Below are 72,089 nucleotides of genomic sequence, written 5' to 3'. Positions count from 1 at the left end.
GAGAAAGGAGGAAACAAAGAATATTTGCGAGCTTATTTTAAGGGAAGAAACTACTCCAAGTAACAATTAGCGTTTGACAGCTTGTTTTCTATTGGAGAAATAGATCGCAAGTTTAAAAATCATGAAAATAATGGATAATCCTATTTCTGAACTCACACATCTCCCAGGATGCTTGTAAGACTAACAGGAGGGAATATTTGTGATGCATAATCATTATTCACAGACCCAATCATTACAGAGAAATATTTCTGAAAAATGGATGGAAAAAGGGCTTAGCACATTGCCTCTGGCAACAATACTTATTAGGGGAGAGGTAGATGAGAAAGTATAATATAATATATCCAAAACCTTTTAGCATACAAAAGAACGACAGGAATTTATTTTTGGTTATAGATCCAAATACATCCTAATTTTTAAAATTGCTGTTGTAAATATCATTCTGTTATCTCTCCAGTGATATTCCTTTAAACTAGCTAAAAACTCAAATGTCAGCTAATAAATATAAATAAGGAATAATTGTTAGAAAATACATAATTTGGTTCCTGTACAGATGATCACCTAGGTCAGATAGATTCTTTGTTTACAGTCACTGCTCGCTGTCAGCAACAGGAAGGATTCTCACGCTATACAAACACGTGCGATTCACAGATAATACCGTTTTCTTGGCTGAAGCCCATTTTCCGAATGGGCATTTTCAAAGTAGTTGTTTTGTTTTGTTTTTTAGGGAAGACTAACAAGAACAGTCTCCATATAACTTCATTATCTACTAAAGGAGAAAATCCCACTTTGTCCATAGAAATCGTTATTTTATTTCATTCCTAACGAGGGTCACTGCTCTCAATTTAAAGGACATAAAGAAATAAAATGCAGGAAGTTTTCAAAACTGTTGTTAATAAAAAAGCTGAAGCAATGTTTGTAAAGTCATTTCCTAAGCCAGCACTTAATAAAACATGAACAACCATGCGGACTAACAATTTGGTGAGGAAATATTTCTTAAAGTAGCTGGAATAATACATTTGAGGTCCTAGTAATTTGATTCCAGACAGTAAAGTGACCGAGACGAATTTGGAGATCCGATAAAGGAGAAACCAGACCCCATGTTATTGCTGTCAGAGAGTCAGTTTCTATCAGGCTCTGGACAAAAGTCGGTTAACAAATAGTTAAATCAAATTGCTGAAGAAAGTGTTTATTACACATACTTGGTGTTTCTAATGAGCAGTAAAGTACTAGCTGTGATTGTCAAGGGCGACCAGACTAGCATCTTCGCCCTGATGAAGGGCTGAACCATCTTTATGTAGACTAAATTGGCTAAAAAAGTACCTATACATGAAGCCAAAACTGTTTGTGAGAAAAAGCTCTGGGTCAATTCTAGTGCTTGAATAAATAGAGTTCCCAATGACACTCATAGCAGTGATGAACTTCACCTGAAAAAAGAAAAAGCTTTCTTTGTTAAATATATGTTCATTTGTAAAAAAAAAATACATGCCCATTTTACAAAACTTGGAATAAATATATATATGTATATGTTGTGTATGTGTGTTTGTATGTTTGTGTATATGAAAGTAAATTTGCCCCACAACCCACAACCCAGAAATAACCAGCATTATCTTTCTGGGGAATTTCCCTCCTGTTAACAACATTATGAATGAGGCTAATGTCCATGACAATATTTCGTCTTGTTTTTCCTAATACTGTCATAAGCATTACCCCAGGCAATTAGAAATTCTTCCAAATAGCCGTTGAAGTTGTATGATACACGATCATACGGATTGACCGCATTTTGCTGTTCCATCGTGTATTGGATAGCTTTCCCTCATTCTTTCTATAAGGAATGATTTCACAAGAAACATCTTGGTAAATAATTTCTGTTCTAAATTTGAAAATATATTCTTGTATTGAATCTTATAAGTAAATTTTCTAAGTCAAATTATATTGAAAAGTTTGAGGCTTTTGATACATATTGATTTTTTTTCCAGAATAAATAAATAAATAAAAGGAGCAGTTTCTCCTGCCCCCAGAAGTTTATGAGAATGCCTGTTTTGGTGAGCCTCCATCAACACTGGGCATTCTCAATAAGAAAGAGATGGTTTACCTGCTACCAGGACAAAATCACCTATTGGCTGTCACCTTACAAAACGTAGTCTCTGTAGGATGTTAGTGTTGATAGGACTTCATAGACACAGACCCATGGGGATGAGCAAGCTGCAAAATGCATCCCAGATAAGTCAGTGACCGACACCGGAGGCTGAAGTCACCTTCTTGGCTCTCCAGGCGCGGAGAAGTAGGGCGGCTACCACCCACAGCCACTCTGCATACTGAGCTGCTCTTTCCAAAACACTTGGCCAACAGGTTCAAAAACTTCTGGAGGCATCTCCCGAGAAACAAAAGTATGACCATATTATCAATATAAAGAAGCATGCTGCTTCTTAAGGTTTTTCATAATTTCTAAGGATAAAATAAAGCTCAATAAACACTAGTGCGATGTGGATGGGAAGTTGACTGAGGGGCTCTCAGGATATCTCATGGAGAGAAGACAGGGCAGACAGAGAAGACAGGGCAGAGGGGCCTGAGAAGCTGCCGCTCTTGGTCTTGACCACTCACAATGGGGCCAGCAACTCCGTCCTCTGCTTCTCTCTGCACATGTGCCCCATCTGCTCGTCTCTGCTTCTCAGTGGCAGGAAATGGCGGAAAATGAGCAGGTGATCCCAAGTCAAAGGGACCTTTTGTTCATGTGCTTCCAAGCATCTGATTATATGTTTTAGAGTTCCAGTTCTCAGAAGAGAAGATGAACCGTCCAGTCCTTCCTTCTTTGACTGGCAGGTTTCAATGTCGGCCTATTCAGCCTACACTGGCAGCGGTCACACTAGCATGGACCTGGACACATGGCCCTCCCCTCCCAGAGGCTGTTGTTGGGGACAATCTACCTGAAAATGTGTTTTTGAAAAGGGGAATCTATCCTCCAGGAGATGTGGCCAGAAAGCAGGCACATATGGTTTAATGTGTACATGGGTCGAATTCCAGTGTAAAATGGGGTGCCTCGTAATTTTGGGATTAGAAATTGTTCTGCCAGGAATCTAGACAGTCACCCTCTGAATCTTAAAGTGATATTATAACAAGGGCTCTAAAACACCTCTAGAAACCAAGTGGTATTCAAATTAAATGTCAATTTAAATTATTTAAATTAAATGTTAATTAAAATTAAATGCTAATTAAAATTCAGGGATCTTTACATATTTAGTAGTCTGGCCTGTAAACACCTCCTTTCTAAAATACCGAAAACTGATTATTTGACTAATAAATGCTGCATATAATTTTGAAATTTTCTTAGCCATGGTCTCAATTAAGAAAAACGATGGGGTGATAAGAAATAACAGAAAAGTTGTGACTAAATCTTTTCTGTTTTTATGTAGGATATTTGACGCAAACGATTGTCATTATTAAGAATAAAGCTGGCCTAAAATTTGAGGAAAAAATTGGCGTATAATTTTGGAGAAGGGGTACATAGTGACAATTTGTGTCTACCTTTGGAAAATATGTCTCAGGATTTCGATAAAATACCTTCATGAGAGGTGGGATTAGTCCTTCAGATTAGGAAGTAATAGTTTTCCAACAAAGGCCATTTTCTGAGGTCTTTTCAGTAATGTAATTTAATCATGGGCTAAAATGAGGTTGGTGGACCCAGGAAGGTTCTGAGACCTTTAACCAAATTTCAAAGCCCGCTAAATTCAAGAGACAAATCACCTTGTCATGGAGGCTCTGTAACTCCTTTCACTGAAAACTTACTATGTCCAACTCACCAGATTTTTAAACTATAATTGTTCATAATGTGTGGTAGAACCAGGGCCTTCCATTCAGATCTCTAATTATTTAAAAAGTGCTTATAAAATATTTTACAGATTTAGAATTGTCAATGGCATATAAATGGTTATCTGTGCCAGAAATAACTGGTCGAGCCTAATTAACAATTTTGCCTAAGAGTCATTCTATGTTTACCAATAACAATTCAAACACAAGTTTTTCTCACAATGCGTTTGCTACATACACTCATGTCAGGAAATCAGCCTTGAATGTGCTCTCACAGCCTTGTAAACTATCCTGGGTGGAGCAATTTAGAATGTATAATTCATTAACATTCTTCCAATCTTGTATTTTGTTTGGAATTATTTACTGGTCAGAAAATAAACGCCTGACGTAGAGTAGGCAGTCAGGTAAGTATTGGTTGACTAAAAGAATGACCACAGATGTCTTTGAGATTTATTGGTCTTCAAGGCAAGTCCTTCAAGAGAGATATCAATGGCATTTGTCACCCCAAAACCAGAAGCATCTGGAGATAAGGCTGTCCTCCAAAGACAGAGGCAGAATGCTGTGAGACAGCAGGGGAAAGGCAGAGGGGCGGAAGCAGCCCTTTCTCTTCCGCCGGTTCAGGGACTAGGCAGTAATTTCCACGTATCTGCTGTGTGTAAAAACACACGGAGATGCCCTGTTTCCAACAGTTCTCACCAGGAACACTAGACTTACAAGTATAGAACACTGAAGAGACCATGGGTTTGAAAACAATCTACTAAACCCGGTTGCATATTTTCTTAACATTATCTATAAACTTTTTGTTATTGACTCTTGAAAAAATATCCTAGTCTCAAATTCACTACTTTCATTTTTTTAAGAGGACCCAAATCAGGAAATCTAAAATACATAGTTCATTTATAAGTTGTCAGTATGCTCTGTAATCAACTGTGTCAAGAAGCAACAGGGGCTTCTGCCTCGCTTGGTTTTCTGACAACCACTGTACAAACAGCCACCACGAAATCTTTGACATTCTCATAATGTCACTTAGAATACTTTTTCTTTGAACATGACAGCTTGTCCCTAATGTGTCAGCACGCATGTATTGAAGTTAGTTGCCTTTGGCCAGAGACGAGCATAACATGCAGCTGCCTGGTGATTTTCCACAGACAGTTACTTGAAATTGTTTAAGATGCTACAAGCTCATTGAGAATTTAATAAACTTCCTAAGGCAGAGGAGTATACTACCGAGAATCCTCTTTATTCTTGACATGAAAAACGCTGCCTTCAATCAATATCGGGCCTGTCTCTCATTCTCTCTTTTATTCATTTCCTTCCTACCACTTTATAGAAAACTTCTTCCTGAAGTTATTTGAATATAATAGAGACATCAACTCTAAAGATCAAAGTCAGCTGATGCCTATACAATAGTAGAACAAACGGAAAATTCATTGTTTCAGTTGATCGTACTTTTAAGGCAAAATGTTAATTTATATAAGGTAATTTGCTTGATATTATATTTATTTGTGATGGTGATTATTACTACTAATGATAATGACTAACATTCATGGAACTTTTGCTGTGTCAGCCTACGATTTTAGACCTGGGACTGTTAATTCTCTCCACCATTCTTGGATTCACTTGGTCATGGAAACGTGGCATCTAACCTGCTTGTTTAAGAGATCTCCAGGTAGTAAGAGGGTTGCTTCTCTTCAAGTTGGTGTTTCATTCAATTCAACAGATATTTATTGAGTTTTCCTAATTATGGTATGTGCCAGGGATGACAGAAGTGAAAGAGAGCCCTTGGCCTCAAGGAACTATCCATCTCACGAGGGAGAAACCATTGAAATAGGGATGAACATGTCTTGTTATAGAGGAGACTATGTCACCTCGCCCAGCCTGTGGGTATCAGGAAAGGCTTTCTAGAAGAAGCAGTGATTCATCTAACTGTCACCAGATGGAAGCATGATTTAATAAAGAGGGGAAGTGAGTGTTCCAAGTAAAGGAGGAAGCTTGATCAAAGACATGGAGATACAACAGACGGTGACTCCTCTCTCAGAGAAATGGCAGGTCCTGGGTATATGGTGGTGATGGTGCTCAGGGCAAGCTGCCCCAGGAAGCACCACTCTGGTATGCGGATTATTTCGAGCTGAAGACAATAAGGACTCAGAGAGCTCAAGAAAAATATTTGAGTTTCCCCTCCCAAACTGCCTAAAAAATTTAAAACCAAAAAATCTGTTTTAGGAAGGGGTTATTATCATGACTGTTATAAAAGATAATTTAGGATAGAGGTTACAATAGAAAAGGCACCAACAAGCCCATCTTATCGGGAGTTCTGTCTCTCTGGCCACATTCTTTGTATGGCCCTGCGAGGAGTTGTCAGACAATCATTTACAAGGGAAGTCTCCATTTGTAAAGATATCTCCCTCTCTGTATTGAGAAAAAGGGGGGGGGTGAGTTCATTTCTAGTAACTTATCAATGTGGAAGATGAGGCCTTGGGGCTGTATAATAAACCTTACTCTTGTTTACTGTGCTTTAGTGGTAATCTCCTGTAACTGACTCCCCCCACCCCCAAATCCTCCTTTGTCATTGGCTGAAAATGATATTTAAGACGAGAATTTCTGCTATTGTGTTGAGAAACGCAGTGTCCCTGCTTTCTCCCATGTATACATGTTATTAAACTTGGTATTATTTTCTCCTGCTAACCTGTCTTGTTGATTATTTGGCCAGCCAGAAGAACCTTAAGGGAAAGGGCAGAGGGAGATTCTCCCTCTTCCCCCGACAGTGGGACCTGCCGCCAGAGGAGGGGGCTTGTGGGTGGAGGATGGGGGTGGGCTGGAGAGGCATGCAACCACTTACAGACCAAACGCAGGGTGGCGGTGTGCTCAGAGCTGCATTTTAGAAAGACCAGTCCAGCTTTCCGACCTTTAAGGAAAGTAAAAAGTAAACTTTTTAAAAACAAGATGAAAAGAGGACAATATAATTAAATTGAGAGGAAATTACCAAAAAAAAAAGAGAGAGAGATCACCAACAGCTTAATAAGACCCATCATCTAAATTAAGTGAGAATGGGAGGCTGTGTAATCTTCTGGCCCCATGTTTGCAATGGGAATGCAATGGGAATACAGTGGGAATACAGGCCTAACCTGGATCCCAGGAAGCGGAAAGTGTGCCTGTCTTCTGGAATCCAACCTGCTTCTCCTCACTGAGGGTTCAGAAGCCTGGGCCTGGGTGTGAAACAGAAGATTTACGGAAATCAAATATGCCTTAGTTTCTTCAAATATGCCTTAGGTATGCGGGTGATAGTGTTACTCACCTTTAAGAGTAATTCTGGGATTCAGTGGGCTAACACGTATGAAAGAAACCCTGAGAACAATGCCTGACACAGCAAAAGTTCCATGAATGCTAGTCATTATCATTAGTAGTAATATCACTGTCACAAATAAGTATAATATCAAGCAAATTACCTTATATAAATTAACATTTTGTCTTAAAAGTACGATCAAGGTTAGCTCAAGAAAGATTCAGAAATAAGGTCATTTCCTCATGTCTCATGTTTAATATGAAGACATTAAAGAACTAAAGCCATATTCTGCAATATGCATGTCTTTGACCATCGGCAAAGCCTTCCAACCTGAGATATGAGAACAGAATATATGGAGAACCACCCACACAAATTTGCAATTACAATACCATTATTATTTAATATTAAAACATCGTTGTTATATTCATGTATATTTTGTATATTATTATATATTTCTATAAGGCTTCTGAGAAGGAAATATAATATAAAAACTCTATATTCTGCTCTGTTTCTGAAATAAATCATCTATGTCTATATCTATATATCTATCTCTACCACTGTCTCTATCTATATCTCCATCAGCACTGTTTTTAGAATTCTTCTATTGTGTAATACTTCTCAATGGATTTCATTTATCAGGAAAACTGGAAAATTTGGCCAGGATCAACTTTATTTCCAAAAGTATCCAAACCCAAAACCCATTTTCCAAGAAACCAAATCACTAAGTATTTTTGTGTGTGTGAGGAAGATCAGCCCTGAGCTAACATCTGATGCTAATCCTCTTCTTTTTTGCTGAGGAAGACTGGCCCTGGGCTAACATCCATGCCCATCTTCCTTTAGTTTATATGGGATGCTGCCACAGCATGGCTTGACAAGCAGTGCGTTCGTGCGTGCCCCGGATCCAAACCAGCCAACACCGGGCGCCCTAAGTGAGGTGCACGCACTTAACCACTGTGCAACCGGGCTGGCCCCAAATCACTAAATATTTTGATATCTAAGCATCCTTTCTCTTACGTGCCATGGCAGGGAAGCAAAATGCAAAGTATCTATCATTAAGATATTCCTTTTTGACTTCAACAATATTTTATTTCAAAAGATGCATTATTAAAAATCAATGCCTCCTGCTTAGAACTCTGTAGGGAGTGGGGGGAAGAGCTGAGAATGTCGAAATATATTTTTGAGTAACCTCTCTTGTGAGGAATAGAATAGGAGACACCCAAGTGAGTGTAAAATGATAAATAGGATTTGGCCGTGGAAAATTCACCTGATCTCAAATTTTTTGCGCTATTAGTTTCCCAGTTGAAATTAGAGAGTAGCTGAGTTAGCACTTAGTGTTCCAGATAAAATGAGGGACTTAATGGGAGAAGGGGTCTTTTGGACCTAGAAAACATTTCCGAAATTGGCAGATCGCAGTTTCACAAAATAGAAATATATTTTTCATAATAAAGTGTTCTCTATTCAAATGTTAGGGAAATTCATATTTTCTTTACCACCAAACTTTTCAGAGACTTTAATCTATTAACATATCTCATAAGCTTACAACTTAAGACATAAGCATTTTTTCCAGTTCTTACTGATCATGAAACACTTGTCACAAGGTAAGTCTATTAACTAACGAAGAAAAAAGATCACGCAGTTTAGAAAGTTTGGAGGTCTGTTGAGGGTGAGGTTTGATTTTTAAAAACATAAGAGGAAACCAAACATAGGAAATTTAATAATGATAGATTAGGAAATATTATGATATTTTTAAAATGTTCTGGATGCTGTTTTTGTATTTTCCACGTGAGACATTTTTGTAAGCCCTGTCAATTCCGTTTCAGGCGGAGAGGGAAGTTCTTGCAACCCCAGATTGAAAACTCTCCTTGTAAAATTTAGATTCGCAAAAGTCAGAGAAAGCCTGTATTTCATCTTTTGCTTCGTTTGTAGGAAGATATAAATCAAAGCAAGATGAAGAAAGAAAACCAGGCACCTCGAGTCACACATTCTACACTGACATCCCTGACCCGAGAGCGTGTTCAGCAGGTCATGTAAATGACACAGCCTTACCAAATGTGCGGTGTTGCCATGTCTGTTTTCACCTTGTTTTCTTATTGAAATTATTTAGGAAATAATGTAGGGAAATTGTTAGGTTTTTAGGGAATTTTTTGCTATCATTGGCTACTAACAGGAAATGAGAAAACATCGTTAAATGTTCATAGCTGTTTCTATGAACAAATATCAATACTAGCTAAAGAGCCATTCTCCCTTAACTATAGATTTTTCCACAGGAAGACACTTTCCCTGTTCCAATTCAAGGCGTTACAGCCATACACAGTTGTTCTTTAATTCAGTCTGCTAGAACTGCTGTGAGGTTGTTAATCTTCACTTAACCTATTTGTGAAATGAGCAAAGTGTAAATTCAACTCAATTCAATTCAATTAATATTTATAGAGAACCCATAGGGTGCACAGCCGTGCACAAAGAACTGTAAGGTCAGACGATGAATCAGATGCAGACTCTTTGACAAGCTTTACATCGCTCATCTCTAGAGAACATTTACCCCGGCTTAGAACAATATGAACAATCACAATTAGGGTCATGTCAGAAAAGAACACCAGTGCTTAAAATCAGGGTGGAATGACCTCAAACCATCTCCATGGAGTGGGATCCACGGCAGGGGAGCTCTGTCTCTATCCTACTGTGTCGGCTACATCGGGGCATGCGCCCAGTAGAAGGTGATGCAGACTGCGATGGGAAAGACGTTCTGGAGGCTTCCCAACTTGTGTCATGTGATGTGAAATCAAACAATTCCTTTGAATCTTGAAGGTCTTTAGTCTTTAAAGTGACCTATTAAAATACAAGCAGTCAGGTTAGTCTAGGAAAATAATAGCAGCCACACAGCTCTTGTACCTCCCCATTTCTCCCTGTAAAATGAGAGAAGAATTAAAATACCAACCTCATATCCATGGACGACAGCTATAACAAAACTCAGTGTCAAGTTTTCCACACAAACCCCAAAATATAAGCAGATGAGGAAAAGCATCAATAGAAAAACTTGCATGAGTTAGCACCAGTGTAGAGAAAGCAGAGGGAAGTAATGGGGCACCTGATGGAGATCCCCAAATTTCCAATCCTGGAAGCCATGGAGAGTCAATCTGAGAACAAGAGCTGGAAATGGGGGGAGTTTTCAAACTCCAGCGGAAGCTGCGTCCACAATATCCAAGTAAAGTCTGAAGAGGCTGGAGCAGTCTGGGTCCTATAGAGTCTTAAAACTGGATATCCTGGTTTGGGTTCCAAGGTATTACGAGCTTGGAAGTTATCATGGTGTCCTTAGATGAAACACTGGAAAAATTAAAAATCAAGGACTTTTTTATGGACTCATCAGAGAACTGAGGTCTCAGAGCAAACCAACAGACCTCCTCCAACAACAAGTAATCAGAGACCAAGAGAGGCATCTGTGCTTGGCATTAAGGAGAAATAAAGGAACATTGGTACAGGAATGGAAAGATAAACTTGGCGAAGGTAGGAGAAAGAGGCCAACAAATGAATCTGGTTCATTTAAAAGTTGTTAACCTTATTAGAGTGGTATTTTGCAATTAACTCTGTATTAGTCAAGGTTCTCCAGAGAAACAGAACCAATAGGATATAGATGATAGATAGATGGATAGATAGATAGATACATAGATAGATAGATAGATAGATAGATAGATAGATAGATAGATAGATAGATAGATGATAGATAGATAGATAGATAGATAGATAGATAGATAGATAGATAGATAGATTATAGATGGATATATAGATAATAGATAGATAATAGATGGATGGATAGATAGATAGATAGATAGATAGATAGATAGATAGATAGACAGATAGATAGATATATAGACAGATAGATGATAGATAGATAGATAAAGAGGAGATTTATTATAGGAATTGGCTCACGCGGTTATGGAGGCCAGGAAGTCCCACGATCTGCCGTCCGAAAGCTGGAAAACCAGGAGAGCCAGTGGTGTAATTCAGTCGGAATCCAAAAATCTGAGAATGGGGGGCTGATGGTGCATGTCTCAATCTGAGACATGCACCATCAGCCCCAGAACCAGGAGCACCAATGTCTGGGGGCAGAAGATGGGTGTCCCAGTTCAAGAAGATACAGTGAATTCATCCTTCCTCTGCCTCTTAGTTTGATTCAGACCCTCAACCGATTGGATGATGTCTATGGGCACATGGGAGGATGATCTTTTCTACTCAGTCTCTGGATTAGAATGGTAACCTCTTCCAGAAACGCTCTCACAAACACACCCAGAAATGATTTTACCAGCTCCCTGGGCATCCTCGAACAGCCAGAAACTTTCTGCTGCCTATTCTTACATGTCCCACTCTCATGCCATCAGGACTCAACTTACCCTTGTTTGTGAGTTCATCTCCCCTTCCAGTGAGCACTTCCAAGCCACATCACCTTCTTTCTCCTTGTTCCTTCACCATCTAACCTGGTGCCTGACAAAAAGACAAGGGTCAAAAGATGTTTGTTGAATGCATGAACGAATTCAGTTAAATCTGCTACTTTATAGGTGACTTTTCTAGCATTCTACGAGAATATAATTCTGTCCCCCCTCATTTCCCCATCTTCGTCTTCCTAAATCACATCTCGCCATGTTTCTCTGCTCCTCGAAACTCCAGCAGAATCAAGCCAATTACCTTAGCAGATCACTCAAGAACCTATATCTTTTGGCTTTCATCTACTTTGCTAAACTTATCTCTGATATTTTGTACCAGTTTTTCCTTATTTTCAGTCTTCTTTCACAGCTCCTTTCTTTCTTCATCCTGGCTTCTGCTTACAACGTACATCTACCTACCTGCACCTTATCTGAATCCCATTCCTGGCTCAGAGTCTAGCTCAGTATTGCCCTCCTGATATTCTTGCTTCATTTTCCACTCACCAACTGGATAATTTTTCTCTATGCCTTCTTTCCTAATTGTAAATTCCCTGATTATAGCCTTCATCTTATTCTTCATTAGGTCTCAGATATTGTTCACTGCCCTGCACATAGCAGTCCTTTTGTAATTTTACACTAACTCCCAAAGAAAGGCAGACTCAAAATTGTAGTGGATCTTAATTTTTGTTTGGTCATGAACCCGTACAGATTCAATGAAAGTTACAATCCCTCTCCTGAGAAACAATAACACATACATACACACACACAGTAATTTCCATACAGTTACGGGATGGTCACACTTGTCCTCAACTCTGGGTAGATGTTACCTTTGGGTAGATCCACAGGTCCCCATTTAACTAGTAAAGGAGCAGCCAAGGGTGCAGCCATCCAGGGAAGACCCTATTCTGCCTTCAGTCAGAAGACGGCTCGGGCCCCTAAGCTACACAAGAGGAACCCTTCCTACTTGCAGAGCCACCACCTGACATGCAGAATGCAATATATTGGCACTGGATGGGGAGGAAAGTTTTTGCACTAACTTCTCATCTATCTCCCTCTCTCTCACATCATCAATCACCCAATCAAAGCTACCGAGCAGAGGACGGAAGAGATAACAGCTAAAATATGAGAGCACATTAGATTTCTCCAGATAGGTGGCATTTTTTTCGACTTCCATTATTTTCCCATTTTATCTCATTTTTAAAAAATCAATAATTTTATTTTAGAGACCCAGAAAATTCTAGTATATGTTGCTTAATCACAGGAGCTGTGTGGTATAATTCCTGGATGCAGCATCAGAAAAGAGCCACTCCGGTCCTCGCCTTGGCTTTTGCACCAGCTGAATGGACCAAGCGATTCCTGGAGGCTTCTGAGACACAGCTTCTTCATTTGTAAAAATAAGCAGTCTATTCTGTCTCAAAAATTTGGAGAATGAAATGAAATGTCATAGGGAAATGTTTTAGGTTAAGTGTTACACAAAACGTAAATGCTGAAACTAGACACCCTCACAGAGAAAGTAAACTAAATATACCCACTTCCATCACAACACGTCTATAGGCAGTCACGCGGACAAGTGGTTCAAGATGATGAATTGAGAGGACATCCCTTTCAGGAAAAGTGCCCCGTCACATGTGACAGAAGCCATTCATTCGGGGGAAACTACTTCAGCACCCACTATGTGCCGGGCATTATTCTTGGCTCTGGTACTCAGCAGGGGACACATCGAGCGAGGTCCTGCCCTCATGGTGTTTATGTTCTACTGTGAGTGGACAGGCCATGGAAAAGCACAGAGAGAGCAATCCAGATGATTTAGATGCTGCAGGTGCTATAACAGAAACAGGTGGTGCGTCTGCCTGGGTGGAGGGCAGGGCCCCTTCTGGTGGGATGTCGGGAAGTCCCCTGAGGAATGACCCGGAGCCCTGCAGACACTGGGCAGGAAGGAGCTCCAGAAAGCATGTTCAGGCAGAGCAACCAGCACTGCCATGGCCTCGACGCCAGAACGAGCGTGGTAACAACGTCAGTGCCTACGGTTTACACAAAATGAACCAAAGTTGGTGATTCTGGGGGGGTGCGCAGGACCAAACTCATGTGGAGCTTCGTAGGCCCCTTGTAAGGATTTTGGGTTTTATTCTGAGTATAATAAGAAACGACTGGAGAATAGAAATCCGGGGATGAAGACTCTGCTGCAAAATGTTCTACTCCACAGACAAACAGGAAAAACATTCCCAGAGAATGCAATTTGACGGCCTGGTTATTGTTCGATGAGCCAGTTAATCGCTTCTATGTCATCTGAAGAACAATTCCCCCACTGAAGTCATTCTGAAATTAAGAAAAAAATAATATATAATATATATACTTAACTGTTAATTAAATATACAACTTTATACACTTAATTTTGTATATATAATTTTAATTAACATAATTTTTAGTTAAAAACATCTTTGCTTTTTAATAAACACAGGAATTTTAAGTTACCAAAGGTGTAGAAACCAGGTTATGTGATTCATATATAGAGAGAAATCTGAATGGCTGCTTCTGAATGGTTACTGGTTAACCAGTGGTTAACTGAATGGTTGTACAAAATGGAAAATGAATTGCTTTTGTTTTTTCACTTTTCTCTTTCATCTCATGCACCTGAAACATTACCCAGGTTTGCAAGAGCCTCATAATCAGGGCTTGTACAACCTTTAAAATAAAATTCTGAAAGCACAATTGTAAAAAGGTATAGATATAGATAATTTTAAAGCACATACTCAGCTCGTCTGGCCACTGTGCTCGATGACTGTGTCCAAAAATCCTCTGTTCTACTCAGAGGCCACATTTTCCAGCCTCCTTTAATTTGGTACAAGAGGAAGTGAAGGAAAATGAGATGTGGCATCTCATGTCATCTCCAACTTAAAGATGAGGAGCTCTCTGAACTGAGCTCTCTTCTTCTCTCTCTCTCCCTCCCTTCCTCTCCACCTCCCCTCTCTCCAAGAAACAAGCCCAGCATTTTCATCTCAGGGGCAAGAAGTACCATTTAGAAAATTTTCAGCATTTTTAATGCAAACCTTGATTCCGACGCTGTTTCCATAAAGCAATGGTGTTCTGTGCAATTTTCTGAAACGTTATACTTTTAAAAACCAGATTGTTTTCCAACTTGTAGAGAAAAAAAGATTGTTAATATATAATTATTTTTCAATTTTTATGTTTTCTCCCATGATATATACATTTTTTTTTTTTAGTTTTGGAAGCTGCTAACAGTTAAAAGGAAAGTGAACATTTAATTGTAATACGTAATAGGTAAAAAGCATCCTTGGTTAGTTGGTGGGACTAATCCTTCACTGTGAAGGTAATTAGCTTATGTTATCTATTTTTATTCTACCAGGAGATGTCATGGTTTTAACAATTACATTATTTGTTTTTAAAATTCAGGATATATTCATACAGTGGAGTCATGTCTCCCACAGCACCGATGTCCTCTCTTGTGAGACGCTATTGTCACCTGCCCGGGGGGCCACTCCAGAGGGCAGCTCACAACTTGGCATCATTTTTTTTTAAGAACTGGAAGAGAGAACTTTAAAAAAAAAAAGACTTTACTTTTTAGAGCAGTTTAAGGTTCACAGTACAATTGAGCAGAAAGTACAGAGATTTCCCATACACTCCCTACCCCCAGACATGTACAACCTCCTCCACTATCAACATCCTCCACCCGAGTGTACATTTTTTTTACCAAAGATCAACCCACATTGACACGTCATTATCACCCAAAGTCCACAGTTTACATTAGCGTTCACTCTTGGTGTTGTACAGTCTATGGGTTTGGACAAATGTATAATAACATGTATCCACAATTATAGTATCATACAGGGTAGTTTCACTGCCCTAAAATTCCTCTGTGCTCCACCTGTTCATCTCTCCCTCCCCAACTCCTGGCAACCACTGATCTGTTTACTGTCTCCATAGTTTTGCCTTTTCCAGAATGTCATATGTTTGGAATCACACAGGATGTAGCCTCTTCAGATTGGCTTCTTTCACTTAATAATATGCATTTAAGGTTCCTCCATGTCTCTTTATGGTTTGATGGCTCATTTCTTTTAGCACTGAATAAGATTCCATTGTCTGGATGGACCACAGTTTATTTATCCACCCTCCTACTGAAGGACATCTTGGTTTCTTCTGAGTTTTGGCAATCATGATAAAGCTGCTATAAACATCTATGTGCAGGTTTTTGTGTGGACAAAAGTTTTCAGCTCCTTTGAGTAAATGCCAAGGACCCAGGTTTCGAGATGGTATGGTAAAGACCATCTTCCTTTATCAGAACAGGAGAGCGCAAGAGCAGCATGTGACCATGACAAAAGTCAATCTCAGATGTCATGACCCATCATTTTTGCCATTATCTGTTCTTTAGAAACAAATCAATAGGTCCAGCCCACAGTGAAGGGGAGGGGATAACGCACGGCATCAGTTCCAGAAAGCAGGGTCACTGACAGACCTTTTAGAAGCAGCCTGGCAAGACAAATAAATAGAAACAAATAAATTGCAAAAATCTATCAGTCCTTGAAACTCTATGATTGAATCACTTATGATTTCTTTCTTTTCAGTGTCCATTTTATTTGTTTTTTTCAGAATTAAGTTTTAATAGGTATTAGGCATCCAAGCTCCTGGACTCTCTTGCTGACAACAATGAGGAAGCAGTCATTTTTATAGATAGATAAAACTTCTGAATGCAATTTTCAAATTCTTTTCATATATCCAGGTAATTCTTATTTCATAACCAAAAGCAACTTCAATTAATGGTACTTTCCTTCATTCAATCTAAAGAACAGTATAGTATATTTATGTCTGCAGTTATTTTTGAATTGCCAATTTCTTAAGCTTTTAACTTCATTTTAAGGCATTTAGAAGTTTTAGAAAAATGATGAACTTATTAAGATATTATTTTTCCTCTTGATTCATCCTCTAAAAGAACAATGTGAGATTTCATTACTCCTTTAATCCACTGCAATTATTGTGAGTTCACAGTCTAATTAAATTAATTTTTAAAAATCAAAACTTACTTCTTTACCTGAGGTTCATAAATAATGATGGTTCTTAAAATGCAATGAGCATATGATGAGAAAACAGGCAAATGATATTTCAGTGACTGCTATAAGTGTATCAAGCTATGAAGTTATCATGTCATAGCTTCTAAGTGCTCAAAAATAAGATGCTAGGAGGTGATAATGATGGCAATTTTGGTCTAAGTATTGATTTTGAATTTATTTCTTGCATCCCAGTTAATTATGGAATATAAGCAAGCTTAAGTCTTATTTATTCACGTAACAATATATATATAAAAAGTACTCATTACCAAATTTACTAGTGCTAAATTTCAAGAATTCAGCTTTGGAAATAAACATATTCTTATGTACTCAGTGTACAAACTAGCTTTAATTCTTTAAGAAGAATTCGGGAAAGCGAAATAGATGATTTGTTGTCTGTGTATTCTCTGTCTCTCTCTAAATGTAATTCAGATTGCTAAAAGAAATATTTAACAATATTACTGAATTGAACAAAATTGAATAAAGACAGCAGGACAAAAGAAAAGGATGAAGATCCAGGGTGGAAAGTAGCAAATATAACATGTGGCTATTGACAGAGAAAAAAAGGAGGGGGAGGAAAAGGAGAAAAAGAAGAGGAAAAAGCAAAGGAAACTAAAGAAAAGAAATAAAAGGAAAGGACAAAAATGAAAGAAAGCAAGGAAAACACAAAACTATGTTGAATAGATTTCATAGGTGGAAAATGGAGACACAACTTCTGAAAAAAATTGCTTATTTGTAGTGAAACTCAGAGAGTTGCCCACATCCATTTCCAATTTGGATGAAGGAAGAATGTTCTCTTTAGAACTGGATTGAAATAAGGCTGGAATTCCCAGATGCTTGAGTCTTTTCTTTCACTAGTAATTCTATTCTGAGGCCCTTCAGAGAGAATATCTGCATGCTAATTTTCCAGCAACAAGAGCATTCCTCTTGCCTCTTCATAAAGACCTCCATCCTTCATTTCCTGACATGAAAATACCCTAGAAGCCTAGTCGTTTGCGTTCCCTGGCCTACAGAGCAACAGCGTCTTGCTACTGAGTAGTGATTCAATGGTAACCGGGCCTCTGGCAAAATTAAAACAGGCTCACGTCTCAATGGATGCGCTGTCTTGACAGGCCATGATGCCCTCTCCCAGGCAATAGTCACAGACAAATACATTTAGTTCAAGCCTTGGAAGTATTTTTACCAGTTACAATGGTGAGGTTGAAATAGGGTCACTGATAGAACCAGCAATGTGGATTAGCATTGCTCTTATTAAAACTATTATTTTCCCCCACTATGCAAATACATTTATGGAGACTTCTTCCCCTTAATTTTAAAAATTGTGCCGTTAATTTTGTTTTGTTTTGAAAAATAATGAAATTCTGAAAAACTAAATAAAAATCACTTGTTATTGGACTACAAAATAATAACTTAATTTTAACATTTTCCTGTCAAAGTCATTTACACTTATTCTGTAATTAGATGGATGGATTATTTTACAAAAACAAAATTGTGTAATTTTTATAAACCTAATGTCCTCATTTAATATACCATGTACATACTAAATCAATATTTTATGTCTCTTCAAAGAATTTTATGCTTTCTTATGATTTCATTATTGGTGAGGAATTTAGATTATACTCCCTGCTTGGTTATTGTAAGCAACACTGCATGGAAAGGTATTTCCCATCCTCGAGTTTATAAGATTATGGACCTAATAGTCTCGATTCACAGATCCATCTTTAGCTGCCATTTCTCCAATCCTGGAAGAGATAGAAATTTGGTTACAATAGATTAAACAAAGGTTATATTTATTAACTCTTATTTAATCATCACAGCCAAGCAAACAACTTTAATCAGAAGAATAGAGCTGAAGCTCAATATTTAAACTGTGCATAAAAATACGGCATTTAATCTAATCGAGTTGGCCAACCATGAGCACACCGCATTTAATGTTTGTTCTCCAAACCTGGAATTCATTCCTTCTGTCACTCTAATTCCTGAACCCAATTTGGAAATAGTTTGCGTTATATGCTATCTCACAGCTTTTCGTGTTTGCTAACCAAATAGAAAGTGTTTGAAGACTTCGTCGTCCTGAATGTGACATTGTTAAAATGCAAAGAGGTTGAACAGTTACAGCTGCTGGTGGCATAAGGGACATGTTTCTTAAATATGACATAAAAATACACACACACACACACTCACACACAGAGAAATAGTCCTGATTCTTTCTCTACTACTTTAGGATTTTAATAATTGAGGTTAAAAAAAAGAAACAATATATCAAGTAGGCTAAACATAACATCTAGATGATCACATTGATGAGGAGTTATTTCTCATCTAATTTTTCTTGTCCAAAGCAAACACTTCCAGGTAAAGGAAATGTGTGTGTGAGCAAAAAAGAACAGAAATGAAAACAACACAGCCCCACAGAAATCTACCAAGTAAATAGTGTAAAAGGAGGCAGTGTGGTCCTCAGGATTTTTCTCTCTGGTTTTCCCATCATATTGGTAGTAATTTTTGAGTAAATCTTGTCAAATGAGAATCAACTGGAGACTCTCTCCCTGAAGCTAAGGACAGCCACTGAGCAGGTTAAAGGCAGGACTGGACGGAAGCCTCATCAGCGTGAGAAGGAAGAGGGCCTGTGGGCAGGGATTTCGATTGCTAGAAGCGGAGGAACAGTTTCTAGTTTATTCCCTTCCAAAAAGAGTTAACTTTGGCTCATGGGATGATTGATTTTCATTTTTAAACTTACTTCTTGTTCAATTTATTCATTGAACAAGCTAATACTGAGCTCCTGACTTCAGCCTGGTGCTGTTCTAGGCTCCAGGACACAGCAACCAGCAAAACAGAAACCACGAAGACCCTCACCCTCGGGAGCTCAAATTCTAGTGGGACAGACCAAGAAGAAGAAAACTCAAATAGTGCATTAGGAGTCAGCAAACGCCATGAGAAAAACACAGCAAGGAGGGGATACGGGTTGTTGGGGGTTCTGTTGGGATTTTTAAGTCAGTCTGCCAGGGAAACCCTCGCCGAGACAATTAACAGTCGAGCAAAGACTTGGAGACGGAGGGGCAGCAGCTGTGGAGATGATTAGAGCAGAGCATTTCTAGCAGAGGCCTGGCAAGGGTGGAGGTCTTAACGCAGGGAGGTTGGTGCCCTTGAAGTGCAGTGAGCACGGAGAGAGGGGCTGCAGTAAAGATGCTGTCAGAGGCTGGTCAGGGAACCCGTTCCTCATAAGTCCCCTGTAAGGCTTCCTCTCTGAGTGAAATGGGGACACTGGAGGCTTTGGGAAAGGGTCACTTTTGCTGCTTTGTGGAAAACACCATAATTCAGACGAGAGAGGAAGGTAGTTCCTACAAGAGCAATACCATCCCGTAGACGAGGTGAGAGAGGTCGGACCCTGGGTATGACTGTAAGGTACAACCATGAAGATTTCTTGACAAATTCAGGAGGAGTTAAAGATGACATGACACATTTTGTCTTAAGAAACAGGAAGACTGGCTCTTCTATCAGCAGAGAAAAAGAAATCTGAAATTTGAGCCAGTTTGGGAGAGAAGACAGAGATCCAGAACTCCATTCAGGAAATCCTAAGTTTGAGATGTCCGCTCCGCATCCAGGCGAGGCCTCAGGGAGACAGGTGACTACATGATTCTAGAGTTCAGGAGACATTGGGCCAGAAAGACATTAGACAGACCTGTGCATATTCACACACAGCAATTAAACCATGGAGCCTGGATGATACCACTGAAGGAGTGAGTGGTGATAAGAAAAGCTCGAAGGCTGAGACCGGCAAACTCCACAGGTTAGAGTCAGGGAGGCACGGAGGACGGAGAAAGAGACTATTCCGGGAAGAGAAACACCACAGGAGGAGATAATCCCTGTCAGCCCAGGCAAAGAAGAGGAGAGAGTAATCAACTGTGTCCAGTGTAATCGACACCATTCCAGTGTCCTGGGAGCTGGGGACTGACGGAGGCCACTGGAGAACGTGGCAGAAACCGTTTTAGTGGGTTGGTAGAGGAAAGTGTGGGGAAATAACGTTTAGAAGAGAATGAGTATAAAACTACTGACAACAGGGATGGGCAATTCTTTTTTTTTTTTTCCTTTTTAATTTTTTTAAATTTATAATTGTAGCAAAAAAACATAACATAAAATTTATCATCTTAACCATTTAAAATGTACAGTTCAGTAGCGTTAAGTATATTCACGTAGTTTTTCAACAGATCTCCGGAAAGTGTTCATCTTGCAACACTGTATCTCTGTACCCGCTAAACAACAATTCCCGTTTCCCCTTCCCCCAGCCCCCTTAACTAATGTTCTACTTTCTGTTTCTATGAAAGATAGGCAAGTCTTTAGTTTTACCGAGAGGGATGGACCCAAAAATTTGCATTTCCAACCTCTTCTCAAGTGAGGCTGACACTGCTGGTCTGGATGGACCACACTTTGACAAACACTGATCAATGGCAGTGGTTCTCGATCTTGGGTGAACATTGGAATTTTCCAGAGAGCTGTAAAAATGTTCTGAAGGCTAAAACTCACATCCAGAGGGTCTGACTTAAATGGCTTATGGAGTGGCTTAAACACTGGTAATTTTTAAAGCCCCTAGGTATTTCTAATTTGCAGCCAAATTGAGAAATTGTCAAGGAACTAGGATGGTAGAGCCAGGTAAGGAACCAGGCATCTGTGACTCAGAGACCCAAGGTCTGAACTATCCCTTCCCATGTGACACACATGTACACGTGTGCATCACACATATGTACACTACCAAAGGGATTCCCACGTAATCAAATACAAGAGAGAATGATCAAAAGAGCTGAAGAAGGAGTGGGGGCTGCGATTAATGGCGGTAGGTTGGATGATGGCATTGGAATTAGTATATTTCAATAACCACCACTGCTCACATTTTTTCTCATAAATTAACATTTAAATTCTTCATAGCTACTTGCTAAGCTATACCACACTTGCTCAGAATGTTTTTGCTATTATTTGTCAGGACAAGCTCCTTAAAGCCAGCCTGTCCTGTAGGAGAAAAACCTCAAGGCTTAGGAAGCAAACCACCTCCACTCCTCTCTCAGCGTCCTGTGGGCACATCTTCTCTCGAAGCAAAGGCAGGATGGCCTCACTCCAGTCCCCTTCACTCCTTAGAAAGGCTCTGGAATGGCGTCTCTCAATTAGTCTGCCCTTATAAGAACCCTATCTTTTCCCCCTCCTAAGCTGGGGGAGAACTGTACCAAAACAGTGAACACCTTCCACGCCTACCTCTGCATTTTTCCTGATTTTACGTTGTTCTTTCTAATTATTCGCTGCTACCTTCCTTCTCTCTCGTTACTTCACGTTCCCGATGAAGAGACTGAAGGAAAATTAAATGGTCTCAGATGGTCATACAGCGCAGCCCTAGCTCTCAGGAAGCCATCTCCATCACTGCTTCCTACACGGCTTCCTACACCGGACCGTGGCTCAGTGTTTCTCCACCGCCCGTAGGGCAGCCCTCACTGGCCATTTCAGCTGTGAGGGAGGATGGTGGCAAGTGTGCTAATTGCACAGTAAATTCCATGTGAACGCTCGGAAGCTGTGTCTTCCTGGAAATTACATGGTAAATAATGACATTTGTAGGGAACAAATAATTCAACTATTCGTTACCATGTCAAATGCAATTTTAAGATCTGATGAGGCAAATCTTGTTTAGGAGATGAAAACAGAAGATATAAACCAGATAATTGTCAAGTGATTAAACAGGAAGTGCCAGGCGTGTATGATTAATGCAAAATGAGCAGATAGGCCCAGAGGAGGGTGGCGGGCATGAGCTGGAATATTCCCCGTCGTACGTGCAGGCCTGGCATTCTGCACCAATGGCAGAGAGGAGCTCAGTGGGAGGAGTGGGGTCCGGGTCCCCCAGAGCACAGCAGGCCACTGGGGCGGTCTTGTTTCTGAGCCTCTTTCTTCTCTCCTGAGGAATTCTCCATTCTTACTATTTCACTCTTTGTTTCTGCTTCTTAGATTCCCTGTGACTCCTCTGCTCTTTTCCACTCTTCTCTGCTCCTACCATCCTTTCTCTTTTGCTCCTTCTGAGGAGTTTCCCTGCTTGGAGCTCCTTTCTGGTCACATAGTAGAAAAAAGTGAAAGGCTCCCTGCTATTGTCCTGTGGTGAATACTCTGCCATCTGTCCATGAATCATCTTTTCTTACATGTTTCTTACGTCATCAAATAGGCTGTGGCCTCCTGTTTTAAGTTGACAGCTGGGTCCAGGAACACCTGTTGCAGCCTTGAGGTTGTCATTGATCCTGAGAGTCTCACATTCTCTGCCACCTGCTACCACTCCCCGTCCGTCCTCTAGCCTTTCCTGGTCAGTGGTTGAAAGGGGCCCGGATGCAAATGTATATCATCCCTCTCCACTCCTGCCCCTCAGTCCCCAGGATTCTGTCCGTCCAGCAGCTCTCCCAGACCGTCAGACTGAGCCCTTACACAAAGGAGCGGGGTGGTGAACGCAGAGGCCCCATTTCCCCCAAAGGTCCATAAGAAACAAACAGTAGGCAGAAACAATGGGGAACTGGATCCCCAAGGAGGGAGTGAGGTTAATTACCATCCAGGGAACTTAATATCAGATAACATCTTCCAGCACACAGAAGCCTTAGGACACGACTGTCCACTGGCTGTAAGATATGGTCCCCATTCCTGCAAAATGGAGCTAACAGGCTTGTAGGACGAGAGGACAGCCTGTGTGACACACTACGTCATAGATGGAGAGGAGGAGCGTTAATACGTGCTATGGATGAGCGGGTTCTTGAGGAAGGCAGCCTACAGGAGCCAGACTTGGAGCACAGATGGGATGGTGTGAAAAGGAGACTAAACGGTGGGCCTTTGCAGCCCCGTTCCGTGTGCTATTTCATCCAACACTAACAATCGTCCTTCAGACAGGGTGAAGACATGCTCTCTGAGGCTCAGGGACCTGGGGTAGGTAGCCGAAATTGGGAAACAGTCCATGTGGTGGTTAATTTTGTATCAACTTGGCTGGGCCACGGTGCCCAGATATTTGGTTGAACATTATTCTAGGTGTGTCTGTGAGGGTGTTTCTGGATGAGATGAACATTTGAACAAGTAAACTGTACAGCCAGTTGTCCTCCCTAATATGGGTGGGCCTCGTCCAATCAGCTGAAGGCTCACTAGAACAAAAGGTTGACATTCCCCCAAGCCAGAGGGAATTCTCCTGCCTGACGGCCTTTGAACTGGGACATTGGCTTTTCTCCTGCCTTCCATCTCGAGCTGAAACATTGGCTCACCCTGGGTCTCTAGCTTGCGGACTCACCTGCAGATCTTGGGACTTGGCAGCCTCCATAATCATGTGAGCCAATTCCTTATAATAAATCTCTCTCTCTCATCTATCTATCTATCTGCATAACAATATTTCCTAAACTGGACGATAATATCTCCTATTAGTTCTGTTTTTCTGGAGAATCCAGACAAATACAATATATATAAAATTTGACCAAGTCCCTTAGTCTTTCTTTGCCTCAGTATTTCCTCAATATAAAATGTGGATCCTATTACATGATATTACAGTATGGCCTCATATAAAATGTGGATCCTATTGCACAACTATCTTAAAGGAGAGCTTAAGAGTACTGTGATGTGTTCACATCTGTGGTTCTCTGAAATATAAACCAGCCTCCTTTTGTCCGTGCTCAGGTCCCCTCTCACCCCCTCCCACCTCCCCACGCCCGCTGTGCAGGAGTCCAGCTCCGCATTTGGACGGAGGGCAAGCCTATACGCAGCACAGGCTGGCGACACTCCCTGGGCGGCTCCCTGGTCAGCACATCCTTTCTGGACAGTGTCTCAGCTCTGCCCGCTGTGAGGACGCTGTGAAATATGTCACCGTGGATCATCTTAAAACGAGGGCAGTGAGTGCTGCAGGCTGGCGCGGGAGGGAGATGGGATCTGAGAGCCGCTAAGTGGTCCCCGAGCCACCGGAGCGCGGCCTCGGCGCTGGAAGGGGCCTCCCTGATGGGTCGTTAGCAACGCCCGGACTCTTCCCCCGACAATAATATTGACTTTCCATTAGATAAACATGAATCTTCCAAACAAGGGGCGAGCGCGGGAGCCAGCGCCTCCGGCACGGCGCAGGTGCAAGGCAGTGGACACAGTCCATAGATTTAATTCTCCCTGTAATTACCTCTCCCGGGGAAGTGAGCTGGGTACCAGGTGACGCTGCTGCGGCACGGCGCGCTGAGAGCAGAGCAGACGGGGGCAGCCCTCTGCAGGACCAGTTTCTCTTTCCAACAAAACCCATTATTAACAAATCAGAGCCATTAGCGGGGTCTCTTTACTCCCTTTCTTTATCGAAAAAAAATCAAAACGGGAGAGAGGCGGTTCAGTTGTGAGAAAATTAAAGTGAATTCCAGTAATGAGCTGAACCCGCGCTGGATGGGGGTGAAGGGTACCAGGGAAGACAGGAAAGACCCTCCGCCCTGTAGCCTGGGTGGAGTCACCCCAGAGAGAGAAGTGACTCACTGTGGTCAAGGATCACCCTATTCTTCCCCACAGGTGTCTAGCCGTTCTATCCAAGTCACCTTTTCAAGCTCATTTGCTAAAAAAAATCAGAAGTAACTAATGACATTGGTCCAATCTTTTCATGTGTGCATATCTAAACCAACAAATAGATAACAAAGGTGGGTTAGTGTTGTATGATAGTTCATTTTAGGGAAGGGTTGACTTCAAATAGCAAGGCTTCTGTGGGTAATTAAAATGGGGCAACTGATAAAACTGGATTTATATACAATTAATTAGGGTCTCTGAGTGTAAAATAAACTTTCCTTATAAGTAATCTTAAAAGTAACAATGGATCCAAAAAATGATAATAATAATGAAAATCCGCATAGGAGCCTGTGTCTGAATTTTAGCCACCAGTTAAGCTACTTCCTGAAGACAAACTTCCTCATTAAGTCACTAACTAGTAATCAAATCTATTAATCTTGTGCTCCCTTCTCAGTATCTAAAATCTTATAGGTTAGGGAAGAAAATGCCCAATCAAAAGTCCATTCTAGTACACAGCTTGCTTCAAAAATCTCCCTGTGGTGTGTGCTTGCTATGCAGCACATTAAGGTTAATGGGGTGACCTACCATGTGGAGGGGTCGTGCTCCCAATAGAGAAGAAAATGCATGGGTTGGAGAGGTTTTTTTCTTTGAGAATATATTCTTCTGTATTCCCTTCTGAAGGGCTTTCAAATACAGCCATAACCCATTTAAAGCTGCCCTTTGCCATATTAAGTTAGTCACAATTTAATGAAAAATTAGTCATAACTTGTCTGTGAGCATGTTTCTGAAAAGATTTAAAAATTTATTAGAGCAGTATGTGTGTGTATTCCTCGTGTGTGTGTATCCATATGCACATATATATGTATGAAATATACATACACACAAACTCAGGTGTCAGAGTGTTATCCGTGGAGGATAATACAGACCCTAAAGGGCTTGAATAGAACAGAAAAGCAGAGGAAGGCCAAATTTGTTCTCTGCTTGAGCTGGGGCACCCATCCTCTCCTGCCCTCTCTTTCTGTGAATCTCTCCATTCATCCTATCGGTTGTTTCTCTGGAGAACCCCGGCCAGTGCAGATTTTGGTATATATATGCCTTGAAACGTAAGGAATGGAAACGATAATGCTGAATCTCTCTTCAAAGGGAAAAGGAACCGTATCATGTTGGCTGTTAATTGTAAGTTTTACTGAAAACCCCCCAAGGAAATGGCTGACGTAAAAATTAGCAGGCAATTGGATGTAGGTGTGAGGTTTAACCTGACGAGGAGCATCCTGAGCATCATTCCTGCGAGGGAGGGTTAAGCGAGTCCTGGGTAAATGGTGGCCACAGCTTGTGTGTGCTGTGATTCGGGGTCCAGAGGAAACAGGCATGCACACCATTGTGTGATGCCGGAGACGCACCTTGTGAGCTCCACGGGCAGGGGCTGCTCTGCCTTGTCACCTCCGGTTGTGAACACAGAGAACAGCGTCAGGCAAATAACAGCGGTCCAAGGAATCTGTTAGGTTATGACAACCTGAATGACATTGTTCATATGGTAGATGGAACAACGTTGACCCAAAGATGTCCACGTCCTAACCCCCAGAACATGCGACTGTGTTAGGTTACATAACAAGGAGGAATTAAGATTGCAGACGGAATTAAGGTTGCTAACCAGCTGACCTTAATAGAGATTTTCCTTAACTTAACCTAGATTTTACAGGTGGGTCAGTATTATCACAAGGGTCCTTAAAACTGGATGAGGGGGCAGAAGAAGAAGTTCGAGTGATGCGATGTGAGGACTTGGCCACTGTTGCTGGCCTTAGACATGGAGGAAGAGACCATGAGCTTCCGGAAGCTGGAACAAGAAGAAAACAGATTCTTTCTAGATCCTCCGGAAGGTACCAGTCCTGTCAACATCCTGATTTACCCCGTGAGATCCGTGTTGGACTTCGATCTACAAAGCAGTAAGATGATAAATTTGTATGTTTTAAGCCATTAAGTTTGTGGTCATTTGTTGCAGCTGCAAAAGAAAACGGACACAGTTTCCTGAGCAGTCGTGTTTCCAGAAGCGCATTCTCGCAGGCTACGGACATCGTCTACGTGGAGCCCTCCATGGACGTGTGTCCAATGGGAGAGATAGCGAGCCTGGAAACCTTACTGCCTGTAAAACTAAAATTCCAGATGAAATAGTTAAAGTCTCAGAAGTTTATTAGATGAACTTCCAGCTTCCAGAAATAGCAAATAGCTCGGTCAGACTAAACTTCTTCCTACATTTTTCTTTTTCTTTAGTGTTTTTGAAGACATAGGAACGCAGAAGCAGGCGGAAACCTGAGGAGAGTTTATCTTTGAAAGGCAGACACTGTAACTGATGAGACTTGTGAGTTCTGGCACTTTTTCTGAGCATACTTTCCAATCCACCTGAGGCTCAGGGCAACAGGTGTCTGGCTGGTTGATGTGTGATGTGTCAGAGCACACAGTTCGCTCCCGGCAGAGTAGCCAGCAAGTTAGGAGAGATTTCAGAAGGAAGGATCTACAGAGGGATGAGGCCCAAAATCACCACGTAAAAGCCATCCAAATCCCTGATTGATAACTGAACTTCACGTGCACAGGGGTCACCCAGGCACCCCAGTGCAAAAGCAGCAGCTAGCAATTGAAAGGGACTGAGTGCACTGCATTCCATGTATGTAAATTGTACCTAACACCCCAAATAAATAAACACAAGAAAGGGAAATAAAGGCAAGGAGCAATTGGAATGGGGAGTGGGATAGCATAAATATGTAAGAACGGCAGAACGTTGGTAATCATTGAAGCAGCATGCTGAGTATGCAGGAAATCAATATACGATTCTGTTTATCTATGTTTAATTTTTCCACAGTAAAAAGATTTGAACATTTATTAATATTGCGTAACTCCCTGGTTATGCAAAGGCAGGAGGGGATGATATTATAATAGGAAGCATGATCATGGATGATTTCCAGCCACCGAACCACCTCCCCCGGATCCACACACACTCTGGAGGTCGCTAAGCCCTGTCCATTCTGCTCCTGCATATCCTGTTTCCTCTCCAGCCGCCTGCCTTGACATATACAAGGTCATCGTTAATGACCTTGAAACCTTAGGAAGTTACTTCTTACAGCCTTTTTTCACAGCTGTCTTTGGGAGCCACTCCCAACGTCATGGCAAACTAAAATTGCTGTAGTATTAAAGTCAGTAAACTGGAAAAGTCATTGAAACTGATGGTACATGTCCTCAAGGGATCACTGATCCCAGCAACACTGACCCCAGAGACACTTAAATGTGTCTTCTGCCAAAATGGAGCAAATCCCTCCCCCCATCCAAATGTGAGCTTTATCTCTCTCTACCCAATGTCCCTACGTTTCTGCACCCACGTCCCCGTGGGGAAGACCACAGTAATATTTAGGAAGCAAGAACTTGCCAGCAACTGGATGATGCCCTCTGAATAACTTCAAGCTGGCTGTGGGGTTTCATGTGGCATCCCTCCTCTCTTCTCTTTCTCTGCTTCCCTCCTCTCCTGCCTCTCTCTTTCCCTCACCTCAGTTCCCTCTCTCGCCTTCCCCAACTACATCACTCTTCCTCCTCTTCCTCCTTGTCTTCTCCTAGCTCAAGAGTTTGTGAAAAACGTTGACAGCAGCAGTCAGTTTTTAGTTACAAGGCGTCTGTGGTTTTTAAGATGCAGCATCCAACCACTTGCATCTTAGAAAGAAAGCCCTACTTGACCAGTGTTTCTCCAAGTGCAGGTACTTCAAAATATTATATCAAGACCCGTCTTTGCTCTCTCAAACCCATGTGGTTAAAATATCCTGATAAGCAGGGAAAAGCAAAAGTGAGCGATAACAATGACACAGCTGAACAAGCCTCCCGTCCATGCAGACACAGAACCAGCGGGAGCTCCCAGTTCTGGCAGCGCTTTCTGCAGGAACCATTTGCAGGAGCAGTCAGGCAAGGAGTGAGTGACAGGATGCACCTGCTAGGATGCTGCTGTCCACATGCCTGTTTCGTGGACCAGACATTTCTGTCCCCAAAACAATTATTTAGGCATCCCTTATTTGCATAAGAAATGTGCCAAGTGCTGGAGCGATCAGTGGAGGGGTAGGAGCGGAGAGGCTGTGTAGGAGAGGGGGACAAAGGGTGTGTAGAGGGGAGGGATGCAGGAGGACCGGTGGGACGCGTGCCCTGTCCCCAAGGAGCTTGCAAGACAGACCTAGAGGTAATGAATCAGCTACTCAACACATGAAGGGACAGAGAAGATAAAAGATTTAAATGACTGCGCAAGACAACAGTAGAACTGACACTTGATACTTTGCCCCCAAAATGCCAGTTTAACTTTGCAGATAAAAATTTCTGTATGAATACAGACATATCTCCTGGGATATCAGAGAAGGTTTAATAGGGGAAACGCGATTCAGACACTTGGATAGAGCGGGAGTGGTAATTTCAGTGGACAGGAGGGTGAGAGCAAATTCATGCAGATCAGAAATTGCCTGGTGTGAAAGGGCAGAGAGAATGATTCCACTTGGATGGAGCTGTGGGTCACACCATTTTTAGGGGGAACCATGAGTAGGCACTATTGTGACTATTATTAATATTTCAGAACAATGAGAGTAAAGAATAGAGTCTGTCCCATTTATTTTATTTTTGTGGCCTACTCCTCACGATAGAAGACATGTGATAGCTGAATCTTTTTTTTCTAACTATCTGCCAAGCAATCTTAATTTTATACAGGTATTAGAATTGACAAACTAGGTTAGAGCCGTGACCCAATGTGCTCTGACAACAGCAATGACACAGAGGGAAGAACTGAGGAATGACATGATTATTACTTGCAATCAACTTCAGTGTCTTAACTTCTTTTCAGAGTCTGTTATGGATCTATTATCTATGAAATTATTTTTATTAGTGTATATGTTATTGTTATTTTAATCAAAATAGCACATTCATATTGACAAAAATCAAGTAGTATTAAAAGATATATGGTAGGGCCGGCCCCGTGGCTTAGGGGTTTAAGTGCGCGTACTCCGCTGCTGGTGGCCTGGGTTTGGACCCCCAGCGCGCACCGACGCACCGCTTCTCCGGCCATGCTGAGGCCGCGTCCCACATACAGCAACTAGAAGGATGTGCAGCTATGACATACAACTATCTACTGGGGCTTTGCGGGGAAAAAAAATAAAATTAAAAAAAAAAATCTTAAAAAAAAAAAAAGATATATGGTAAAGATTACCAACACTACCCATATCGAGTCCTCCTTTCTTCTTAGGCATGCAAAAAATTAAACAACTTATCTCCCTGTGATTAAGTGGGATCATGCCACAATTTCCAGTCAATGAACTAACGTGTCATTTCTAGTCTGAGGTGGTAAAAAGCCCCCGTATGCCTCCCTAGCTCTTTCCTCTTCCACCAGGGCAGCATGACGCCTCTTGGGTATCCATATTGAGGTAGTGGCAACAATGATGGAATCATTAGATCCACTGGATCTGTGAGTCACTACTTTGAAGGGAACTTCTCCAGAGAACTGCCATGCCTGTAGAGGAATTTGGGCGATAAATAAGCTCAAACGTGCTAAATCTCTGATATTTCAGAGTTTAGCTGTTAATTCTACTTGACTGCTACAAGGCATATCACTATAAACAGCAGCCCTTTACCCCAGACCACCCCATTGCTACAGATAATATCCCAGAGGAAGGACTACTTTTACCTTGATTTATTCTTGTATGTATCTCATTCATTTTAAGTAAGATACTTACATTGTTATCTCTTGATTTATTGATTTTAATCCTTTTCGATTAATTTCATCTAATGCCATATGAAAATGTAGATATTTACACCCACATTTCCCTTTTTTCCTACACTGTTATATGACAACTTTTGCCTGAAACAGTAGTCAGTGTTGACATTATTTTAATCATGTAAATGTTGATCCTTGCAGCATAAGTAATGGCATATGAATACATTGGAATTTTTATAACATTTGTTTTTCCTGTAGTTAATAATTGCCTTCTATTTTTCATTTGTTTAGTCTCCTATATGCCTATTTTTACTTTTTTCCGTCAATTAATCCATGCTTATCAATATTTTCCCAAATACTCAGTTACATCAGATAATCAATCAATCAATTCCATTTAGTTTCTTTCTCCTCTCCAATTGGAACTTGCCACTCCCCAGGCTTGTAGCTCTGCTCTCATCCTGGAAATGTCTCAGGCTGTTCTCCTGAGTGAGAGCCACCATTTCCAAGGTTTTCCTGGGTTGATAACTATTAATTTCTGAAACAAATACTGCAGTAGTTTCCTAAGAAAAAATGAATGGGAAGAAAATTGATTAGTCTTTGCAACATTAAAATACCTTTATCTGCTTCTCATGCTTGAATGATAGTTATGGGGGTATAGAATTCCTAGTTACAAGTCATTCATTTATACCATCTGGAATCAATTTTGCGCCATTCAATTCCATGCTCATTCCTACTTCTGTGTGTGACCTGTTCTCCAACACTACAGTCTCCCTGAAGCTTTGAGGACATTCAGTTCATCGTTGGAGTTCTAAAACTTTATCATTATGTGCCTTCATTGAGTTTCTTTTTCTTTCAATGTGCTGAGCACCCGATGAACCCTGTAATGGTGAAAACTCAGGTTCTTGATACTCAGATCTTATATTAACTTTAATAATTGCCTTTTATCTCTTTTCTTGGTTCAGTTTTTCTGGAATTACCATTAGCTAGGTCTTGGACCTCTGCATTGTCCCTCTAATTTTCATAAATTTTCTTTTCATCTCTTTTTTTTACTATGTGAGACATATTCTAGTCTTTATTTTCCAACTTTTATATTGATTTCCTTTTATTTTTTTCTATCACAGTTTGAATTTCCAAGGGATGTTCCTTACGTTCTGATTGTTCTTTTATTTTGTGGCATCTTGTTCGTCTCATTTCTCTAAGCACAAAAATCATAGAGTTCTCTTCCCCCTTTGTTGTCTCTGTTTCCTGTGGGTTTCTCCTCTGTTTGGTCTTCCTCTTCCGTGTTTGGAAACTGTCTTTTCATGTCTGGTTATCTTTGGCTGTCTACTCGATATTAAGGGTGACATCCTAAACATTGATTGGAAGTTCTGTGTATGTGGGCCCCACTTTGTAATTTCTGGTCTTCATAGTTAGGTTGATGAGTGTACGCAGGTTTGGGGTTTCTTCAAAAGACAGCACTTGGAGTTCTCCCTGGTGCTGTCCAGTTTCTCTAGACTTTAGTCCAGAGTCGAATCTCTGCAATCTCCTGTTTGAGGAACACTTGCTTGGTTGCTGGGATTCTGGAATTAGGGTAAGGAAAGGAACTGGAGGTCATACCACCTTACACACGTGTTCACCAACCCTGCCCCCATCTCCACTCTTCCCAGTGACCCAGAAGAGCATCTCTCCAGCCTCCCAGACAATTCGGGGGATCTGTTGGGAGGATCCTCTGTTTTCCTCAGCATTCCTACCCAGCAGGAGCTGTGGGGTTACCATCCCTGTTTGTGGATAAAATCACGTTCCCTCCTCAGCTCTGCTGAGCTCTCTCATTTCTTCATTCTGTTTGTCCTCGTGCATTTGAGCTTTTCTTATGCTTCATTATCACTTTAGTGGGTATCTCAGGAAAGACGGGAAAATATGATTCCATGTGGAAATAATGACTTCCAAAAGGTTGTTACTCACTTTGTAAAATAGTACTATCACTTTTTTTGGCCTTAAATCCACAGCTTTCACACTTAATAAGGTGACTCTAAGATTAGCAACCCTAGATTTAGTGTGCTAGTCTTATAAATTCAGACCACATTATTATTTTCTTAGATATATAGCAAGAAACTAGAAAGAGTCTTAAATACCATCCAATTTAACCTATTTATTTCAAAAGAGAAAAAAGGAGACTCAGAGTAGTTAAATGCCAGCTTTAATCAAACAGCTGTTTATTGGCAGACTCTAGACTTGAATATATAGCTCTCTTGTTGATAATCCAGTGTGCCGTTCCTTATATCTTTAATTATTGTAAGCTCCATTCATATTTTTTCCAAGACTTCGTTTTTCTTTTGAAAAAATCTAAGCCTATTACCCAAGTAGTGATGATTAGAATAAGGAGGTATTTTTCAGTTTTCAAATAAAAGTGACAGTGATATCATAAGACTTGATCCAACCTATTTATTTTATCTGAAAGACCAGTATTTCAAAGTATGGTTATTGGTTAAATAAAACACATTAGCTCCCTTAAAGTCTTGAGAAGTATAATTACAAGATACAGCATGCAGTGTCTCCATACAGCTCTTATTAAATTTGTTGTTAAACATTGATTTTGGCATTTTAAAGAATTCCCGGATGACCACTAATCGACCTTCATGGCACACATCTTCACACTGGTGTCTGTTTTTCCCCTAACCAGCTATTCAGACAGCATCAGTACACAAAGGAGAAAAAATACAGAGACATAATGAGAAAGTCCATTTTCACAATACAAATAGCAGGAAAATGGTCAAACTCATTTGCGATGCCATTATAGACTTCAAGGGAGCTGTTCCAAGATGGAGAGTTGGCTACTACGTAAAGATGTGAAAATAAGTCTAAAAGTGTGCTTGTGGACAGCTGGTGGGGCCTTGAGGATGCAATGCAGTGACCCCCGGGCCACGTCAGCAGCAATTCCACAGACACCTGGGTCCTTGAGATGACCCCAAAATCCCCGTCTGCTCTGTGCTTCAATGTGCAACCTGCAGTCTATCTCCCTGTGGACTTCTCTTAGTTCACCCTCCCCTTAAGTGTTGTTGCCCCACAGAATTCTATCATCAACCCTCTTATTTTTCACCTCGACCTGAGTTTTCTCATTCACTCCCATTGTTACAACCACCATCAGCACAGTGACGACACTACTGATGCTGCCCTGTGTATCTTCAGGGTCAGTTAGTAGCAATTAGCATTTCTGAGTACCTGCTATTGCCAGACATTATGCTAAATCCTTTGTATACATCACCTCTTTCCATGTGTAGTTTTTCCTGTGGATGAGGTACTATCACTACGCCCGTTATGTACAAGAAGAAACTGAGGCTTGAAGTGGTTAACCTGCTAGAATTGTTACCGAAGGCATACACAGATTTGTTTACCCACCACACAGGGGGGCCAATAACTGGAATGCCAGGCTGGTGGCAGGAAAAGATGTTTACTATCGAAAGGCAGCCAGACAAGGAGGATGGGAGTTAGAACTCAAGTCCACCTCCTCAAAGGAAAAAACGTAAGGGTTTTTATCTGGGATTTTATGTGGGGGTGGGGGAGCATGTGCTGGGTTTAGGTGGGGGAGGGGGAGCGTGTGCTGGGGTTTAGGTGGGGAGGGAGAGCGTGTGCTGGGGTTTAGGTGGGGAGGGGAGCGTGTGCTGGGGTTTAGGTGGGGAGGGGAGCGTGTGCTGGGGTTTAGGTGGGGGAGGAGCGTGTGCTGGGGTTTAGGTGGAGGAGGGGAGCGTGTGCTGGGGTTTAGGTGGGGGAGGAGCGTGTGCTGGGGTTTAGGTGGGGAGGAGCGTGTGCTGGGGTTTAGGTGGGGGAGGGGGAGCGTGTGCTGGGGTTTAGGTGGGGCAGGGGGAGCATGTGCTGGGGTCTAGGTAGGGGTGGGGGAGCATGTGGCCTTGCTGGCTGGCACCTTCCCCCCAGCCTGTGTTTGGCCTTGAAGACTAAATATCTTTCCCTTGACTGTCTGAACTTCTCTGGTTAGTTTTCATCTTCAGCCTTCATTTGGCCTTGTGAGGCTGAATCTTCATGTCTGGACCTTCACTTCCTGGGAAAGAGAGCTCGCTTATATACCAAGAAGAGGCAGAAAAACCTGGTTAGTTTTTTGTTTGTTTGTTTGTTTTTGTTTATTGCAGTAACATTGGTTTATAACGTTGTATAAATTTCAGGTGTACATCATTATACTGCTATTTCTGCATAGATTACATCATGTTCACCACCCAAATACTAATTACAACCCATCACCACACACATGTGCCGAATTATCCCTTTCGCCCTCCTCCCTCCCCCCTTACCCTCTGGTAACCACCAATCCAATCTCTGTCTCTATGTGTTTGTTTATTGTTGTTATTATCTACTACTTAATGAAGGAAATCATACGGTATTTGACCTTCTCCCTCCGACTTATTTCACTTTGCATAATACCCTCAATGTCCATCCATGTTGTCACAAATGGCTGGATTTAGACAGTTGATTATGCTGTGTATGCACAGCTGCAGTTAACAAAGCTTATCTCAAAGTTTTTGCTCCAGGTAAGATTGTAACTCCTTCATTCTTGCTTTTAAGGTCTCACAGCTAGGGCCAGCCCCGTGGCTTAGCGGTTAAGTGCGCGCGCTCCGCTGCTGGTGGCCAGGGTTCGGATCCCGGGCGCGCACCGACGCACCGCTTATCCGGCCATGCTGAGGCCGCGTCCCACATACAGCAACTAGAAGGATGTGCAGCTATGACATACAACTATCTACTGGGGCTTTGGGGGAAAAAAATAAATAAATAAAATTATAAAAAAAAAAAGGTCTTACAGCTAGTAAGAGGCAGAGCCCAAACCCATCCCTTCTCTATCTGCCTCTCTGTCCACCAGCTCAACACCACCTCCCCTGCATGTCCCCTCTGCTTAGACGCCCCTCTGGCATCAGACCTGTGTCTTCAGATCTCAGCTGGAATCTGCCGCAAGCACCCCCCAGTCTGTCCCCTCCTTCCGTGGCCCCATCTCAGTGAAGGATGTCTCACCCAGGCAGTCGCCCAGGTCAGAAGGTGGAGTCCTTGCGAATCTCTCCCTCTATCTCAACTCTTGACTATCAAGCCCTCTGAGTTCTGCTTCCTAAATACCTTCCAAATCTATCCACTCCATTTTCACTGCAGTGTTTCTGAGCCTAGCCCTTCTTACAGACATTATTACAATAGTCTGGGCCTGCGGTTTTGTGCTGATATATTTCTTCACAAGGATGCTGGAAAGGTTTTTATATTTATAAAGAAAATCTACTCATGTTATTCTCTTACTTAAAATCTCGTAATGGCATCCTACATAGAAAATATCCACAGACCTATGACATGATATGATAACCTTCACGGCCCTGATCAGCTGCTCAGGCTCACATCTTGCTACTCTATATATTTACTCTTTACTTATTCTACCTGTATGTGTTAAAACTTAGTGTGAGAGATTGCAAAAAAAGCAGAGACACACCCACCCTTCGCCAAGCTCATCTAACATGAAAGACAAAAACCAAGCAAGTTGTTACAATATAACCTGCTAAATTCACTAATAGGGAAGATGGGGGCAGGTAAGAGAGATTTTGATTTGAGTCAGATAAATCTTCCTAGAGAAGTGACAGCCAGTCTCAGAAAGGTGAGCAAAAGAGAGGGACTGTGTGGCAGAAATTGTTCTGGACGTAAGAACAGAATGCGCACAGGCACGGATGCCTGAAAAACATGGGATCTTTAAAGAACTGAAGGAACTTCACTAGACAGAGATGCAGAATGTTTCATGGGAGGTGTGATAGGTGAGTTTAGAGAGGTCAGCAGTGGAAGAGCCTGAAAAGAGCCTCTGGTCCATGATGAAGAGTTGGAGTAGCTCCATGGTACGGTAGAAATCCGTAAAGGGTTTTGAACTGGAGGGCAAAGTGTTCTGACTCACGTTTAGCAGAACCAGGCTAGCTGCAGCGGGCAGCAAGGTGGAAGAGGGAAGGATGGAGGGGGTGGCAGTAATCCAGGGAAGCCAGATGGGATTCAGATAATCCCAGTGTGGATGGAAGGCAGAGACTGGATTTGAGAGAAGTGCATTTCAGACTTGGAACTGGCAGGATGAAGAACAGATCTGTTGAGTGCAATGTTGTGAGACAAAACACCCAATCAGAACCCTAGTGTCCCCGTGCATTCTCTGTGCACCTGCAGCATCCCCAGACAAGCACACGGCATAAACCAAGAGCTGAGCTAACGTTTCATTCCATCAGATAACCAGAGAGCGACTACCACCAGATCCGTGTGTAGAAACTGCAAAAATCAACTAAAATAAACAAGATGAAGAATGAGAAAATTCAGGCAGAGTGTAGGTGATGAGTTCCCAAACAAAGCTAAGTAAATGCAAGTCCACAGGCTCAAATAAATTAGAGAGAAATTGTAATCGGGGGGGAGGGGCAAAATAAAACAGAGAACTAAAAAAGAAATAACAGTAAATGAATAATCAGGGTAAATATGGAACCAAGAGCGAAGTGTGCACCTGTGGCTGTGGAGACAGACCATCAGAAGCCGGGCTTCACAGGGTTCCATGACTGTTGGGAAGATGGGATGACGGGAGAGAAGAATCCAGATGTTCAGATAGAGGGCTGCATTCATGACTGAGGAGGAAGACCCTACTTCCACAAACATTTTTATTTTGATCCACTTTTAAAAATCCAAATGGATTAAAATACAGAGGAAGAATCTGGGACCAAGTCTTCTCAACCATAAAATGGCAGGGTTAGAATATTTTGCAGAAAAACAGCATTGATTAATTACAAACAGACACTTCTGGGTATAGTCTTAACTTTGCAAAAGGAAAAAGAGGGAAAAAAGAAAAACCAAAGGGAGAGTTGGAGATAAAAAGCTCTTGTGCCTCTGTCTTCTGACTATGAAATTAATTTGGAGATCATGTCATAAAAGAAGGTCAGCTTGCCCCATGGAGAAAAGGGAAGCACTACATCCTGTATCACCTTTTCTTAGCGCACCAGAGAGAACAGACTTACCGCAGGTAGGAAAACCCAATTACTGTCGGTTGTTATGCCGTACCACGGCTGCTTTCACCTGTCTGTCAAGAACTGAAGAGGATTTATTAGCCAAAGTGGGGAGCTGAAGTTAACTCAACTGTCAAAAATGACCAATTTTCAGACCTGAACTTAGTTCAGAGCGATTTTCATTCTCTAAAAAAAAATTCTACATATCAAGTATATATGAAATAGAATGTTACAAGAAATGTTCACCCTCTCATTACCTGTCATAGAAATCATGCAGGTTGCCTTTGTAGTGAAAGAGGAAAGAGTGGATTATGGTGATAAGAGGGAGGATAGAAAGAGACATGTCTGACATGGCTTGGACCCTCTATCATTGTTTGAGAGACCTTAAGACATTTGGGTATGGGGAGAACAGGGATGCACACTCCGAAGGGCCTGATCTATACGGGGTCAGGAGGCACAGCCTCCAAACAGACTCTGCAGCTAGCCCACCACAGCCCCCGGGTGGATCCCTCACCTTTCTGGGCCGCTGCTGATTCATCTGAGTCACAAGTAAGGAGATTAGTAACAACCAACCATTACTGAGCGCTTGCTATTTGCCTCGGAATGTTTAAACTGCTTCACCAAAGAGATAATGAAAACATTTAAAATTATCTTAAAACAGTTGCTAATGGAGGAGGGAGGAAAGAGGTAGGGTCAGGAAGGGAAAGCAGATTTGTATGTAACATTTTATCGTTTTATAATTTTAAGTATGGAAACATGTAAAAATGTTATGTAATTTTAAAAATCAAATTAAATCAAATAGAGGAAAAATACATCTAAGCAATATCTTAAAAAAATCAAACACAAATTGAAACCAATTAACCAATGTATTTCAAGCTGGGAGCTTAACCACAGAGGGAAAAATTGCTTCCACTGACTTGAAAAGGCAGTGTTCTGCACATCCCTAGTGTGAGAAAAGCACGGAAAAAAACACACAGAAATCACAAAGTGCATTCAGTACCCTGGTTAGTAACACCCAGAGTAGTGTTATTCTGAGACTACTTCAAAAACTATTTGAAAACTATTAGGATAAACAAAGGGGTAATTGTGTTCACACCATCAGGAAGAAAGATTTTCATGTTAAGAGAAAAAAGTTACAATAGGAAGTGTAAGAAGTTAGATAAAAGCCTTCTCATCTTTAGCTGGAGTTGGCTGTGTCTGTGTGAGCTCATGGCTTATTTCATCTTTCTACCAAGTACATATTCCTTGCTCCAGCAACTCTGGATGACCACTCCACAGCAATGGCCCGTTGGTGCCTCAGTGGCAGTCACTGAACACTATTTTCCACTTTTATAGAGAGACCAGAGTTCTGTGGAGAAATGGAGGATGGCAGGTCTGAGAGAAGATGAGCCCAGGGCTTCAGTCATACTTAAAAGCAAGAACCTCATAGAGAAAGACAAATACTGCATGATCTCACTTATATGTGAATCTAAAAAACCTGGACTGATAGATACATAGATACGGAGAAGAGATGGGTGGTTGCCGGAGGCAGGGGGTGGACAAAATGGGTGAAAGATGGTCAAAAGGTATAAATTTCCAGTTACAAGATGAGTTAAGTCTGGGGCTCTAAAGTCCAGCATGGTGACCATAGTTAACAATACTGTATTGTGTGTTTGAAAGTTGCTGGGAGAGTGGGTCTTAAAATTTCTCATCACAGGAAAAACAAATATGTAACTATGTGTGGTGATAGATGTTAACTGAACTTATTGTGGTGATCGATTATACTGTGTGTATATGCCAAATCACTATGCTGTATCCATTAAACTAGAGCAATATGTCAATTAGATAATAAATAAATAAATAAATCTCAATAAAACTGGGGAAACAAGCAAGAACCTTATCCAAGACCACTGAGCCCAGGTCACAAGACAGAGAAATCATCTTGAAGAGGTTCCAACCATGCGGAGATGGGACAACTTGTGCATCAAAAAGACAATGATGCAGCAGACCAAACCACACACCCACAGACTCAATGCTATGAGTTCATAACCATGCCAAAACCAAAACAAGAGCAGAAAATTGCAGAGGTCACTTTGGGAAGTTGCTAAAACACCACATCTTACTCTGAAACCTGGAAAATAAGGGAAAGAATCAAGCATTTGTCTGCTTTTCCTCTGTGAATGGTATTTCAGGGGAACCAGACCCTTGAATGACAGCTCTTCTTCACACAAGAATGTAGTGTTCATGAACAGCACCTCTAATATCTAAGATTGTAGGGAGAGGAGGCAGTTGGAGGACCCAGCCACTCTCTCTGAAATCCATCGCTGCCTTGTGCTGAGGCCATGCGTCCCACTGTCTGCACCCAGCCCAGGACCGTGAGCAGCAGCTCTCCTTCAAAGGTGTCACACCGGCTTCAAGGTCTGATGGCTGTCCTGGCTTTCTCCGACTGCCTCCTTCCCCATTTTTCCTTCATAGGCATTTCCCCCGATTAATCTCTTGCACATCCAATCCAATCTTGGAGCCTGCTCCTCAGAGAACCTGAAGCAACACAAAGAATCATGGCTAATAAGAGCAGAAGGAAGAATCAGATTAGAAAAGCCTTTTTCAAAGCCTTAATAAAATGATGGAGGTCGGCAATGCTTATCAATGGAGATGAACTAATAACAGGTGAGTCTGAAGTGAAGAGTGACACCCATATCACTCACCTTTTCTGGAGTGGTTAATTATCCTCTCCTCCCCCACAGGCGTGTGTGTTTGCAAATTTCATAGTGCAAACATTTCCACATTTATCTGTTATTGGCTCATTTAGTCTTCCTGCTAACCTGTGCGGGAGGCGCTATAACCACCCTCGCTCATAGATAAGGAGCCTAAGGCACAGGGACATGCAGAAATGGGCCCAAGTTACTGGAAATTCAGTAGAGAATCCTGGGTTTGAGCCCATGCTCTCTGGCTCAATCCCACGCTCTTAAACGGTGTACTAAAATTGTCCCTTATTTTTAACGTTTATTCCAATAGTAATCTATGATTAATTTGTCATGTTAATTAATTGTCCTCTTGGAAAATAAGTAAGACAAAAAGGTGAATGGATTACAAAATAGACAAAGCTTGGAGGGCAAATGTCACTAAGGAAATTTCAGAACTAGGGGTTATTTTATTTCTCTAGAAATGTAATAGAACAGCCCACAGTTGTACCAGGTATTCGGTAGTTGAGGATTTGGACTGTAAAAGTAAATATGTATCAATGTAATTTACTAAATACTTATTAATTTAGATTGTCATTTGGCTAGAGGTCTTTGACAAAGTCTCTACGTGCCATTTATAAAGAAGACAACAATTCAAAGTCAAATCTAGACTGTCAACCAACCAATTGCCAGAATTTGGGAAGAATTTCACCAACAGTAAAACTGGTGGATTGAAAAATATAGTCGTTGGAAAACCCGTCCTATGATCCCAGACACTGAGAAAGTCTTACCACTGCCGAGTCATCGTATGTATGTAGAAAGACTGAAGACTGCATGCTTGGAAAACCATTGAGCAGAAAATGAGTGACGGCTGATGGTGACACATTCTCTCTGGAGAGCACAATCCTCATGACCCACACGCTCTGGTCAGACTTACTGAAGAGGGGCCTGGAAGCAGCACATTGTGGCTTCTGAAGGGGAATATATATTTGTGTGTATATACGTATACACACATATACTGGTTGTACAGAAGCATGATTATAATAAATATAAAAAATACATACATATATTTGCTGGTTTGTTAATTTTCATGTCTCTGGACTCAAATGGTCAGTGTCAAGGAGAATTTGGAAGCAAAAAGTTCTCATTTTAGTCCTACAATAGGCTAAAGCCTGTAAGAAAAGGGGTTTTGCTATGATTGAGACACAAATCAACTGCTAAACATTTGGATGTGGGAGAGAGGGACTCAATGTGCAACCAAGTGTCTGGGAGATGGATTGTGGAGGGCCATCACTGCCTCTCAGCCAAAGAGCTGGGGGTAAACTCTCTTCTCTCAAGGCCATTAAACGGAAAACTGACTACCACATGCAGAGAGCAATGGATATGGTGCTGAAGACTTAAAGGAAGCAGATGTGTGAAAACAACATGCCAGAAAAAGAAACCATTTACCATTATGAATGCATATTGGAAATCATGTGTGTGTGTGTTCATATGTATATGTATGAAACTCCCATAAGCATACTTAAAGAAAATCAAGTTTTTTTAATGAAAGGAGTAAGTCAGCCTGACTTAAACTTCCTCCCCCGCAATACTAAATGCAAGAAAACAATGAAATGCCATATATGGGCGTGAGAAAGAAGAGTTTGAGACCTAAGAAGTTTATAATCCAATCAAGATATATTTCAATATGAATGAAACTGAGTCTTGTTCCTAAACACATAAAATCTCAGGAAATAGTCCATCTACATACCCTTCTGAAAATAAATTCTAGCCAAGAAAACATGACTAAGAATTTCGAATTTGAGATTATATAGGTAGTGTTGGTGACAGGACACGGCCTCAGGAATCTGGTGAATTATATGGTTTTAGAAGACTTGGTGATCTAAGCTCCCTGTAAGAGCTTCTGGAGTCTCTTCCTCCTCCACTGCTGCCTCCTGCTGAGTTCAAAGAAGCGTGTTTATTCAACTGTATCCTTTCCCCAGAAGTACTCGCATAAGCTCTTACCGTATTTGAAGATCACTTAAAACAATGGCTGGTGTTGTTTCATCCCAGCCTGTTGTAACCCTGTTATAAATTACTTACCACATTGTGTCACATCACTAGGAAAACTAGTGAATGAAAGATGCTTAGACTTTTCCACAGTGTGTCTCCCCACCAAAGTGGATATGCAAAGAGAATCACGGCTGTTTTCATTGAGAAGGAAGTTGAGGAATGATCCATATTTTTAAAATTCACACTCAACTGGTTAAATCAGATTTTCAACTGGGGAAAAATGTTGTAATAGAAGATATTTTCTGGCGTTAAGCCTATTTTCATACCGTTTCCATCCTGGACTTATCTAAGTTAACTTACAGTTTTATGTTTGTATTTACAGTATGTGGTATTGACTATGCATAAATAGAAGGGAAAATATAAAGATATATGCTAAAATGCTAAGAGGGTTTTCTTAGGGAGGTTCAATTCTGATTAATTTGAATTTTGTTCCTTAAGTTTTAATATATTCTCTAATTTTCTAAAGCTATCATAATGACAAAGAATCCTTTAAAGACAGTACCAGTTTGTATTAGTCTACTAGGACTGCCATAACAAAATAACATAGTCTGCGGGGCTTAAACATGAGAAATTTGTGTTCTCTCAGTTCTGGAGGCTGCAAGTCAGAGATCGAGGTGTCAGCAGGGCTGGTTTCTCCTGAGGCCTCTCTCCTTGGTGTGTAGACGGCCGTCTCCTCCCTGTGTCCTCACATGGTCGTCCCTCTGTGTGTGTCTGTGTCCAAATTTCTCATTCTTATCAGGACACCAGTCCTGAGTCCAATCCAATGACCTCGTTTTAACTTAATCATCTCTTTAAAGGCCCTCTCTCCCAATACAGGCACATTCTGAAGTCCTGGGGGTTAGCACTTCAAAATATGAATTTTGGGGAGACACAATTCAGCCCATAAAAATATTATACTTAACTATCGAAAATATATTAAAACGCACTTATGTACATTCAGCACAAAGGTGGGAAGAATATGAAACAAACAATTAACGGTGGCTTCCTTGGTTATATCTAGGTGATGGGACAATAGGTGACAGTGTGACATTTTTGTCTTTAGTTTTTTGTATCCTCCAAATTTTTAATAATGAATACATACTCAAAATATTGTTAGGCGTTTACTCCTTGCTCAGGCCCTGGAGGGGATGAAGTCACCCAAGATGTGGTCTTTATTCTCAAGAAGATGTACTGGTAAATATCTACTTTCAAGGTAAGACGTAAGATGTGCCACATGAATGAGGAAAATCACGTTCTGGGGTCACATAAGACGGGGACCCCACCCTCATCCAGGAGAAGATGCAGGTGGTGTGGATGAGAGGAGGAAGACATCCAGTCATGCCTCGAGTGACAGGCAAACTGTGATATGCGGAAATTGTACACACAAAGCTTCCCTGAGAGAGGTTTAACACTTCTGTGGCAGGAAGCCAGGAATGTCAAGCAGTGCAGAATACACAGCACACGCGGTGTGGGGGTCCTGGGAGCTGGTTAGGTCCATCAGTGGCTTGAGTTTAAGCCTGGAGGCTTTGAATGCCAAGTTAATAAGTTTAGATTGTATTAGTTATTTTGGGGAGTGGGGTAGGGGACACTCTACAAGTTTTGAGCCAAATGAGATGATGACAGCAGTTCCCCAGGAAGGCAGTCTGGTGGAAGTGTGGACGGAGGAGTGCTGGCATCTGTCACCAGTTAGACAGGACACGCAGCCAGCTGTGCAGCAACCGCCCTCCTTGAGACGAGATTTAGGAAAGAGCTCAGTCCTGGGGAGAGGTTGTTGTCAGAAAGAAATCAGAAAAAGAGATGTAGTAACTCCATGTTTTAGAAGGTTTTTGTGAGGCCGGCCCAGTGGCCTCACAGTGGTGAAGTTCACGGGCTCTGCTTTGGGGGCCCGGGGTTGGCAGGTTTGGATCCAGGGTGTGGGCCTACACCCTGCTCATCAAGCCGTGCTGTGGTGGCGTCCCACATACAAAATGGAGGAAGATGGGCACAGATGTTAGCCCAGGGCCAGTTTTCCTCAAGCAAAAAGAGGAGGATTGGCAACGGATGTTAGCTTAGGGCTAATCTTCCACACCCAAAAAAAAAAAAATGTTTTTGTTCATCAAAATCTGGGACATGGACACCTTCAAAATCTGGTGAGGATGTGGAGCCACAGGAACTCTCACCACTGCTGGTGGGAATACAAAAAGGCACAGCCACTGTGGAAGACAGTCTGGTGGTTTCTTACAAAACTAAACATACTCTTACCATACGATCCAGCAATTTACTCAAAGGAGTTGAAAATTTATGTCCACACAAAAGCCTGCACACAAATGTTTATAGCAGCTTTATTCATAATTTGCCAAAACTTGGAAGCAATGAAGATGTCCTTCAGTAGGTGAATGGATAAATAAACTGAGGTACGTCCAGACAGAATATTATTCAGCACTAAAAATAAGTGAACCTTCAAGCCATGAAAAGACATGGAGGAAACTTAAATGCATATCACTAAGTGACAGAAGCCAATCTGAAAAGGCTATGTACTGTATGATTCCAACCATACTACACCCTGAAAAAGGCAAAACTATGGAGACAGTAAACAGATCAGTCGTTGCCAGAGGTTTCCGGGGAGGGAGGGATGAACAGGTGGAGCACAGGGGATTTTTAGGGCAGTGAAACTACTCTGTATGATACTACAGCAGCGGATACATGTCATTATACATTTGTCCAAACTCAAAGAACGTCGTACAACACCAAGAGTGAGCCCTAATGTAAACTGTGGACTTTGGGTGATGATGACGTGTCCATGTAGGTTCACCAGTTGTAACGAATGTACCATCTGGTGGGGATGTTGATGATGAGGGAGGCTGTGCACACTGGGGGCTCAGGTATAAGGGAAATCTCTGTATCTACCCCTCGATTTTGCTATGAACCTAAAACTGTCCTGAAAAAATGGTCTTAAAAAAAGTTTCTGTTTATACCACAGGAACCCCAGTGGGAGCTGATGGCACCGTGTTCTCAGATGGACTGGGGAGAATTTTAAGGCTTCCAGTGGGCAGGTGGCTGAGCTCAGGAGAGCCGCATCTAAGTATAAGGCTTGGCCTTGGCTGTGACAAGTTCTGTGGGGTATGTCCTGTAAGTGCCCCCTGCCCACTCTGCATGGGAAAGAAACAGCAATGACCACCACTCCTCTAAAAGCACAAGTTCAGGAACGTACAGTTAACTTCGGCCACAAAGTCTCCATGCAGAGCCAGTGCTGTGTTTTCTTAGGATAAACACTAAATGGATTTTCTCTCTTGAAAGAGCTCTTTTGCATTAGAATAAAGTGAAACTTTCCTCTTTTCATCGAGAGAGCCTTCCATTTACCACACGGAATGCGGAAAGAGAACATTTTTAAATTTGAAAATCCTAAACCTGCGCTTTTCACTTTCACAGATAAAAATCCATTATTTCCTGATAACTATTGGCTGGAGCGAAGTAAAACAAGACGTGATTGGAAGTGAAAGCCATCCAGTTTTATTTTTCCCCGGTTCTCTGATTTAAAGTGAAGCCTGGCTGTGTAGAGATGATAGCTGGGAGGAAATGTTGGCGTCAATTGGGGCTCCCAGAAGAGCTGTCTCTGTGTGGGGGAAACATCACCTTTCTAGAAGATGTGAGCAGTGCCGACTCACAGACAAGACAGAGGAGATCAATGCCACAGAAACAGTTGTCACATAATGGTTAGTGGGTGATCATAGATAATAATCTCCTTCAGTAGACCACATAGAGGAGAGCTTGGTTATTTGAACGTATCACAGTGTTAATTACGTCTGGGCTGCATTTGCAGTCTAATTTGTATTTTTACAGTATGTGACATTTGAAAGCTTGAGGTAATTTTCAGTATCTTATTAAGTATTTGAAATTCAGTTTGTGGCATTGGCTTCAAGCACCAGCCTTTTCACTTAGCACCTGTTTAGCCCAATGGGCTCGGGAAGCAATAGAGTCTCCAGGAAGTCTCAGGAGTAAATATCTGTCCATTTCCACTAAAGAGCAGCACATGAGCAATCCTACGTGGTCAGGAGGCAGCATCGCCTCCATAATCACAAATGGGGAGCCCCCAGATGGATTTGTTTGTAACTTCTAAACTGGTTTCGTGACGGATCCCTCCTGGGAGTAGCTATGTTGGGATCCACCCTCCTATGACAGCATCATCTTGCTACATCATTCAGGATGTGGAATGCTTACCAGTGTGTGTAGTTTCCCTTGAGATATTGATAGGATTTTTCACAGGTACTGGTTTCCCTTTGGGACCCAGAAGAAATCAGGTTAAATTCATGTCTCTGGAAGGAAAGAAAACTATCAGGACCACTGGAAAAGTTTGCATGCTTCAAGCAGAACTGGAACGAAGGGGTAAGAATTACAATGTATGTCAGGTTACTGAAATGGAAACCCATCCCTATGCCCCACAAACATGGGGGGAGTGGAAGAAATGGGTAAGGCTGATTCTCAGGAAAAACGGACACTTATGGAATCCGGATTCTGTACCACTGCACTTGTGTTAACACACACACATGCACACTTGCACACAGGTACATGCACATACACATGCACACACACCCCCTCTGGTCCTTCTCTCTCACTGCAGGCTCTCCAGTGCCTTCACACAGCCCTTTGGCCTCAATTGGGCCTTCTACTCTTCGCTCCTCCAGAGAGGAGCAAAGAAAAGCTCTGTTCATTCCTTTGGGTTCTGCACACTAATATCTAATCTGATAAATGAATCAAGTCTCAGATTACTAATAAATGGATTCTTCCCTCTTGAATAATATTTGCATTTTAATCTCTATTGACTCTATAAATTATTGTGACCCACTGTAGTGAAGCTAATGGTAGAAATTTAGGCATCTTCTTGGAAAGGCAATTTGGGGTGAATGGAAATATAGAAGGCTTGCTTATCAAGTCACACAAATAGGTGCAAATTGGAACAGAATCTAAATCCATCTTGGAAAGTGTCGACTTATAGGAAATGGTATTTATTTTCTAATGTAACCAAAGAGCTTTAGTCATAAATTCTTAGCATTGTCTCACCTAGTCTGAAAAATCTAAAAATATTTTTAAAAAAACCATGGATGTCTTAGAGGGTTTTAGGTTTTTGTCGTTGTTTTGCATGTGGATAGAACTACAGTAAGAGACAACCATTTCACTGAAGCCACTGTACCCTTTAAATAGCTTGAGCTGTGATGTTCAATTGTACAGAGGGAAAGAAGAAATCCACAGTCTTTAATATCACTTGCTTGTTGGAAATTCTGATCAAATTAGGGTATATATAGTCAAGAGAGGAAAACACTGGGCAGAGTTGGTGGCTGAGTTGGTGGTTTGGCCATGCAAACCACCAATGTGGGCAACTACGTGATTGGTCCAAATAGCTAAGCAGAATTTAACCCCAAACGGGACTTAAAGCAATGACATCCCTCCCTTCTTCCCCAATAAATATGACATATTCATATATTTACATTGTTTGGTTGGAAGCTATCTGATCAAGCTAGTTGATACAAATAAATTGTATTTGTTCCTTTTAATGGAAATAACATAGTTTTTCAGAAAGAGATGTTTATCTAAAAGAATATGCTACCTAACAATCCCCATGAATTTTTATTCGATGCCCTTTTGTATTCTGTATTTGTATTTTGTGGTCTGTATTTGTATTTTGTGGTCTGTATTTTGTTCCCTCCTTGGACACAGTTGTTAAACTTCTTTGTCGTTAAGTGTTTGTCACTATCTCTTCATCACTTTGTGTAACTCAGATTGGCTGAAAGTCGTCTAAATGTTTGAGATGTATTTGTCAAGAGATATCAGGCTGAGTTTATAAGCATTTTAGGGCAAACACTGAAAATATTTCATCCTCAAAAGAAAATTGACCACACTGGCACAAAGAGAAACAATGACAACTGTGCATGGATCAAATTAACAGGATAATTGACAAATCCCCACTTCATTTTCTCTGTGACACAGGGATCTAATCTCATTTGCTATCTGAACGATCAATACCATTGGCTACAGCTGAATCAATTCTGACACAATCCTCATCAATCGTTAAGGTGGCCAAAATGACCAAATCAATTTAATGACTCAATGCGGCCATTGCCTCGATGGAGTCTTCCTTTCTCTTTTAATATTTGTATGTAACCTGCACATATTTCAGACTTTCTGGGAGTGTATACTCTGTGTTGTACCAGAAACTGGAGCAGAGACTAAATGGCACACCCATCACCTCCACACATCTCCATCCCCTGCAAAGAGCCTTCACCCGAGAAACACTGATGTTCACATTTATGAAGGTCTTGGTTTGAGGCTAAAACCACTGAGAAAAAAATGTCTTCCCAAACCTTGATTGTTTTCTCAACATTCAGGTGTTAGGCTGAGGACAATGGCTACTTTAAAGTGAGAGAAGATAGAAGAAAAATAAGGAAAACACTCAGCTAAGAAAGAAAAAATGAAAGAAAAAAGGAAGGAAGAAGAGAGAGAGAAAAAAGAGAGGAAGGAAAGAAGGGAAGGGAGGAGGGAGGAAGGGAGGGAGGGAGGGAGGGAGGAAGGAAGGAAGGAAGGAAGATAGATATTTAGATCTGGCCACACTTAATGTAAGATATTTTAAACATGGCTATGCCCTTGGCATTGAAGCACTTGCTAATACAAGAAAGAAGAAAACCTCACGGGTGCGTTTCTCCCTAAGGAGAACATCAGATAATGGATGTGGGGAAGGTGTGTTCAGCCAGTTCCCCACCTTTGCTCTTTTTTGCCTGGCATAGCAGCGGCTGAAGCCAGAAGAGCTTGGCTGGCAGAAGCCACAGAGGGTTAGCCTGCAAGTGATCAAAACTGATCACACAGCAGGTGTTTCTATGGTGATGGGAATAAGCTGGGGATTTAAGGATTATGGGAATAGAATCTGGACAGCCAGGGGGGAAAAGAGCATGGAGGAAAATGTGCCCAGCGTTCGAGTCTCTGTAGCTGAAAAATATTGATTCCTATATCATATTAATCTTCACATTTTCTGAGAAGGGACTTAAATTAAGCCAAACTGAGCTGTTCCTGTGAACCTGTTAATTGACTATTCTAATGAAAAGGGTGAGTGATGGCTCTTAAGGTTAAACAGACAGTGGTTTGCAAATCACAAACCACCAGGTTTATTGATTCCTTATGAAAGCTCTCTGTTGAGCATCACTAGCTGATAAACTTTATTGCTCAGTTTAGGCAGACAATCATTCCTATTTCCTTTTTCTTTTTTTTTTAACCTCTAGCACTAAAAAATAGGCTTTCCTAGTAAGATTTTACTTACTTCTTTTCAACTTTGCCTCTTGGATTGATGTGTTGGCAAGACAAGAGATTCAAGCAACACATTGATTAAAATTTTCATTCAAACCAGGATTCAGGACAAATAGTCTGAACTTATAAGTGTCCTTGTAACAATTATATTGAAGCTCAAAACACAGTTGAACAGGATATTTGGAGAGCCACTTATACCTGTTATTCCTGGAAAAATAATTTAAAAATATCTCGATGACATGTCATCTCTGGGCAAAAGAAAGCATACTGATATGTTTTAAATTATTTTTAAAACATCCAGGCAGCCATGAAAATTTCAAAAAGACCAACACACACTTGTAAATCATTGTCAGTGTAGGTGCAATCCAGATCCCTTCCATTATGTGGATTTCTCAAAATGTATTTTTATTCTTTCCAATTTCCACTGTACCCTAGAATTTTCTAAGAAGGTGGCATATCTTAATTGTAGAAAAGTTCACTCTACATTTTTTTTTAATTTTTTGTTTATTGCAGTAACATTGGTTTATAACATTGTAAAAATTTCAGGTGTACATCATTGTACTTCTATTTCTGCATGGACTACATCATGTTCACCACCAAAATACTAATTACAGCCCATCACCACAGACATGTACCGAATTATCCCTTTCACCCTCCTCCCTCCCCCCTTCCCCTCTGGTAACCACCAATCCAATCTCTGTCCCTATGTGTTTGTTTATTGTTGTTATTATCTACTACTTAATGAAGGAAATCATACGGTATTTGACCTTCTCCCTCTGACTTATTTCACTTTGCATTATACCCTCAATGTCCATCCATGTTGTCACAAATGGCTGGATTTCATCGTTTCTTATGGCTGAGTAGTATTCCATTGTGTATATATACAATTTTTATTTTAAACTTGTAATACGTGTAAGTAGCAGAAGAAATATCACAGAGTATCAAAAGGCAGCAGACATTTTCTCAGGGGTATGTTCTTTGGTACCTCTCTGTACCCCCACGCAATATTCTTCCCTTCCTCTTCCTTCTCTGAGCCACTGGGACCTTGATTCATCACACACTGGTGGAGTACTCAGGAGTACTCACTGTGTTTCCACCTGGTGCTGGGTCTCGGGGATAGAGATGAGTGAGTCACAGTCCTGGCTTCAAGCTGCCCACAGACCAGGGGAGCAGAGATCTACCTTTTCATAAGGGTCAACATCTACCTGCACGCTCCTTCATGACACTTCTCACCAAATGGCAATTACTCGCTTAGTCATGCAGCATTTGGTCAAATATCTGTTTCCTCTACTCCACGTCTGCACTTTGCACCATGGTGTCTCCATTACCTACTGCAGTGGCTCACCCAAAATGGGAAAGTGGTAAATATTTGTTGAAACAGTGCTGCTGTGGACTGAATGCTTGTGTCCTCCCAAAATTCAACAGTTGAAACTTAATCCCCTATGTGATGGTGTTAGGAGGTGAGGCCTTTGGAAGGTGATGAGGTCATGAGGGTGGAGCCCTCATCAATGGATTAGTGTCCTTATAAAAGAGACCCCAGAGAGCTCCCTCATCCCCTCCACCATGTGAGGACACAGCGAGAAGACGCCATCTATGAACCAGGAAGAGAGCCCTCACCAGACACGGAATCTGCTGCCCCCTTGATCTTGGACTTCCAGCCTCCAGAACTGTGAGAAATAAATGTCTTTGTTTATAAGCCATGGACTATAAATCTAGAAATCTTTCTTTTAAAAAAAAAAAGATCTCTAAGAAATGAATTTCTGAGATTTTTGTTATAAAAATTGAAAACAACCCTATAAAATTACTTATAAAAATTGTTTAACAATAGGAAAATTGGTTACATGAATGAGGGTCCATCCATGCTCTGAAATATATGTAGCCTTTCAAAAGGAAATTTTATAATACTAATTAACGATGTGAGAAATTCCCATCAAGTGTCGTAAGCAAAATAGCAGGTTGCACATCAGAGATAATAACTGTCAAAGTTTTTCTTGGATTCTTTTCCAGATACATTTGCACACTTTAAAAACATATTTTGGTTCCTACTTTATCTGAGGCTGGTGTGGGTATGAATTACTATCATTACTTCTATAATTGTGTTTATGATAAGAAGAACTGTTTGAAAATATAAAATAACTCTTACATTCTTTGGGTCAGTAGACTTAGGATGTGTCGTGGACCCAAGTCTTTTCAAGAAGTTTTTGCTCAGTCTTCCCACCTGTGAAGAGATTGAAGAGGGAGAATCAGAAGAAATGCCCTTCTGTGCTCATCTGCCACCCAGGTTTTAATGTTCCAGGTTTGCCTTCTCAGTCAGCTTCCTTATCTATATCTACTTCCCTGGAGGTTGTCTATAGCCAGGACCTCAATTCTATGAGTAAACTGATGACTCACAGATCTATATGTCTATCTAGAACTCTTTGGTGAGCTCCAGATAACTTCAAACTAAAAATCCAAACTCCTTAGAATGACCCACAAGACCCTCTATGATCTAGTGACTGCATATGTCTTCCATGTCATCCTCTATCACCAGCCCTGCCAGAAACACACACACACACACACACACACACACACACACACGCAACCTGAATGCTCCAGAAGCACTAATCTACTCTCTGCTCTCTTGATGAGCACTATTTCCTGTTTCATTCTAGGATATACACGCTAGGAGACATACACAAAAATGTTCCTAAACAGCATTGTTCAAAATAGACAAAAAAAAAAGGAGGGGGGAAATAAATATGCATTAATAGCAGAATGGGCAGGGGTTGGCCCAGTGGTGCAGTGGTTAAGTTCGCACACTCTGCTTCGGTGGCCCAGGGTTTACAGGTTCAGATCCCAGACATGGACCTACTCACAGCTTATCAAGCCATGCTGTGGCAGGCGTCCCACATATAAAGTAGAGGAAGATGGGCACGGATGTTAGCCCAGGGCCAATCTTCCTCAGCAAAAAGAGGATTGGCCACAGATGTTAGCTCAGGGCTAACCTTCTCACCAAAAAAAAAAAAAATAGAATGGGCAAATAAGTTATGGTATAACCATGCAATAGAATAGAATAGAGTAATGAAAGAAGTGAGCTACAACTACGTACATGAACACAGATGCATGTCAGAAACGAAATGCTGCATCAAAGAGACAAGTCACAGAAGAACATATACAGTATATTCTACTTCCATAAAGTTCAAAACCAGGAAAACTATGCAGCCTATGCCTTAGGGGTGTTCATGTGTGTGTGGTGAAAATATAAAGAAGTCAAGGGAATGATTAGTACTAATATCAGGAGAGTTGCCACCTAAAGGTGACAGAAGGGGGTGCATGAGGCCAGCACAGTGGGACCTTTTAGAAACTGGCAGTGTGTCAGCTCTTAAACTGATGAATGATGCTATGAGTGTTTACTTAATAACATTCTCTCATACTTTCTTCTGCAGGTATAATATATTAATAATTTTTAAAAGATCCCCCCCACCATCAAAAAAAAAAAAGATGTATGAAGCAGAAGAGTATCTCAAAGAAAGGAAGTCACAAGTTCCAACATCCTGAAGGTGGGAAGAGCTTGTCAAGGATGAAGAACGGAAAGAAGGCCAGTGAGAAACTGTAACATGAAGAGATGATGGTGGCTCTGCCCCAAGTGAGAGCAGTGAATTCAAGAAATATTTTGAAGTTAGATACATGTGTTTTTTTTCATGAACATGGTAAGGACAATGAGTATCTCAAAAAAGATGCCCAGATTTGTGGCATGAGAGACTGGGTGGATAAAGAAACCACTTACTATGTTGAAGAAGACTGGAAGAACAGATTGAGAGGATGAGGGGAGATCCACAATGTGGTTTTGAACAAGTCAGTTTTAATATGCCCATAACCCAGTCCAAGTAGGCACCGGGCACGTGGATCTGGATCAGAGGAAGCATTGGGGCTGTGAGAAATTAGTTTGGAAGAGTTGGTGAGTAGATATTTCTAATGTGTGGGAATTTATTAAATCACCAGAGGTATATGTGTAAAGGCCATATAGAAAAGGGCTTAGAGATGAGCCCTGAGGATCATCCAACATCTATAGGTTGAAGAGACAAAGAATTTTGTATGAAAAGGATGACAGTGAGCTAGGGACTCTTCTATATGAATAGAATAAAGTAAAAAAGTAAGATAACTCTAGTAGACATAGAAAAGGCATCTGACAAAACTCTTTCATAATGAAAATACTCAACAAACTAGACATACAGGGAAACTTTCTCAACCTGATCAAGAGCACCCACAAGAACCCACAGCCAACATCCTACTTAATAATGAAAGATTGAATGTTTCCACTAAGATAAGGAGCAATCAAGAACGTCCACTGTCATCACTTCTATGCCACATGGACCAGAGGTTTTGAGCAGGATGAAAAAGAAATAAAAGTTATCAGCATTGGAAAGGAAGTAAAACTCTATTTGCAGATGACACGATATTATTTATAGAAACTGTATGGAATCCACCAAAAAACTAGTAAAGCTAGTAAGTGAGTTCAGCAAGTTTGCAGGATTCAAGTTGGATATAAAAAACCAGTTGTATTTATATACACTAGCAACAGACAATATAAAATTGAAATTGAGAAAACAATTTTATTTACGATAGTGTAAAAAAGAATAAAATACTGTGGGCTGGCCCGGTAGTGTAGTGGATAAGTACAGCACACTCCACTTCAGTGACCCAAGTTCACAGGTTCGGATCCCGGGCGCAGAGCTACACTACTCATCAAGCCATGCTGTGGCAGCGTCCCGCATACAAAATAGAGAAAGCTGAGCACGGTTGTTAGCTCAGGGCCGATCTTCCTCAAACAAAAAGAATAAAACTAAACTAAACTAAACTAAAATACAATAAAATATTTAGGAATAAATTTAACCAAAGAAGTATAAGATTTACACACTGAAAACTACAAAGCATTGTTGAAAGAAATTAAAGAAGATAAAAATAAATATAAAAACATCCTATGTTCATGGATTGGAAGACTTTATTATTAAAATGACAGTACATCCTAAATTGGTCTACAGACTCAATGCAGTGCTTATCAAAATTCTAGCTGCCTGTTTTTGCAGAAATTGACAAGCTAATGCCAAAATTCTTGTGATCATGCAAGGGACATGGAATACCAAAAACAATCTAGAAAAAGAACAAAAATGGAGAACTCATAATTCCCAATTCAAAACTTACTACAAAGCTACAGTGATCAAGACAGTGTGGTACTGGTACAAGACAGAGGTATCCATCGATGGAAGAGAATTGAGTCCAGAATTAAATCCTTATATCTATGGTTGCTTGACTCCAAAAAGGGTGCCCAGATCATTCTTTTTGAGAGAAGAATAGTCTTTTCAACGAATGGTGCTGGAACAACTGGATATCCACTTGCAAAAGAATGAATTTGGATTCCTACCTTTCACCATACACAAAAATAAATTCAAAATGAATAATAGACCTAAATGTAAGTGCTAGAACTATAGAACTCCTAGAAGAAATCATAGAGCAAATCTCTGTGACCTTGAATGAAATAATACTTTTTAGGTATGACACCAGAAACATAAACAGCAAAAGAAAAAATATGTAAATCAGCTGTATCAATATTAAATGGTTGTGCTTCAAAGGACACTATCAACAAAATGAAAATACAACCCACAAAATGGAGAAAATTTTTGAAATCACATATCTGATAAAAGACATATCCAGAATATGTAAAGAACACTTACAATTCAACAACAAAAAGACAAATAAGCCAGTTAAAAAATGGGCAAAATATTTCAATGGACATTTCCCCAAAGAAGATGTACAAATGTCAATACACATGAAAAGATGCTCACTATCATTTGTCAGTAGGAGAATGCAAATAAAAATCACAATGAGATATCAGTTCACACCCACTAGGATGGCTGTAATCCACAGATAGACAATAACAAGTGTTGGCACAGATGTGGAGAAATTAGAATCCTCATATGTTACTAGCAGGAATATAAAATAGCATAGCCACTTTGGAAAACAGTTTGGCATTTTCTCAAAACTTAAACATAGTGTTATTACATCATCCAGCAATTGCAGTGCTAGTTATGTATCCATAAGAACTGAAAAGATATGTCTGCACAAAAACTTGTAAATGACTGTTCAAAGCAGCATTATTGATAATAGCCAAAAAGTGGAAGGAACTCAAATATCCATCAAGTGAAGAATGGATAAACAAAATACAGTTTGCCTATATAATGGAATATTATTCAGCCACAGAAAGGAATAAAGACTGACACATGTTACAACATGGATGAACCTTGAAATAGTATATTAAGTGAAAGAAACCAAACAGAAAGGCCACATATTGTATAATTCTATATATATGATATGTCCAGAACAGGCAAACCCATAGAGACAGAGAACAGATTAGTGGTTGTCAGAGACTGTGGGGAGCAGGGAATGGAGAGGGACTGCTAATGAGTGCAAGGTTTCTTTTTCTTGTGAAGGTACTGAAAACCACTGAACTATACATTTTAAAGGGTGAATTTTATGGTAGATGTATTGTATCTCAATATGAAAATAGCAGATATGAAAACAGGTGACCAATTGTGCCATCTCCACCCTTTAGAGTGTTTCCCAGAAAGTTCGTTCAAATCTCCTGCCACTGTAGACAACTCTGTTAGACAATGGTCATAACCAAAGATGTCTCCATCAATTTCCCCACGTTATTGGGGTCTGACTCTCACGGTGAAGATTTGGGACTTATTTCTTACCCGTCCCTCCCACCTGGATCCCAGTGTGAGACAACACTGCCTCCTGTTTGGTCCTGTCTCCAACCTCTGTCCTGCAGAGGCTGAAGAACCACCCCACTTTCCAATGGCCATACTCTAGCCGGACTGTCCAACTACATGCCCTCAATTCAATGTCAAAGGCTCTCTATCAGTAGTCACCTTTGCTTTAACACGATTTCTCAATCCCAATCACAATTTCTCTGTTCTAACTCAATCAAAATCTCACTGGTCTTGGTGAGGTTAAATGGAAAAATCGTGGCAGTTTCATCCTGTGTGGTCACATGAGGAGCTCTGTATCTTCTCCTAGGAGTCCTGCCCCTCCGGCTGAGTCAGACCCAAGATTGACTCTCCGCTGGCAAGAGGAAGAGCCACATGGCCTCAGCTGCCCTGCCTGTGCTTTCACCCGATAGACCCTGTTTTATCCTACAAGTCACTCTGGGTGTGCTGGTTCCCCCTTTTATGTGCTATGAAAGATGCATGTTAGAATGTTAGGATTAGACATTATAAGAATATAAGTAGCATTTACCAGGTCCAGTCAAATACATAATGGTAAAAATGAGGGAAAAAAAGACATTTGGGAGTAGCCTCTGCAGGATTGTCACTCCCAGTGTGCACAGCTGTAAGACAGTCTGAAGCGTGCATGGAGAGGTGGGCCCCAAGAAGAGCAGGGGATCCCGTTATGCTGAGGAGACAGAGGCTGAACTGCAGGGTTGCTGAGGCAATGGGAATTTGTGGGGAAGAGTACTGGAAAGAAAGGGCCTGCATGGAGCTGGGTCTCCACAAATCTTCAGAGGGATCCCTTAAACCTTTGACAGGATGCTCAGCTGCATGTGTGTCTGGAAAGACTGGAAAGTCTGGAAAGACTGGAAAGTACCTGGAAAGACTCTGCAAGGCCCAGCAGAACTTCTGCTGTGAAGTTGAGAGATGCATGAAGTTTCTAAAGGTCCTTCAATGGAAATTCCGACCAGCCAGAATGTGGAGGCGTCCCTACACCAGAGCGTTCAGCAGAGATCAGAAGAAGGCCCCACCGCAGAAGCAGAGCCATCCTAGCCCTGATATAAAGGCTACTCCAGACCCAGCCTAGCAAACTAAAGGAAAACAAAAACCAGCCTCTGAAGAATCAAGGATCCATCAGTCAATGAACCACCTGCGAAAACAAAACACTCCCTAAAGGAAAGCCCAAAATCCAGTCTCTCGAAAGTGTGGCTTCCACACGGTCCATCAAAAATCCCCATGTAAGCAGGCTGTGAGATAGATACCTCACAAAGGATGATGCTTCAGTGGCCAATAAGTGTATGCAAAGATGCTCAGCAGTGTTAGTCACGTAGGAAATGAAAATTCAAACTACAATGAGATACCATCACACAGCACTAGAATGGCTGAAATTAAAAAGTTAGACAACCTCGAACGTTGGCAAGAAGCTGGGACAACCAGAAATGTCACACGTTGCTGGTGGGAGTGTGAAATGATGTGCTGCAAAACGGTTTGGCAGTTTCTCAGAAAGTCAAACATCCGTGTGCCCAATTAATCAGAGGTTCCACTGCAGGGTATTTTCCCAAGAGATGCAAACAAGACATACCCATAAAAAGACTTAGAGAAGAGTGTTCTCAGCAGCTTTATTCCTAATAGCAAAGAATGGAAAGTAGCACAAATATCCATCAAGAAAAGATTGAATAAATAAATTGTGGTACATTTATACAATTGAGCACTACTCCACATTTTTTTTTACAAAAAGGAAAAAAGGTACATCACTCAGTAACTTGGAAGACTCTCAAATGCATTATGCCGAACAAAAGAAGTGAGATGCAAAACATCCGTGTTGCATGATTCCGTCCCCATGAGCTCCAGAGCCGGCACAAGTAGTCAGAACATGGTGTCTCACGGTGGAGGGCAGAGGCTGGCGGTGAAGGGGCCTGAGGGAAGTTTCGGGATGGTGGAAATAGTCTACCTTTCGATAAAGGAATTCGGTGTATGGATTCGTTGCAGTGAATGGAACTGGAACACTCAAGTGTTGTGCGTTTTATTGTATGAAAGTTATATAATGAGCAAAAAGTCAGTATTTAAAAAAACATTGAATCAGTCCAAAAGAAGGCAAACATGAAGAAAAAATAAAAGAAGCACAGAAAAATCAGGACAAAGCCACAACACAAAATGAGATGGTAGAAGCTAAGGAAAACATGGCCTTCATCACGCTGCATCAGTACCAATTGGCTGGGATGTGTTGCAGCAGTAGACAAGCCCTCTTGGTGACGTTAAAAAGAAATGGTCATCACCACGTGATACGTCCTTTGGGGGTCGGTAGACCTGCTCTTATTTGTCTGTGTTCTCACTTCAGGGCCTGGGCTAACAGGGAAGTCACTTCTGGGAACACTGCCCGTACCCATCCATGGCAGAGGGAAAACAGAATGTGTCGAAGTGCTCACTGGGCTTCTGTCCTGATCAGCGGACTCAGGTCCCCTTCCCATCCACAGACCACATGAGTTACAAGGCCACGCCCACATTCAACATGGCAGGGAGATAGCATCTCCCACTGGGAGAGAAACCAGATATTGGTAAAAATACGGTCAACCACACACGGTGAACCTAAATGGGCTAAATGTGTCAGGTGGAAAACAGGGGTTGTCGGATTGGCTCAACTTAACACACCTGGCTAAATTTACTCACAGAAGACGGAGTTAGTGTAGTTGAAAGTACAGAGGAGAAGCAGGTTAGAGACTGAACATACAAGACTACAACAGGCATCATACCAGGCAAATTCTAACCAAACGTGAGCTGGCTGGTAAAGGTTTAGTGTTCAGACAAAATAGTCAAAAAGGCAAAATTTGTCTTTAAAAATTAGCAAGAGGCGTGACGCCGTCCCAGCGGCAAAGGCAGGAGCAGCAGTGATGCAGCAATGAACGCGCTCAAGTAGAGGAGTAATGAACCCTTTCTAGGGCTCACCATTGGCCAGGCCCTGGGGTAAGCGATTTACACGGACTCAATCATTTACTTCTCACAATGACAGTGGGAGGGTTAGTACTGTCAGTTTTCTCTATTTTGCAGAGGAAAGAATGGGATACAGAGAGGGTGGGTGACCCGCCCGAGCTTGCTCCGCTGTTTCCTGGCATAGCCGGGCCTGGATTCCAGGTCCCCCTGCTTCAGAGCCCCCCTCCTGAGCTGCCTTCACCTCCTTCCACACATAACTATGAAAGGTTAATCCACTACAAAGTGACAGTCCTAACTCGGTATAAAACCAGAAACACCAGCATATACCAAACAAACCTGATGGAACTACAAAGAGAATTTGAAAATCACCTTCAGGATGGGAGCATTTAGTACACCTCCCTCAGTTAATAGAGCAAGCAAAATCCATGTAAAGACATAGAAGATGTGGAAAATGCAACCAAAAATCTCGATCTTGTGGAAAACTAGCAAACATAAGGCCTTTTAAGCGCATGTGAAAATTGACACACAGCAAGTGTCAATACACATCAAAAATTACAAATTGCATCTCTGACTACAGTGTGATTAATTTAGGGATGAATCACAAACTATCTAAAAATAAGCCAAAACTTTTAAAAATTTTAAAACACACATAAACATTTCATTACTCAAAGACCTTATTGATAATGAAAATGAGAAATACTTAAGATTGGACTACAATTAAGAAAACATCAAAAATTGTCGTATGCTGCTGAAGCACTACTTAAGGGAGATTTAGCCTTAAATGCTCTCAAAGAAAAGAAGGCAGGAAATTGATGAGTTAAGCATTCTACTTCAGAATACACCCAAAGAACAGGAGAATAAACCCAAAGAAAGTAGAGAATAGGAAGCAACAAAGAAAAAGGCAGAAATCAATAAAATAGATAGCAATACAAGGATACAACAGAAGCTTATAAATGGGTAGGAAATTGAAAGCATATGTTCCAAACTGTTACCAGCAATTGCCTCTCTTTGGAGGGGAGAGTGAAATTCAGGTGAGAGTGAGGGGGTGAGATATGAAAAGGGGAATCTGCGTTATATATCATATTATATTGTTTATATCATATGTATAATTTGAATTTTTATAGTAAGAACATATTTATTTATTTTAAAGTTGAAAACAAATATAAAAAGAATAATACATTATCCATGTTCTGAAAAAAATTAAGGAAGATGGAAAGACCAGAGAGGGAGCAACTTTAAGAATGCATAATTCTTGGGCCGGCCCCATGCCATAGTGGTTAAGTTCTGCACGGTCTGCTTTGGTGGCCCAGGTTTGTGTGTTCAGATCCTGGGCGCAGACTTACGCCACACATCAAGCCATGCTGTGGCGGTGTCCCACATACAAAATAGAGGAAGACTGGCACAGATGTAGCTCAGGGCAAGTCTTCCTCAGCCGAAAAAAAAAGAATGCATAATTCTGCCTATGCAGAGTTTTAATGACAGTAGCCTTAGTCTCTGACAGAAAGCAAATCTGATAGAATCAAGTCACAATAAAGTCCTAAAGGCATTTGACCATCCTCGTGATATTTGCCTTTTTAAATCATGTTTCTGTAGCCAAATACATCTCTAATGGTAAGATCATGCAGAAGGAATGAAGTGAAATAACCGTTTCATTCATTCAGCTGATATTTACTGAGTAGTTACTAGGTCCCAGGCCCTGTGCTCAGTTTTAGTTTTACAAAGATAAAAAAAAAAGTCACAGAAAATAGACACTTCCTCATAAATTTTACATTGTAGTTAAAAACAAAAAGCAAGTAAAGGAAATAAAATAATTACAGACTGTGATGTGTTCTCTGGGTGATGTGAGAGTATAACAGAGGACGGGGGTACCTTCCCTGGGAGATAAAATTAAGACGATATTCTCAAGATAAGAAATGAGCTCTTGAAAGAGTGGGGGCAAAGAGTGCTGAAGGCATGTGAAGGACAACAGGTGCAAAGGTCCTGAGGCAGCAACAGTCTTGGAACATCAGAGCAAGAGAGAGCAGACGGATGTGGCTGCAGCATGATGAGAGGGAGGGACGGGGTGGTAAGATTAATCAGAGATGCAGGAGGTGGCTCCATCACATGGGCCTCTGAGCTGTGAGATGCTGTTTGGATTTTATTCTTATTTAAGGGGCCAGAGGACTTTCCTTGAGCTTCTTAACTCCCCGTGTGACTAATCCTACCACTTCACATGCTGCTTTTTTCTAGCTTGTGGTCATTTTATAGCTATAAATCTTGATGTCCTCCTAAATTATTAACCACCTCCCTCCCAAATAAGAGGTGTGTCTCAAGTTTCTTTGATGTCATTCCACTATGCTGGAAACATACCTGGTTGTCAATCTGTTAGAGGGAATGAGCAGAGTTCCGCCCCCTCCTCAGAAAGCCTGGCAGGCTGCTGTCCCTTCTCCCTCCCGTGTTAGTGTGCAGTGAGTCTGGGAGATGAGGCTCTGGATGTGTCCATAGCGCAGCACTCAAAGTGTGTGCATCCCCCGCTGGTGTATTCTCTTGACACAGCACATCCCTTACACTTAACAACCCCGTCCTGGCTGCCACACTTCATCCTCATCCACCTGGCTGGACCACACGGATGGAGCCCACGGGCTATGCAAGAGTAATCCCCATTTAGGGACCTCTGCCATAGTCAGAAAAAAAGAGCAAGGAGAGATGGAGGAGCTCTACATTCTTAAGCATCGGGGCGAGACCTTCCTGTTAACCTAACGCGTGCTGCAGATTGAATATGTAAAACACCACTCGGGCTGGGCGGCCCCCGTCAGAGCAATCAGCGCAGGCAGAGTCCTCAATCTAGACAGTTCCATCTTCACCCCACGAGGGCACTTGTAATCAGTCCCTCCCATCAGAGAGCAAGGAAATCTGCATCGACTGACAAGCAGAGTGTAGACACCCTTGTTTTTCTATCAGAAACAGCATATCTGGGTAAGAAAATTATATATTTGACTGCATCCTCCTTTCCCTTGGGATTTTTTTCCTAGCTTACCACATAGCCCACGAACGGACGGAGGAGACAACTGTTTTCGGTGAAGGATAGCTGATGTGATAGAGACTTAAACCAGCCAAACCAAATTAACTCAGGTAAGGAAAATTTGCCCAGACTCTGTATCTTTCTAAGATTTTTAAATGCCAGATCATCCTGATTATCTTCACCTCGGATAAATCCTAGTTGAGGAACAGTAAGCTAATTTGGAAATCAGACTCCTAGCAGCTCCAATCACCTTGAACGTAGGCATCAGCTTGAAAGTTAATGAAAAGCTTCTCTAAGAACAGAAGACCTGCCACTAAAACTGTGCACTTTTCCTGTGGAGGAGAACAGCGGAGCCTATTTTAGTCTGAGTCAATTAGAATCGCCCATTCAGTAAGGCAGAAAATTAGCAGCAGAGGAAGTGAACAGCAATGAGAGGGATGAATAGCTGACACTCAGGATGGGTCATGCGAGAAATACACAAACCCGAGGAGAGGGCTGTGAAAGCCGAGGGGTTTGCAGCTTTGGAATGAAAGTTCTCACAATTTCACAGTTAACTCTGTGCAATAACTTGTGCTTTTTATGACAACCCTCTCTGATCATGGAAAAACTAAATCAGATATAACTCTGTCATTGTAAGAAGTAAGCGTTTTGCACCTCTGCGTGTCACAGTATGGTTTAAAGAGGTAAACTCTACCAAAAATATAAAAGCCAGCCAAAGTAACAAAAAGCTAAGCTGGAGTGCCTCTAAACTCAAAGCAAGTCATGAGGGAAACTTTTACATTTTAGGGTGACCAACTGTCCCAGGTTGGTGGGGACTGAGAAGGTTCCTGGGACATGGGCCTTCAGCTTCAAACCTGGGATAGGTTAAGGCGAACCGGGATGAGGGGATCACCCTGCTTATCGTGATAAAACAAAATGCAGGGTACACACTTCATTACAACTGGAAGAGAACTGAGGTGCAGAGATTGGGTTTCCATCGATTACGTCTGTTGAGAGATGAAGCTCTGATTTAATCTCTAATCCAAGAACCTGAATGTGGTCCATGAAGGAAAACATCTAGTTTTCAAAAAGTAATTGTAGTGTGAGAAGATGATGTAAAGAAAAGCAAAGAAGAAACACTTCTTTGTCATTGTAGACTCATTCTTGCAGGTGGAGGCTGGTAGAGGAGTCTGGGGAGGGAAGGGAGCATGGCTGAGTGCGTTGGCCATCTTTATAAGAAGGGAAAGCGAGATGATGGGAATCCTACCTCACCACGACAAAGCCAATTCCCTGTTATCGTTACTCTTGCTTTCTTCCCAAGAATGTCTTGAAATCCCTGCTCACCCTCCTGTTTTGATCACAGATAAATCATGGTGGGCTTTATGAGGACTCTTTATCAGACATATTGAAAAACACGTAAATAAGGAAACTGACCAGCCTCCTTTGGGTTGACCCTCCCATCAGGAATTCTCTGCCCAGTCACTTTCTGGTCTTCTGGGTTCTTTGCATTGAGAAGAAGTATAACCATAGCCATCTAGATGAGACGTGACTTTATTTACAGATATCATCTCTCACTGTGGGTCCACTTCATGGTCTCCGTAAATATTCTGCTATGATCTCAAGAGAAATGAAGCACCAATTAATAACCATATCAGATCCTTTCTTTCCTAAAAGGTCCCCCAATGGCTCCACCAAAAAGCAAATCTCCCATGAGACTCTAAAGCCCATTGTGTCATGTTGCCAAACAATGTATACGTCAACATTTACTTATATGTTGTTTTTAAATGTCCTCTAGATATTTAGCATGTGTCATACATGGTCAGAAATGTACTGAGGAGCTGGAGTCCTGTCTTCCATTTTACTCCAGACATTCAAAAAAGCCTGAAAAAAGAGAAACTAAGTGAACAGAGCATGTCTTCAAGGGACAGGGCTCCCAGGCGTTGACTTTGCCTTTGGATCAACCCATTTTGACAAAAAACATAACACCTTTCACTTTTTTTTAATATCACGCAGATAGGAGAAGTTACGACAGTGTGAGGGGTTTGGTTAGTTAGTCTACTTTAATCTCCTCAAGATGAAATGTGAAAATCTCTTAGACAGATGAGAACAATGAGGAGAAATGGTAGCAAGCCCAGTACTGCCACATTCAGAAGATGCTCCATGATCTATTTAGTTAATCAAGTCCACAGTGGACTCATTAGGGAAACACTGAAAGACTGACCTTTGCCAACATCAAACAAATTGGAATTCAACCTTAAATTTTAGGAAAATGCGACAAATAACTGAGATAATATTTTAATAGTACTTATAAATTAGCCTATTTCCAAAGCTCTCTGCTCCTCATGTGATCTGAGCATTTCCAAAAATGTCACTGGTTACAGAAATGTTTTGAAAAAGGAAACGAGCTCCATTTTCTCTGCAGAGACCTAATGAGATAATTATTACACATAGCGTGGATCAGAGGATAACAGATAACAGGGGGGTATTAAGACTATCTTCTGAATGGCCTGGCTGTGCTGAGGGAGTCTGGCATGTGAAGGCGGGATGAGGAAGGGCCTCACAAAGCCCCTCGTGCCCCTGAGGATGCCTCCCTTTCACAAGGAGCCTGTCAGCACAGCCTTGCAGAACTGGAAGGCATCCACTCACTCCTTAACCAGGCCTCACTCCTCTCCTGTGGGATGTGTCCTCACTGTTCTAGGTTATAAATGAGCAGCTGCGACCACCCTTCCCCCTTCCTTAGAGCTCTTGCTCCCCCAGCCCCCGGGGGACCCTCCTCCCTGACCAATGCCCCCTGAGATCAGGAAGCACATTATTTCCCCCCGTGACTCTCTCACCTCTCATTGCAACCATTCCCTACGCCGACACAGCATTTATATAAAAGGCTTTCCTCTGCTTTCATCCAATCTAGGTTGCAGGCCTATTTTGTAACATGAATTCTCTCCCTCACCAACGGCCACATCAATTCAGTGCTTTATAAACTATTTCAGGGATCCGATTTATCAGGCCTGACAGTGCCGCCCGCTGAAACACACAGCACGGCCTCGGCCTGGCGCACGCCCTGGCTCCTATTTATCATTATTTAATTCAAGGGCCTCAGATTCTCTGACATTATTAATAGTAAGATGAATCACTGGAAAACTACAGAATCTGTGACCAACGAGGCTGAAATAATCCATTTTGGTGGAAACGTCTATGCGGAATTGCATTCCCTGACGGCGGGCCTCTCTCATTAGTGGCTCCACGTGCGTGTGGGGTGGAGCACAGGAGCGTGAAGTCCCTCCAGAGTGCAGCACTTCGATGGCGATTCTCTTCCAAATGGTTCACACCAGAGCTCAAAGGGATGGAAGGGAGGGGGGTGTGGAGAGAGGGGACGGGGTGTCAGCCGCGGGATTCTTCCACTTTGGCTGTCACTCGATTTTCAATGTACTAGTTTAAACTGTTTTGCACTTGATTAACTTCTCTGGCTTTGAACTTGAGTAGCAGCTGGACCTGGAAATCTATTGGTTAATGACGAGAACTGTGTGGGTGAGCCTCCTTGGAGCCGCCTTTCATCAGATGCTCAGCGTATATTCCAACACCTGACTTTTGCTTTGAGGTTTCATGATGGGCATGCTCCTTCTTTTTTAATTTAAAAGAAAAGACATTTCCACCTCCAAATATAAATTTTCTTTTTTAAAAAATAGACCGTTAGAAAAAAACTAAGAATATGTTTGCTTATCTTTTATGCTGAGATCTGGGGGAAACAGTGAATATTACCAGTGGATTATCTCCATGACAAGGTTAATAGTCTTTAGCAAAGCTGTGGAGTGAATTTAACCATAGAAGGATCCCTCAAATAATGATGTATTTCTTCTTTAAGCCTAGCAGGATAATCTTCCTAAAAGAGAAGTCTTTTGAAGTGATTTTTTAAATATTATAATTTTAGAGTTGACCCAAGCACTATCAAGTAGGATTAAAATTAAATCTTCCCCATCTTAAATATTTGACAGGAAAGAAAGTGCTTGACTTTTCCCAGCAAATGTTTCCAGAAATACCAGAAGGGTTATCTCTTATAATTAACTTCAAGTAAGTGTACTAATGGAAGCCCATGTCCTCAAGTTCTATTTTCTGTAGTGAAGAAAGAATATCTGAGCTAGGAATGGGAACAGGGCTAAATATTCACCATCATTGCTAATGTTTATTGGTGACAACATGTGCCAGGCAGAGCACTACGCATTTTGCAATAAGATGGTTACTCTGTCCTTGAGGAGTGCGTAATTTGATAATATAGTCACAGAGAACCACTCCTATCTCATTTCTCTCACACTAAACAATCCTGACCCTTTTACTGTTGCCTCCAAGATCCTGTTCTTCAGGTTTTGAAGGCTCCAGGTGTTCATCTCTGTTTCTTCAATGTTCCTCTTAAAGTTTACAGGGCCAAACTAAAAAGAAAATAGCACAGAACTGTTCAAAAATAAAGTTCTGCTTACCTGTGAACACACAACTTTTTCTCGCTCTAGCGTTAACCAAATTCCATACTGCCAATAGAAAATTTATTTGGGACGTGTTTAAGGGCAAAGGAGAGAAGGATAAAATGAATAAAGGAAAAATATAAAATGTATTTATATGTATGGTCTCTCATCTGTCTACCAAAATGTGTCCTTATCAGCTACTTTATTTTTACGGCAGGCAGCTTTTATGCCTGTTTAAGGAGTAACCACGAATTGCTTGATAAAGGATTGACCACACTGATTTCCAGTTTCTGTTCCAGCATGTAAGGACCTTAGAAGTCCATCCTAACAACAAGAAAAAAAAACGCTGAAAATCAACAATTCTTCTTAGATTCAACAAAGAATTGAAGTCATTGGACAAACCACTGCCCCCAGCATTGGAGAGACAGATAGGTGGATACAGAGAATCACAACTTACCAGAGTAGAAATTCACAAGCAGAAACCTCCACAGGAATAGGTACCCAGTTCCTTTTACCCAGCACATAATGTCCAGCTTTCAATAGAAAATTACAAGATACACTAAAAGACAAAACACACAGGCAAGCATCAGAACCAACTCAGTTATGGCAGGGATGTTGGAATTATCAAAGCAGGGAATTTTAAACAACTATGATTAACATACCAAGGACTTTAATAGAAAAGGTGGGCACTGTGCAAGAACAGATGGGTAAGGTAAGCAGAGAGAAGGGAATGCTAAGAAAGAATCAAAAGAAATGCTAGAAATCAAAAACAACAGAAGGGAAGAATGTCTTGGATGTGCTTATCAATAGGCTGGACATGGCCAAGAAAAGGATTGATCACACCAAAAGTCTGTGGACACATCTTCCTCTGCTTTGCTCAGTGGTTCTAGTTATCCTAGTGACTGTCCCCTCTAGCCAACAGCTTCAGTACTGAAGACCGAGTTAGTCATGGACGCTCTCCACTCTACTGTGTAGACTGAGATTTTGAGCTGAGGGGAGAGACTCCTGGGAGTGGGGCTATCCTCATGGATCTCTCCGGTGTGTCGCCAGGACAGAGCAGAGAAGCAATGCTCTAAGGAGCTTGAAGGAACAACTAAAGCCAAGTAAATGCCTTAACTATTTCTGAAGATCCATAAGGATTTGTTTCTTGTTTCTAAGTATTTTGTCCCTCAATTCAATGCACACATCAGTATTAGGAATGTTTCAATCAATCTAGTGAAATTAAAAAAAAATTCTATTTCAATTTTTATCAAAGAAATACTTTTATAAGTAGCAAAGATGAATTAAGAACTAAGTACTTTCCCCTATACAAATTTCTACTTTTTATCTAATAGAAAAAATGATTAATTTATTGGGGAAAATGTGTTTTGCAGGATTTCATTACTGAATTATATGGAATGTACTCAAAGAGATTCTGTTCATTTTTGGATAACTGTCATAAGATATCAACTATTATTTCAAAAGCTCTCCATCAGGAAATCTGTAATGCTGTTCTCCCAATATTGTGAAGCATTCTTACAATTCGATGATTAGCCAAATACTAGGGAACTGTCACCTAATACAAGATGTGATATATTTTCTTGCTGATTTTGCCTCTAGACTCCCCATCCCATGCAAAATCAGTTTATCCAAAAGCAAACAGAGACAACTAAATAACAAATTTCCAGAGTGTTACTAGACTATGGTTAGTGGCATCAAGGCCTAATGCACGCTTTGTCTTATGTTTCCTGTGGCCTCTTAGCTTGTGTTCTGAACCCCACAGTTGGGTGGAAGACACACCACAGATCACACCAACCTTAGGCCCTGAAAATAACCAGCTTCAGGCTGAACTAAAATATGCATTTTGATTAGATCTTACATTAGAGGTCTCCAAAGAAACAGAGCCAATGAAATATAAATAGAGAGAGAGATTTAAAGAGATTTCTTAGGGGGGATTGGCTCTATGCTTATGGAGGCTGCAAAATCTCACAATTTGTCACCTGCAAGCCGGAGGCCCAGGAAAGCCAGTGCTGTAGTTCTGGTCCAAACCCAAAAGCCTGAGAACCAGGGGAGCTGATGGTTTAAGTCTCAGTCCCAGTCTGAAGGCCCAACAACCAGGAGCTCCAATGTCCAAAGGTAGGAGAAAATGAATGTCTCAGCTCAAGCAAAGACAGCAAACTCTTTCTTCTTCTGCCTTTTTGTTCTATTTGGGCTCTCAACAGATTGAATGATGCCCACCCGCATTGGTAAGGGCAGTCTTCTTTCTTCAGTCCACTGATTCAAATGCTAATCTCATCTGGAAATGCCCACACAGACACACCCAAAAATAATGTTTTACCAGCTCTCTGGACATCCCTTGGCCCAGTCAAGTTGGCTCAGAAAATTAATCGTCACACATCCTGTGAAGAAGAATTATCACTGGAATCTGCCAAAAGCACTGGCTGGAGTCAGAAAAGCCATCAGATATGTCCCAGTTGTTAAAGCCTCACACTTCCTCTTAAATCCCCTCCAATGTTCAGTGGGAACCAACATGCTTCCTTTCCTTCACCTGAATTTCACCCCCTCTCCATTTTGTGCCTAGTCTTTTTGTGGAAGATTGCCAAATTTCACCAAATCTTCACCTTTCCAGTGCCGTTTGCATTATAACTCTGTAATATCCCCCAAGTCTGGTCAGGACATGGTGTGCAGCCTTTGACATGAGGCTCAGCCCTGTGACTGGCTTTCACAGGATACCAGCAGATGTGACTCAAGGAGAGACCTGATAAAGCTCTTGAGCATTTCCACTTCTGCTCCTACGCTCTGCCATTGCCGTCAGAACACGCCCGGGCTAGCCTGCTGGAGAACGAGGCCTGAATGGCCTCATTGCCTTTTCAGTATTCAACTTACTGCCAGACAGGTGAGCAAGCCCCAGTGAGACCAAAAGAATCACCCAGAACAGCCATGACTGCCTAAATACAGACTTGAGACCTACATCAAATCCTCTTGTTTTAAGACACTAGGTTTTACTGCGGACAGTTATGTGACAGTTTTGTGGCAGTACAAAATTGAGATGCTTCGTCTGGCTGTCTGACTCCACTCTCTGTCTCTGACCTTTCCTAATATGATATTCTGTCATCTTGCTTTTAGTGTATGAGTCACACACTCGCTATGTAACAAATAGTACCAAATCTCCGTGACTAAAACAACAAACACTTGTTTCCTACTCACATTAACGGAGGGCTGCAGGATGGTGAGGGCCCTGTACCAGGCTGTGGGTCTACTGCAGAATGGCTCACCACAGCCCTTCTCATTCTAGGGCCCACACGGAGGGAGCAGCCCCTCTCTAGGATATGATGGCCTCATGAAGGAGGGCAGGAGCACGAGAGGCTGAGCTGGACCTTGCAATTGCATTTAAAGCTCCTCCTCATCTGGGCACAGCTGCTCACATTCCGCTGGTCAAAGGAGGTCGTGCAGCCACATGAGCCATGGGGGCGAGTAGGGACAATCCTTCTAGAGGGAGCCGTGGCAAGGATGCGGATGGATGATCCTCTTACAGGGGAGGAAACAAAAAATTGCGAATAGTATTAAAGTACACCAAAGTGTGTTTTAACTAAATGTGACAGTACAAACCTCCCAGGCAGTAAGAAGAGTCTGATCAGCTTCCTTGACAAACTGAAGGCAGTAGTAGCATGGTCCTACTTGAGTTGAAAGATAGCCAGTGAATTGTGCCTCATTAGCCAAATAATGGGGTAAAATTGATCACTCTACCCTCCCTGTCACCCTCTCTGTCACCTAGGACACACGGAAAGCATCCGCTCAGGAAGCAGGCAGCTCACAGAGGGTCACAGAAGTGGAAATCCACTCTCTTCTCATAGAATGTGAATAGCTGTGAGTCTCCTGTGTCTGAGTTTACACGGCAAATAATTCTCTGGGAAAAGGAACATGACTGAGAAATTTATACTCAAGATGGCAGAGGAACTCTTTTTAATAGTCTGCTTTCTAGAAAATGAGAAGAGAAAAGTGAGGCAGGCTTGCTCAGCAACTGCGTCCTCCACACCCCGGTGGCTCCAGACCCTTCCTTTCAGCCTGCTGTGCCTGAGCCTGTCCGTGTCAGTGGGTGTCATGGCCCCCACCACCATGCAGAAGACACTCCTCTTCTCCAGCTCCCTGGTTAGCAGTTGGGCAATTATTTGATGTTGTCTTTGGCTATTCTGAATTATTCGCTTCCCTGACATTGGGGGAAATCACAGGTGTGGACTCACAGAGACTTCCTGTTGTGGTTCAGATCTTGGAACAAACATCTCTACCATCTCTGGTGCTGGCTACTGGCTAGTCAAAGCGATTTTGTCGTCCAAAGTCCCAGAAATGTAACTCCCATTGCCTATGAGCCAAGGAAGCTGAGTGAGAGACACTGACTCTAAAAGAGCTTTGGCATAGCAGCAGGGACCACGCACGGAAGGGCCAGGGTCCCCCTTCTCCCCGGAGCGTCTGCCGCAACAGCAGGGAGAGAGCAGAGACCTCAGAATTATCACCAGTGTTGCTGTGGGAAAACCGGACACTTATAGGGAGACCATTTACAAGGAGACCACTCTTGTATTTAGTACTTTTTTCCCTATACTGAATTTTAGACCCATGACAACAAACTTTATATTCTTCCATCATCCTGCCATTTCTCTCAGCTTATTTATCATGACGTCTATGACAATTTGGCTTTTAACTGTCAAAGTTTGAAAAACCACTGAATTGTATTCAAAATCAAAAGAGCCATTTCATATATTATTGATAATCTTACTGCTTTCCTCAAGTTAAAAGAAAAATACACCTATTTAGAAAATTTAAGTATGTGTGTGTATATATATATATATGTGTGTGTGTATATATATATGTGTGTATAATTATCTGTAAGAATTTCTTTTTTTGTATACTCATGTAACAACCAAATTCTAGTTATTATTCTATCGAGGATTTAGGGTTAAATCTTAACTGATGATATGAATTACTAAAGATCCATTAGGAAATTAGAGGTATACTTAAAACAATATATATTTAAGATTCCCAATGATAAAAGAATTTTCAAACAATTTAACTCATATGTAATGATTTTTCTAATTGCCATAATAGTTATTGTATTTAAAAACTAGAAATAGTAAAATTCATCAAAAATATGAAAGGAATTTAATTCTCTCCAAACCCGTCTGTGTTCTCAAGTAGCTATAGAGATTGTCACCTCTTAAAATTAACATAATATATGTATATATAGATATTATACACACACACACGTACAACTCAAGATACTC

Source organism: Ceratotherium simum, chromosome 32, assembly GCF_057802395.1.
Source record: "Ceratotherium simum simum isolate JZ-2026a chromosome 32, ASM5780239v1, whole genome shotgun sequence".
NCBI lineage: Eukaryota > Metazoa > Chordata > Mammalia > Perissodactyla > Rhinocerotidae > Ceratotherium > Ceratotherium simum.
Note: the sequence above shows the minus strand (reverse complement) of the source record.